Below are 72,089 nucleotides of genomic sequence, written 5' to 3' on the forward strand. Positions count from 1 at the left end.
TGCTACACTCGGTTTGTGTGAGTCTCTACTGCTACACTCGGTTTGTGTGAGTCTCTAATGCTACACTCGGTCTGCTTGAGTTTCTACTGCTACACTCGGTTTGTGTGAGTCTCTAATGCTACACTCGGTTTGCTTGAGTTTCTACTGCGACACTCGGTTTGCGTGAGTCTCTACTGCTACACTCGGTTTGCGTGAGTCTCTACTGCTACACTCGGTTTGCTTGAGTCTCTACTGCTACACTCGGTTTGCGTGAGTCTCTACTGCTACACTCGGTTTGCGTGAGTCTCTACTGCTACACTCGGTTTGCGTGAGTCTCTACTGCTACACTCGGTTTGCGTGAGTTTCTACTGCTACACCCGGTTTGCGTGAGTCTCTACTGCTACACTCGGTTTGCGTGAGTCTCTACTGCTACACTCGGTTTGCTTGAGTTTCTACTGCTACACTCGTTTTACGTGAGTTTCTACTGCTACACTCGTTTTACGTGAGTCTCTACTGCTACACTCGGTTTGCTTGAGTTTCTACTGCTACACTCGTTTTACGTGAGTTTCTACTGCTACACTCGGTTTACGTGAGTCTCTACTGCTACACTCGGTTTACGTGAGTCTCTACTGCTACACTCGGTTTGCGTGAGCCTCTACTGCTACACTCGGTTTGCGTGAGTTTCTGCTGCTACACTCGGTTTGCGTGAGTTTCTACTGCTACACTCGGTTAGCGTGAGTTTCTACTGCTACACTCGGTTAGCGTGAGTTTCTACTGCTACACTCGGTTAGCGTGAGTTTCTACTGCTACACTCGGTTTGCGTGAGTCGCTACTCCTACACTCGGTTTACGTGAGTCTCTACTGCTACACTCGGTTTGCGTGAGTCTCTAATGCTACACTCGGTTTGCTTGAGTCGCTACTGCTACACTCGGTTTGCGTGAGTCTCTACTGCTACACTCGGTTTGCTTGAGTCTCTACTGCTACACTCGGTTTGCGTGAGTCTCTACTGCTACGCTCGGTTTGCGTGAGTCTCTAATGCTACACTCGGTTTACGTGAGTCTCTACTGCTACACTCGGTTTACGTGAGTCTCTACTGCTACACTCGGTTTGCGTGAGTCTCTAATGCTACACTCGGTTTGCTTGAGTCGCTACTGCTACACTCGGTTTGCGTGAGTCTCTACTGCTACGCTCGGTTTGCGTGAGTTTCTACTGCTACACTCGGTTTGCGTGAGTCTCTACTGCTACACTCGCTTTGCGTGAGTTTCTACTGCTACACTCGGTTTGCGTGAGTCTCTACTGCTACGCTCGGTTTGCGTGAGTTTCTACTGCTACACTCGGTTTGCGTGAGTTTCTACTGCTACACTCGGTTTGCGTGAGTTTCTACTGCTACACTCGGTCTGCGTGAGTCTCTACTGCTACACTCGCTTTGCGTGAGTTTCTACTGCTACACTCGGTTTGCGTGAGTCTCTACTGCTACACTCGGTTTGCGTGAGTTTCTACTGCTACACTCGGTTAGCGTGAGTTTCTACTGCTACACTCGGTTAGCGTGAGTTTCTACTGCTACACTCGGTTTGCGTGAGTCGCTACTCCTACACTCGGTTTGCGTGAGTCGCTACTCCTACACTCGGTTTGCGTGAGTCTCTACTGCTACACTCGGTTTGCGTGAGTCGCTACTCCTACACTCGGTTTGCGTGAGTCTCTAATGCTACACTCGGTTTGCGTGAGTTGCTACTGCTACACTCGGTTTGCGTGAGTCTCTACTGCTACACTCGGTTTGCGTGAGTCTCTACTGCTACACTCGGTTTGCGTGAGTCTCTACTGCTACACTCGGTTTGCGTGAGTCGCTACTGCGACACTCGTTTGCTTGAGGCGCTACTGCTACACTCGGTTTGCGTGAGGCGCTACTGCTACACTCGGTTTGCGTGAGTCGCTACTGCGACACTCGTTTGCTTGAGTCTCTACTGCTACACTCGGTTTGCGTGAGTTTCTACTGCTACACTCGTTTTACGTGAGTTTCTACTGCTACACTCGTTTTACGTGAGTCTCTACTGCTACACTCGGTTTGCTTGAGTTTCTACTGCTACACTCGTTTTACGTGAGTTTCTACTGCTACACTCGGTTTACGTGAGTCTCTACTGCTACACTCGGATTGCGTGAGTCTCTACTGCTACACTCGCTTTGCGTGAGTTTCTACTGCTACACTCGGTTTGCGTGAGTCTCTACTGCTACACTCGGTTTGCGTGAGTTTCTACTGCTACACTCGGTTAGCGTGAGTTTCTACTGCTACACTCGGTTAGCGTGAGTTTCTACTGCTACACTCGGTTAGCGTGAGTTTCTACTGCTACACTCGGTTTGCGTGAGTCGCTACTCCTACACTCGGTTTGCGTGAGTCTCTAATGCTACACTCGGTTTGCGTGAGTCGCTACTGCTACACTCGGTTTGCTTGAGTCTCTACTGCTACACTCGGTTTGCGTGAGTCGCTACTGCTACACTCGGTTTGCTTGAGTCTCTACTGCTACACTCGGTTTGCTTGAGTCTCTACTGCTACACTCGGTTTGCGTGAGTCGCTACTGCTACACTCGGTTTGCGTGAGTCGCTACTGCTACACTCGGTTTGCTTGAGTCTCTACTGCTACACTCGGTTTGCGTGAGTCTCTACTGCTACACTCGGTTTGAGTCTCTACTGCTACACTCTGTTTGCTTGAGTCTCTACTGCTACGCTCGGTTTGCTTGAGTCTCTACTGCTACACTCGGTTTGTGTGAGTCTCTACTGCTACACTCGGTTTGCTTGAGTCTCTATTGCTACACTCGGTTTACGTGAGTCTCTACTGCTACGCTCGGTTTGCGTGAGTCTCTACTGCTACACTCGGTTTGCTTGAGTCTCTACTGCTACACTCGCTTTGCGTGAGTCTCTACTGCTACACTCGGTTTGCTTGAGTCTCTACTGCTACACTCGGTTTGCGTGAGTCTCTACTGCTACACTCGGTTTACGTGAGTCTCTACTGCTACACTCGCTTTGCGTGAGTCTCTACTGCTACACTCGGTTTGCTTAAGTCTCTACTGCTACACTCGCTTTGCGTGAGTCTCTACTGCTACACTCGCTTTGCGTGAGTCTCTACTGCTACGCTCGGTTTGCGTGAGTCTCTACTGCTACACTCGGTTTGCTTGAGGCGCTACTGCTACACTCGCTTTGCTTGAGTCTCTACTGCTACACTCGGTTTGCTTGAGGCGCTACTGCTACACTCGCTTTGCTTGAGTCTCTATTGCTACACTCGGTTTGCTTGAGGCGCTACTGCTACACTCGGTTTACGTGAGTCTCTACTGCTACACTCGGTTTGCGTGAGTCTCTACTGCTACACTCGGTTTGAGTCTCTACTGCTACACTCGGTTTGCGTGAGTCTCTACTGCTACACTCGGTTTGCGTGAGTCTCTACTGCTACACTCGGTTTGCGTGAGTCTCTACAGCTACACTCAGTTTGCGTGAGTCTCTACTGCTACACTCGGTTTACGTGAGTCTCTACTGCTACACTCGGTTTGCGTGAGTCTCTACAGCTACACTCAGTTTGCGTGAGTCTGTACTGCTACACTCGGTTTGCGTGAGTCTCTACTGCTACACTCGGTTTGCGTGAGGTGCTAATGCTACACTCGGTTTGCTTGAGTCTATCACAGTCCGCCCCATTTTCAGACCTGTCCAAGCCTTCGAGAACACTCTCGGGTGAGTTTGTTCGAGCCCAACACCTACTGCACGAGTAAAGGTGAGTCTGTTCGAGCCCAACATCTACTGCACGAGTAAAGGTGAGTCTGTTCTAGCCCAACACCTACTGCACGAGTAAAGGTGAGTCTGTTCGAGCCCAACACCTACTGCACGAGTAAAGGTGAGTCTGTTCGAGCCCAACACCTACTGCACGAGTAAAGGTGAGTCTGTTCGAGCCCAACACCTACTGCACGAGTAAAGGTGAGTCTTTTCGAGCCCAACACCTACTGCACGAGTAAAGGTGAGTCTTTTTGAGGCCAACACCTACTGCACGAGTAAAGGTGAGTCTGTTCGAGCCCAACACCTACTGCACGAGTAAAGGTGAGTGTTCGAGCCCAACATCTACTGCACGAGTAAAGGTGAGTCTGTTCGAGCCCAACACCTACTGCACGAGTAAAGGTGAGTCTGTTCGAGCCCAACACCTACTGCACGAGTACAGGTGAGTGTTCGAGCCCAACACCTACTGCACGAGTACAGGTGAGTCTGAGCCCAACACCTACTGCACGAGTAAAGGTGAGTCTGTTCGAGCCCAACACCTACTGCACGAGTAAAGGTGAGTCTGAGCCCAACACCTACTGCACGAGTAAAGGTGAGTGTTCGAGCCCAACACCTACTGCACGAGTAAAGGTGAGTCTGAGCCCAACACCTACTGCACGAGTAAAGGTGAGTGTTCGAGCCCAACACCTCCTGCACGAGTAAAGGTGAGTCTGTTCCAGCCCAACACCTCCTGCACGAGTAAAGGTGAGTCTGTTCCAGCCCAACACCTCCTGCACGAGTAAAGGTGAGTCTGTTCGAGCCCAACACCTCCTGCACGAGTAAAGGTGAGTGTTCGAGCCCAACATCTACTGCACGAGTAAAGGTGAGTCTGTTCCAGCCCAACACCTCCTGCACGAGTAAAGGTGAGTCTGTTCCAGCCCAACACCTCCTGCACGAGTAAAGGTGAGTCTGTTCCAGCCCAACATCTACTGCACGAGTAAAGGTGAGTCTGAGCCCAACACCTCCTGCACGAGTAAAGGTGAGTCTGTTCCAGCCCAACACCTCCTGCACGAGTAAAGGTGAGTCTGTTCCAGCCCAACACCTCCTGCACGAGTAAAGGTGAGTCTGTTCCAGCCCAACACCTCCTGCACGAGTAAAGGTGAGTCTGTTCGAGCCCAACACCTCCTGCACGAGTAAAGGTGAGTCTGTTCGAGCCCAACATCTACTGCACGAGTAAAGGTGAGTGTTCGAGCCCAACACCTACTGCACGAGTAAAGGTGAGTCTGTTCCAGCCCAACACCTACTGCACGAGTAAAGGTGAGTCTGTTCCAGCCCAACACCTACTGCACGAGTAAAGGTGAGTCTGTTCGAGCCCAACACCTCCTGCACGAGTAAAGGTGAGTCTGTTCGAGCCCAACATCTACTGCACGAGTAAAGGTGAGTCTGTTCGAGCCCAACACCTACTGCACGAGTAAAGGTGAGTCTGTTCCAGCCCAACACCTACTGCACGAGTAAAGGTGAGTCTGTTCGAGCCCAACATCTACTGCACGAGTAAAGGTGAGTGTTCGAGCCCAACACCTACTGCACGAGTAAAGGTGAGTCTGTTCCAGCCCAACACCTACTGCAAGAGTAAAGGTGAGTCTGTTCGAGCCCAACACCTACTGCACGAGTAAAGGTGAGTCTGTTCCAGCCCAACACCTACTGCAAGAGTAAAGGTGAGTCTGTTCGAGCCCAACACCTACTGCACGAGTAAAGGTGAGTCTGTTCGAGCCCAACACCTCCTGCACGAGTAAAGGTGAGTCTGTTCCAGCCCAACACCTCCTGCACGAGTAAAGGTGAGTCTGTTCGAGCCCAACACCTACTGCACGAGTAAAGGTGAGTCTGTTCGAGCCCAACATCTACTGCACGAGTAAAGGTGAGTCTGTTCGAGCCCAACACCTACTGCACGAGTAAAGGTGAGTTTGTTCCAGCCCAACACCTACTGCACGAGTAAAGGTGAGTCTGTTCGAGCCCAACACCTACTGCACGAGTAAAGGTTAGTCTGTTCGAGCCCAACACCTACTGCACGAGTAAAGGTTAGTCTGTTCGAGCCCAACACCTACTGCACGAGTAAAGGTGAGTCTGTTCGAGCCCAACACCTACTGCACGAGTAAAGGTGAGTCTGTTCGAGCCCAACACCTACTGCACGAGTAAAGGTGAGTCTGTTCGAGCCCAACACCTACTGCACGAGTAAAGGTGAGTCTGTTCGAGCCCAACACCAACTGCACGAGTAAAGGTGAGTCTGTTCGAGCCCAACACCTCCTGCACGAGTAAAGGTGAGTCTGTTCGAGCCCAACACCTACTGCACGAGTAAAGGTGAGTCTGTTCGAGCCCAACACCTACTGCACGAGTAAAGGTGAGTCTGTTCGAGCCCAACACCTACTGCACGAGTAAAGGTGAGTCTGTTCGAGCCCAACACCTACTGCACGAGTAAAGGTGAGTGTTCGAGCCCAACATCTACTGCACGAGTAAAGGTGAGTCTGTTCGAGCCCAACACCTACTGCACGAGTAAAGGTGAGTCTGAGCCCAACACCTACTGCACGAGTAAAGGTGAGTCTGAGCCCAACACCTACTGCACGAGTAAAGGTGAGTGTTCGAGCCCAACACCTACTGGAGTAACGAGGTTGAACCTGTTTGAGCCTTCTGGACCACCGACTGGACCTCCTTGAAGGTGAGACATGCTGGTTCTGAGCGAGGTGCACAGATGTTCCTGCTTGATGTCCTGTTTGTGTTCCCCTGGGCCCTGCTGGTGGTGCTGGTCCTGGTCCTGCTGGTCCTTCTTGTCCTGCTGGTGGTGCTGGTCCTGTTTCTGCTTGTCCTGCTGGTGGTGCTGGTCCTGGTCCTGCTTGTCCTGCTGGTGGTGCTGGTCCTGTTTCTGCTGGTCCTGCTGGTCCTGCTTGTCCTGCTTGTGATGCTGGTCATGTTTCTGCTGGTCCTGCTGGTGGTGCTGATCCTGTTTCTGCTTGTCCTGCTGGTGGTGCTGGTCCTGATTCTGCTGGTCCTGGTCCTGCTGGTTGTGTTCGCTCTCATCTGCACATGACGCTCCATCGCCATCGTTTGCTTCAAAGGTATTTACAATGAGGGGGGGGGCGGGGCATGATAGATTGATAGACCCTAATCATCAGACTCATATGGAGACGTGATGATTCTGTTGACAGGAGAGCGGTGGATCGGAAATAACCTGGAGCTGATGAGTGAACTTCAGGAAGGTCACAGCCCCATCGTCATTGTGGACGTCCTTTGTGTCCTGAGCGTCTCCGTGACCCTGGAACTCAAATGGGGGGCCGACCATCAGTTCCTCATCAAAGAGCTCCAGCCCCCCGTCTCGGATCACCGCTGGCCCTTCCCACCCCGGACTCTGTTTGACCCTCTCCCACCCTGGACACTGTCTGACCCTCTCCCACCGTGGACACTGTCTGACCCTCTCCCACCCTGGACACTGTTTGACAAACCAGATCCATTGTTTTTGTGTTATAGCAAAACTAAACTTTAACTTTCAAATTTAAGGTTGTTTTTAAGAATAATTCCAAGATGTTTGTTCTTCTACGTCTTGAATGATTTCATTGTTTTCGCTTTGATAAAAGAGCAGCTCACGATGTTTCCATCCAGGCCTGAGGAGAACCCGTGTGTAAGTGTGTGTGAGGGGTTTTACAGACTTCAAAGCTAAAACCTGGTCTTTAACACACATGGACATCCAGGTACGAGGTTTACCGTTTTGAATTGACCATAGTTTTGTTTTGAGCAGCTGCCCCTGTGGTTGTTTTATGTTTCATGTTATTGCACTGAAGCAAATGTCTCGTTAGTAAAACCTTTCACTGACAAAAGCAATAAAATGTTCCTGATTCTGAACTCTGGGCTTGTTTTTGCTTCACTCCGGTCACGGCTGCACACGCAATCGTCCGACGGGCTCGGTCGGACTCGGACAAATATTTAGAACTTATTTTCGGGCTCGGGTCGGACTCGGACACATCAGCACGATAATAAAAAAATATAATAAAATGGGTCTGATCCATTTCATGCATTGCAAGCGTTCATTTGTCAAAAAAACTAACTAAATAAATAGTAGATGCGGCATTTAAACCCGCTTACGCAGTGCGCACGTTAGGGCTGTGCAATTAATCGAAATTCGATTACGATTTCGATTACAACAGTAAACGATTACAAAATTAGCATAATCGCAAAAAATCGATTATATATATTTTTTTCAATTTTTTCAAATTTTTTTATTATTTTTTTCAATTATTTTTTTTATTATTTTTTTCTAATTTTAAATTTTTGGATTTTTGTCACTTTTTCTGCTGGATTTTTGCCTTTTTTTAATGGATTTTTGTCTTTTTTTGCTGGATTTTTGTCTTTTTTCTGCTGGATTTTTGTCTTTTTTTTAATGGATTTTTGTCTTTTTTTGCTGGATTTTTGTCTTTTTTCTGCTGGATTTTTGTCTTTTTTTTAATGGATTTTTGTCTTTTTTTGCTGGATTTTCGTCTTTTTTCTGCTGGATTTTTGTCATTTTTTTTGCTGGATTTTTGTCTTTTTTTGCTGGATTTTTGTCTTTTCTGCTGGATTTTTGTCTTTTTTTTAATGGATTTTTGTCACTTTTTTGATGGATTTTTGTCTTTTTTCTGCTGGATTTTTGTCTTTTTTTTAATGGATTTTTGTCTTTTTTTGCTGGATTTTCGTCTTTTTTCTGCTGGATTTTTTTCTTTTAATGGATTTTTGTCACTTTTTTGATGGATTTTTGTCATTTTTTTAATGGATTTTTGTCTTTTTTTGCTGGATTTTCGTCTTTTTTCTGCTGGATTTTTGTCATTTTTTTGCTGGAGTTTTGTCTTTTTTTGCTGGATTTTTGTCTTTTTTTCTGCTGGATTTTTGTCTTTTTTTTAAATGGATTTTTGTCACTTTTTTTGATGGATTTTTTAAAGGCAACAAATAATCGTTTGAATAATCGTGATTTCAATTATGACAAAAATAATCGTGATTATTATTTTTTCAATAATCGAGCAGCCCTAGCGCACGCAGTAATGCTTTTAAGAAGTTGTGAACTGCTGTGGCAACGAAACACGTGTAGTCGGTGCACTCACTGCAGTTGTGTTAATGCGCTAAGATGGAAGATAACCAAAAGAAGTTGGCTTCTGGAGAATTTAAGGCGAGACACTGCAGGTGAATAGGGAAAAAGTGTATATTTACAGATATCAATTTGAAACTTTTGCTGTAGATCACTGACATAAATGTGAGAAAAAAATACATCTTTTCGGCGACGAAATCTGAATAATGGATAGAGCTACATTCAAATTCATGGTTTCATTTTATTGATAAATGAGTTACCAAGACTTTCTCAGAGGGGATTTTGGATTTCTTGTTTAGTTTTAAAATAAGCTGTTTTTTAGTGGAAAAATTTGTTAAAATGTAATTTTCGCCTTATTTTTTGACATTCAAAACTCAATAAATGGGGCTTAAGGGATTAAATAATAAAAAATCCCTCTGAAAAAATCATCCAAATATTGTTCAGTCCAAGGCTGGAAAATGTGAAGTCTTTCGGTCCGACTGACGTGGACATAGTGTCGCCACAATGACGGAAAAATGTGTTTTGAGAAAAAGGCCCTTGAAATTGCATTCTCCCATATAAGTCTATGGGGGAACATTGAATCAGCGCAATGTTTAAACATGTTATTGTGAAGATTAGGCATATTTTCTGTTTCCGGGTGAAAGTTTATATGTTCAGAGACAGATTTGGCCCAAAACCTGAAAACTGATTTTTTTTTGTTTTGCCTGTAGTGTCTCCCCTTAAAACCACCAAAAATGAGAGCAGAAAGTCTGTGTGGAAAACGTTCAATATAGTTGTAAAGGCCGAGAGTGAGGAAGCTGTTGGACATGTTCAATGGCAAGGTAACCGGGAATTCCCATTTGCAGCGCCACGTGGACAGAACATGTAAGTGACCTGGGCCATTACAGTCGAGCATCACTGCTTTTGCTACATCAAGAAAAATCCCCGTGCAGGCTAAAGAAAAACTGACTAAAAAATGTGTCGAGTTCTGCTGTAAAGACATAAGGCCATTCCGTGCAATTGAAGGAGCAGGTTTCGTTGAGTTAAATGGCATTCTGGCTGAGGAATTCGATCAGAATGACAACGAATATGTGGACAGAAGACTACCACAAATTAAGCTACATGACCCATCACTTGCCATTATGTAACCAAAACATTTGAATTGATAAGCACCGTATTGACCACAGCCCAATTCCCACTGGAAGAGGCTAAGACAGGGGACAATATTAGGAGAGAAATCATCAGACTTCTAACGGACTATGGCCTAGATATGAGTCTGCTGAATAAAGTGGTCAGGGTGACCGACCAAGGGTCAAACTAGGGCTGCTCGATTATTGAAAAAATAATAATCACGATTATTTTTGTCATCATTGAAATCACGATTATTCAAACGATTATTTGTTGCCTTTAAAAAAAATCCATCAAAAAGGGACAAAAATCCATCAAAAAAGTGACACAAATCCATCAAAAAAAGTGAAAAAAAAATCCATAAAAAAAAGACAAAAATCCATCAAAAAAGTGACAAAAATCCATCAAAAAAAGTGACAAAAATCCATCAAAAAAGTGACAAAAATCCATCAAAAAAGTGACAAAAATCCATCAAAAAAAGTGACAAAAATCCATCAAAAAAGTGACAAAAATCCAGCAAAAAAAGACAAAAATCCAGCAATTCAAATACCCAAAGCTCAGTGTCCTTGCCACACCAGCCAGCAGCAGCAGCAGTGAGCGCAACTTCAGCGCTGCTGGTAGGACAATCGATCAGAGGAGGGACTGCCTGGAAGCCATCCACCGTTAATGCAATACTGTTTCTCAGGTCTGTTAGAGACGATTGTGGAGCAGAAGCTTCATGAAGTCCAAGAACACACCAGACAGGTCCAGGAGGAAGTTATTCAGAAGTATAAAGCTGGGTTAGGTTGTAAAAAGATTTGCATAAAAATACACCATGTTTGCCTCTTTCATGTCAAATTAAACTCAATATATTTATGTTTTTAGTTCAAAATGTTGAAAAGTTAAAGGGGGCGGATCCTTTATCAACCCACTGTTTCTATTAGGCCGATATTTCCTATTTCACACTTGTTTTTTCTAATTTCCTCTGACAGGAAGTCAGAGCTGCAGATGAAGCTCTTCAGCGTGGGCACATCACACTGAGACAGTTGCAGAGCACTTTAAATACTTACAAGTATCTTTAGATCCCTCACTCTCAGATACAGTTAAACAGAACTATAATGCAGCAGATGAAGCAGGTTTCTGAAAATGGGACTCACTTCCTCTGTCTTTTCATGGACGTTTCTCTGTAATAAAAACACGCAGTGATCCCTCTTTCACCGACTAAAGGATTCTGGGAAAAGTGACATTTATCAGCTGCTCATTTTATTTGGTGCAATAAAAAACACAGAGTAAAACGTCTCTGTTACAAAGAAGTAAAAGTGAAGGTTAACGAACCAGCTTTAAATGGTTTCATTGGTCGTTTGTTCTCCGGCCCTGGAGTCAGTGGATGAATCCATCTCCAACTGTTTCTTGGAGACCCTGAGAGGAGAACCTTGTGCTCCCTCACAGACTCCAACATTTGATTCCTTCAAGTGATTGCACTAAATATGGCTTAATTATTGGTGAAGTTGTTAAAGTTTGGAATAATATAAGGAAAGGTTGTAACGTTTCTCTCACTCTCCGATCTGTCATGATCTTTACTCACAACAGGAGAGGCCCCTCTGTCCTTTCCTCAGTGGTCCCGTAAAGACGTGCAGAATCTGAGGGATATTTGTCATTCCAACACTTACAACAACGGTACGATCTCTCAGGATCAAGGTTTTCTTCTATCTCTAATTGTGGACAGCGATGCTCACTGATGGGTCTCATGGAACAGTCGTCCTCTTACTCAAACATTAGACTCAGTTCTAATGACGACACAGAACAGTTTCCAAACTAAATTCTCTATTTCAGCTCATGAGGAGCCTGTGCGTGTTCTCCAACTGTGGAAAGAACAACTTCCTCATCCTCATGTGCAGAAATCTTCAAGAAATCCTCATCAGGTCATTCATTTCAGTTTTATCCATATACTTATTTCACTCCTCATATTGGATTCAAAAGTGCTCCCCTCAAAGGCTCAAAGGTAGAGCAGGTTCTGTTGTTGAAAAATGTTTCATTTTTGAATGAGAGCAAATAGTTACACTCGTCGTCTCTGGGACAAAATCCCATTCATTTCAATGGACATGAGCCGATCCTCCATGTTTTCAGTCTTTGACCTTTTGTACCGACTTCATTTGTGCTTCAGATATGAAACCATTATTATGTTTCCATCCCAGAGGACCTCCTCTACATGCACATTCACCACATTTTGAATTCACATATTTTTACAATAGTTACAGGGCCTAAAGCCTGAAAACAGCAGCAGCTCTCCATTCATTTCAATGGCAGTGTCCTCCATGTCTGTGAATCCAGCTATATTTTTTTGACTTTTGCCTTTCATACCAACTTCATTTCAACTCCAAATCCATAACTTTGTTAAACATACACTCCACAGGGCCTCCTCTACATGCACATGCACCACATTTGGAATTCAGTCATTTTTTCATAGCTTTAGGACCCAAAAACCAGTGCTATAACCCAGTTTCCAAATATATTCAAACTGTGATTCTCAGGGCCAGACCTTGTGGCGGCGCACGGGGCGGCGCAGGCTCTTGGTGAATTATGTTCCGAGTGGCGGCGCTTTATGTGCCATTGGCCTCCGCCACCTGCAGGGGGCGCCACAAGAGGAGGCGACTGCACTGATGGAAACACGGCTGACATTCACTTCCTGGTTTACATTGCGCTGTCTTGCGTTCTTTCTTAAGCCTTAGGCTTAAGGTCAAACTAACAACTTTATTTACCCCATCGTGAGCTAAACCATCGTGAGCTAAACCATCGTGAGCTAAACCATCGTGAGCTAAACCATCGTGAGCTAAACCATCGTGAGCTAAACCGTCGTGAGCTAAACCATCGTGAGCTAAACCATCGTGAGCTAAACCATCGTGAGCTAAACCATCGTGAGCTAAACCATCGTGAGCTAAACCATCGTGAGCTAAACCGTCGTGAGCTAAACCATCGTGAGCTAAACCATGGTGAGCTAAACCATCGTGAGCTAAACCATCGTGAGCTAAACCGTCGTGAGCTAAACCATCGTGAGCTAAACCATCGTGAGCTAAACCATCGTGAGCTAAACCATCGTGAGCTAAACCGTCGTGAGCTAAACCATGGTGAGCTAAACCATCGTGAGCTAAACCATCGTGAGCTAAACCATCGTGAGCTAAACCATGTTCACGTCTCCAGAGAAAAACGCAAAGCAAAACAAAAGCACATGTTCACCCCACACTCCCACACGATCTGGTTGGAGGAAATGTGTGTCTCCACCCACTTAAATGCTCTAAGTCTGGAGTGAGATCACAAAGTGCTGCTACTGAGGCAACATGTCACGCTATCGTCTGTGTTTTGATGCACAAGATCAGGCCCTCACTCTCTTATTTCAGGAAAGTCTCTGGATTCTCATCCAAAAATCTGCTCAAAGCAGAGTTTACATCTAAATTCATGGACTTTTATCAAATGATTAAATGTTCAGAGCAGTTTGACAGTGAAAGTAAAGCACAGTAGAGCAGAATGTGTTTGGAAAAACAAAGCTATAAAAGTTATACAAACAACTGATATTCTATAAACACCAAACAAATGCACATTTATTTATACAAAATCAAATGTTTTGATCATGATCTTCCAAAACTCCTCAGACACTGAGATGCATCTGATTTTATGATCTGGGATCAAAGTTTGAGTAATGTCCCCTTCACTGACTCCTCCTCAGGACACGCCCCCTGCACGCCTCCATAGCACCATATAAGGACATGAGGTGGTGAGAGAGAGGGAGGTGAATGAGGAGCAGAGGTGAGAGAGAGAGAGAGAGAGGGAGGTGAATGAGGAGCAGAGGTGAGAGAGAGAGAGGGAGGTGAATGAGGAGCAGAGGTGAGAGAGAGAGAGAGAGAGGGAGGTGAATGAGGAGCAGAGGTGAGAGAGAGAGAGGGAGGTGAATGAGGAGCAGAGGTGAGAGAGAGAGAGAGAGAGGGAGGTGAATGAGGAGCAGAGGTGAGAGAGAGAGAGAGAGGGAGGTGAATGAGGAGCAGAGGTGAGAGAGAGAGAGAGAGAGGGAGGTGAATGAGGAGCAGAGGTGAGAGAGAGAGAGAGGGAGGTGAATGAGGAGCAGAGGTGAGAGAGAGAGAGAGAGAGGTGAATGAGGAGCAGAGGTGAGAGAGAGAGAGGGAGGTGAATGAGGAGCAGAGGTGAGAGAGAGAGAGAGAGAGGGAGGTGAAAGAGGAGCAGAGGTGAGAGAGAGAGAGGGAGGTGAATGAGGAGCAGAGGTGAGAGAGAGAGAGAGGGAGGTGAATGAGGAGCAGAGGTGAGAGAGAGAGAGAGAGGTGAATGAGGAGCAGAGGTGAGAGAGAGAGAGGGAGGTGAATGAGGAGCAGAGGTGAGAGAGAGAGAGAGGGAGGTGAATGAGGAGCAGAGGTGAGAGAGAGAGAGAGAGAGAGGGAGGTGAATGAGGAGCAGAGGTGAGAGAGAGAGAGAGAGAGAGGTGAATGAGGAGCAGAGGTGAGAGAGAGAGAGAGAGAGGTGAATGAGGAGCAGAGGTGAGAGAGAGAGGGAGGTGAATGAGGAGCAGAGGTGGTGAGAGAGAGAGAGGGAGGTGAATGAGGAGCAGAGGTGGTGAGAGAGAGAGAGGGAGGTGAATGAGGAGCAGAGGTGAGAGAGAGGGAGGGAGGTGAATGAGGAGCAGAGGTGAGAGAGAGAGAGGGAGGTGAATGAGGAGCAGAGGTGAGAGAGAGAGAGGGAGGTGAATGAGGAGCAGAGGTGAGAGAGAGAGAGAGAGGTGGATGAGGAGCAGAGGTGAGAGAGAGAGAGAGGTGAATGAGGAGCAGAGGAGAGAGAGAGAGAGGGAGGTGAATGAGGAGCAGAGGTGGTGAGAGAGAGAGGGAGGTGAATGAGGAGCAGAGGTGAGAGAGAGAGAGGGAGGTGAATGAGGAGCAGAGGTGAGAGAGAGAGAGGGAGGTGAATGAGGAGCAGAGGTGAGAGAGAGAGAGGGAGGTGAATGAAGAGCAGAGGTGAGAGAGAGAGAGAGGGAGGTGAATGAGGAGCAGAGGTGAGAGAGAGAGAGAGAGGGAGGTGAATGAGGAGCAGAGGTGAGAGAGAGAGAGAGGGAGGTGAATGAGGAGCAGAGGTGAGAGAGAGAGAGAGAGGGAGGTGAATGAGGAGCAGAGGTGAGAGGGAGGGAGGGAGGTGAATGAGGAGCAGAGGTGAGAGGGAGGGAGGGAGGTGAATGAGGAGCAGAGGTGAGAGAGAGAGAGAGAGAGAGAGGTGAATGAGGAGCAGAGGTGAGAGAGAGAGAGGGAGGTGAATGAGGAGCAGAGGTGTGTGAGAGAGAGAGAGGGAGGTGAATGAGGAGCAGAGGTGAGAGAGAGAGAGGGAGGTGAATGAGGAGCAGAGGTGAGAGAGAGAGAGAGGGAGGTGAATGAGGAGCAGAGGTGAGAGAGAGAGAGAGGGAGGTGAATGAGGAGCAGAGGTGAGAGAGAGAGAGAGAGAGAGGGAGGTGAATGAGGAGCAGAGGTGAGAGAGAGAGAGAGAGGGAGGTGAATGAGGAGCAGAGGTGAGAGAGAGAGAGGGAGGTGAATGAGGAGCAGAGGTGAGAGAGAGAGAGAGGGAGGTGAATGAGGAGCAGAGGTGGTGAGAGAGAGAGAGAGGGAGGTGAATGAAGAGCAGAGGTGAGAGAGAGAGAGAGAGGGAGGTGAATGAGGAGCAGAGGTGAGAGAGAGAGAGAGAGAGGGAGGTGAATGAGGAGCAGAGGTGAGAGAGAGAGAGAGAGGGAGGTGAATGAGGAGCAGAGGTGGTGAGAGAGAGGGAGGTGAAAGAGGAGCAGAGGTGAATGAGGAGCAGAGGTGGTGAGAGAGAGGGAGGTGAATGAAGAGCAGAGGTGAATGAGGAGCAGAGGTGAGAGAGAGAGAGAGGGAGGTGAATGAGGAGCAGAGGTGGTGAGAGAGAGAGAGGTGAATGAGGAGCAGAGGTGAGAGAGAGAGAGGTGAATGAGGAGCAGAGGTGAGAGAGAGAGAGAGAGAGGTGAATGAAGAGCAGAGGTGAGAGAGAGAGGGAGGTGAATGAGGAGCAGAGGTGAGAGAGAGAGAGGGAGGTGAATGAGGAGCAGAGGTGAGAGAGAGAGAGAGGGAGGTGAATGAGGAGCAGAGGTGAGAGAGAGAGAGAGGGAGGTGAATGAAGAGCAGAGGTGAGAGAGAGAGAGAGGGAGGTGAATGAGGAGCAGAGGTGAGAGAGAGAGGGAGGTGAATGAGGAGCAGAGGTGAGAGAGAGAGAGGGAAGTGAATGAGGAGCAGAGGTGAGAGAGAGAGGGAGGTGAATGAGGAGCAGAGGTGAGAGAGAGAGAGGGAGGTGAATGAGGAGCAGAGGTGAGAGAGAGAGGGAGGTGAATGAAGAGCAGAGGTGAGAGAGAGAGGGAGGGGGGTGAATGAGGAGCAGAGGTGAGAGAGAGAGAGAGAGAGGGAGGTGAATGAGGAGCAGAGGTGAGAGAGAGAGAGAGGGAGGTGAATGAGGAGCAGAGGTGAGAGAGAGAGAGGGAGGTGAATGAGGAGCAGAGGTGAGAGAGAGAGAGAGGGAGGTGAATGAGGAGCAGAGGTGAGAGAGAGAGAGGGAGGTGAATGAGGAGCAGAGGTGAGAGAGAGAGAGGGAGGTGAATGAGGAGCAGAGGTGAGAGAGAGAGAGAGAGGGAGGTGAATGAGGAGCAGAGGTGAGAGAGAGAGAGGGAGGTGAATGAGGAGCAGAGGTGAGAGAGAGAGAGGGAGGTGAATGAGGAGCAGAGGTGAGAGAGAGAGGGAGGTGAATGAGGAGCAGAGGTGAGAGAGAGAGAGAGGGAGGTGAATGAGGAGCAGAGGTGAGAGAGAGAGAGGGAGGTGAATGAGGAGCAGAGGTGAGAGAGAGAGAGAGGGAGGTGAATGAGGAGCAGAGGTGAGAGAGAGAGAGGTGAATGAGGAGCAGAGGTGAGAGAGAGAGGGAGGGAGGTGAATGAGGAGCAGAGGTGAGAGAGAGAGAGGTGAATGAGGAGCAGAGGTGAGAGAGAGAGGGAGGGAGGTGAATGAGGAGCAGAGGTGAGAGAGAGAGAGGGAGGTGAATGAGGAGCAGAGGTGAGAGAGAGAGAGGGAGGTGAATGAGGAGCAGAGGTGAGAGAGAGAGAGAGGTGAATGAGGAGCAGAGGTGAGAGAGAGAGAGGGAGGTGAATGAGCAGCAGAGGTGAGAGAGAGAGAGGGAGGTGAATGAGGAGCAGAGGTGAGAGAGAGAAATTTTTAATCACATTTTTGTCTTTTTTTTCGTCATTTTTTTAATCCAATTTTCGTCATTTTTTGTCACATTTTTTGTCATTTTTTGGTCATATTTTTGTCATTTTTTATCACATTTTTATCACATTTTTGTCTTTTTTTTCGTCACATTTTTTGTCAATTTCTTGTGACATTTTTGTGACATTTTTGCCACTTTTTCATCAATTTTTCGTCACATTTTTGTCACATTTCCATCATTGTTTTCGTGTCAGTTTTGTTGCTATTTTCACAGCTTTTCTCCAGAAGCTTTTGGATTGGGGTAAAGCCAAACTGGAGAAAATGTGCTCGGTTCAGGTGGGAGTTAAGGGGTTAATAAAGCCTGAAAAAGTGGATTTTACATTTTAAGCCCCTTTAACATGAATAAAACTAAAGTGGAAACTTTAATAAGAAGCTTCTTAATGTGAGATAAACATGTGCAGTAAATGTTTGATGTTATCGATTTAAAAAACTTTCCGACAGGTTCAACTCGAGCGTCACAGGAAATAACAGCAGATAAGAATCTGACACGACGACAGAGTCAGCTTAGACCTGGGTTAGACCTGGTTCAGACCTGGTTAGACCTGGTTCAGACCTGGTTCAGACCTGGTTCAGACCTGGTTCAGACCTGGTTCGGTTGGGCCTCGTCGTGGACATGGATCCTCCAGTTCTGCTGTTGCTCCTTCTCTTCAGTTCAGGTAAAACTCTGTTTCTAATTTATTCAAATGTCGTTAAAGGATGTGGTTTTTGTGCAACTTTTAAAACGGAATAAAAATGAAGTCGAACAATCTCAAAAACAGACGAGTTTTATGAGAATTAACTTAATTAACTTAATTTGCTAAAGGTACTTTGAGCAGAAAAACATTTATTTTTTATTTTTTGTGTGAAGTTTAAATAACGTATTTCAATCAACAAATAAAATGTGTGATTTCCCCAAATGTAACCTGTGGTTAAAGTGACTCCACTCTGAGAGGAAGCTGAATTATGGGGTTAAAGACAAAGCATCAGATTATTATAAAGACATGGTTTTAACGTGTTCAGGACGGCCGTCCCTGATCAGGGACTGACTCCACTTCCATTCACTTGCAAACAGTATTTAGGCAAATTATATTTCGACCAATACAGACGTATGGCACAGATTTTTAAACAGGCACTTCCCCCCAAAACATCTATTCCAGTCATGGAACACCATCACTTAAATCAAAACATTAATTAAGGACAGAAAAATAAAAAAAAAAACATGAAAATCGAGTATTAAAATTAAGCATTTCTTATCCATATTAAATTATTTATGGTCCAATCATAGGTTGACTGGATTTTTTTGGTCCAAAATACTCAAGTAAAATATAATTCAACAAAAATTTCAACAAAATACTCTTTTTGGAAAATTTGGCTCATTATTTTCACGGTCAGAAATTACCTCAAAATACTCCACAAATGAGAAAATCTTCTTGTAAACAAACTTTTTGGCAATTCCAGTTCTGTTCCCTTAATCCTCATGACTGTTCTCTTCAAAATGAGCCATTTCCCAAAGAAATCCACTGATATTTGTGCTGGCAGTGCTCAGTGCAGGCCAGAAGTACATGTTAGCTACTTGTTAGCCACATGTTAGCCACATGCTAGCCACACGTTAGCCACATGTTAGCCACATGCTAACGTCCATTGTCTCTGTCCAACAATCTGCCATAGTCCAGATCCACAGTGAATGAAGACGTGTAAAAGCTCTTTTCTGAGTAAACAAGGCGGCCATTTTGTTTTGGGGGAAGCTGTGACTGACGCACCTTTGTGCACTGAGATAAATATGGAAAAGAAATGACCCACTTCATTTTGCTTTGATTTAGTCCATTTTTGGGAGGTTTGTTGTTGCTGCTGCACTTTTGTTTGACACATTTGTGAAAATATTTTTGCTTTTATAACATTTGTCACTTTGGAGAGGTTTGTGCACGATGCTAATGAGATATAGCACCAAAGCATGTAAAAGTTTACAAATCCATCATACTTGGACCTAGACTTCTGAAACTTTGCACACATGCTGAGCACCAGTAAGGTCACAACTGTACTACATTTGGAGTGTGTGCTATGAAGTATATTTTCAGGAAAGACATTTCAGTTTATGTGTAATTTTCGATGTATAAAAAGCTATATTTGTATTAATTTTATAACTAAAGAACCGTTTTACATGTTTTTGTCACAATGTCCTTCTAAATGTACAAAGAAGCTTCTTGTCCTGATTCCAATGATGGTTCACATGAGCAAAGTATGTTGTTTTAACGGTAATTTTAATATGGAGAGGGGACTGTTTAATTTAGCCAGGAGAGAGTACATCAAAATAGGTGGTCCTTCACAGGTTAAAGAGTCCTTCAGAGATATGAGTTCTTTTACAAACACAATAAAAGCAGCTTTAGGTTTTATTTAACTGTATTAGTTTTTTCTTTTTCTCTTTTCAATAAAAGTCAAAGACATTATTTCTAAAGACAGAAAAAAGAAACATCACATTCATTTTCACCAATATTTTCACCAATATTAAATGTGGAGTGTAAAAAGTCTTTACAGGGATCAATATTCATAGTTTTTTACTTCATCTTTAGGTGGAAAAGGAGATTTAAAGGAACAGGCCACCGTTTTTCCAGACTGAGATATGTTCTTACCTGAGCTTAGACGAGTTGATCCGTACCTATCTGGTCTTTCTGCGTGCGCTCAGTCACACAAACAGACCAAAGATGTTGTTAGGATTTAGCCTCTCCCAGTTAGAAGCGACCGAGCTGTTCCACGTTTTCCCTTTTTAAACACAGTTCTGTGAAAACGATCCAAGTTGAGTCACATGAGATCAGGAGCACTTCCATGTGCGGACGTTAAAGTGCTCCTGAGGTGTTCTTACGCCTCACAATATAGTTCCCCTTTTTATCCACTTAGAAAATCTACATGTTTCATTTTGTGTAACTGGACTTGGATTGAGTAACTTTTTTTTTTAACATAACTGTTTATTTCGATTTGATTTCCATCCATCCATCCATTCCCTTCCACTTTATCCGGGGCCGGGTCGCGGGGGCAGCAGTCTCAGCAGAGATGCCCAAACTTCCCGATCCACACACACCTCCTCCAGCTGTTCTGACCCCGAGGCCACACCTCCTCCAGCTCTTCTGACCCCGAGGCGACACCAGGCCAGCTCAGAGACATAGTCCCACCACCGTGTCCTGGGTCCACGAGGCCTTGTCCCACTAGGACATGCCTGGAACACCTCCCGCGGGAGGCGACCAGGAGGTATCCGGAACAGATGCCTGAGCCACCTCAGCTGCTCCTCTCGACGTGAAGGAGCAGCGACTCTACTCCGAGCTCCTCCCGGGTAACTGAGCTCCTCACCCGATCTCGAAGGGTGCGACCAGCCACCCTGCGAAGGAAACTCATTTCGGCCGCTTGTATTCGCGATCTTGTCCTTTCGGTCATGACCCAAATCTCATGACCATAGGTGAGGGTGGGAACGTAGATCGATCGGTAAATCGAGAGCTTTGCCCCCCGACTCAGCTCCCTCTTCACCACGACAGACCGATACAGCGACCGCATCACTGCTGACGCCGCACCGATCCGTCTATCGATCTCACGCTCCTTCCGTCCCTCACTGAGAACAAGACCCCGAGATACTTGAACCCCTCCACTTGAGGTAAGGACTCCCCACCGACCTGTAGAGGGGAAGCACCTTTTTCCGGTGGAGAACCATGGCCTCGGATTTGGAGGTGCTGATCCCCATCCCGGCCGCTACACACTCGGCTGCAAACCGCCCCAGAGCAGCTGAAGGTCCTGGTTTGTTGAAGCCATCAGAACAACATCGTCCGCAAACAGCAGAGATGAGACTCTGAGGCTCCCAAACCGGACACCCTCCGGCCCCTGGCTGCGCCTAGAAATTCTGTCCATAAAAGTAATGAACAGAACCGGTGACAAAGGGCAGCCCTGGCGGAGACCAACACGCACCGGGAACAGGTCTGACTTACTGCCGGCAACGCGAACCAAGCTCCTGCTGCTCATACAGGGAACGGACAGCCCTTAACAGAGGGCCCCGGACCCCATACTCCCGGAGCACCCCCCACAGGGCACCACGAGGGACACGGTCGAACACCTTCTCCAGATCCACAAAACACATGTGGACTGGTTGGGCGAACTCCCACGAACCCTCGAGCACCCGACGGAGGGTATAGAGCTGTTCCAGTGTGCCACGACCAGGACGAAAACCGCATTGTTCCTCCTGGATCCGAGGTTCGACTATCGGCCGGATCCTCCTCTCCAGCACCCTGGAGTAGACCTTACCGGGGAGGCTAAGGAGGGTGATCCCTCTGTAATTGGAACACACCCTCCGATCCCCCTTTTTAAAGAGAGGGACCACCACCCTGGTCTGCCAATCCAGGGGCACTGTCCCCGACCGCCACGCGATGTTGCAGAGACGTGTCAGCCAAGACAGTCCTACAACATCCAGAGACTTAAGGTACTCAGGGCGAATCTCATCCACCCCCGGAGCCACCGAGGAGCTTTCTCACCACCTCGGTGACTTCAGCCCCGGTGATGGGCGAGCCCACCTCCGAGTCCCCAGCCTCTGCTTCCTCATTGGAAGACGTGACGACGGGATTGAGGAGGTCCTCGAAGTACTCCTTCCACCGCCCGACGACATCCCCAGTCGAGGTCAGCAGCCCCCCACCCGCACTGTAAACAGTGTTGGTGAAGCACTGCTTCCCCCTCCTGAGGCGCCGGATGGTTTGCCAGAATCTCTTCGAGGCCGACCGATAGTCTTCCTCCATGGCCTCCCCGAACTCCTCCCAGACACGAGTTTTAGCCTCCGCGACCGCACGAGTTGCAGCACGCTTGGCCTGCCGGTACCTCTCAGCTGCCTCAGGAGTCCCACAAGCCAACAAGGCCAGGTAGGACTCCTTCTTCAGCTTGACGGCATCCCTTACTTCCGGGCGCCACCACCGGGTTTGGGGATTGCCGCCGCGACAGGCACCAGAGACCTTACGGCCACAACTACGAGCAGCCGCATCGACAATGGAGGAGGAGAACAAGGTCCACTCGGACTCCATGTCCCCCGCCTCCCCCGGAATCTGGGTGAAGCTCTTCCGGAGGTGGGATTTGAAGACCCCACTGACAGAGGGATCCGCCAGACGTTCCCAGCAGACCCTCACAACACGCTTGGGCCTGCCAGGTCTGACCGGCTTCCTCCCCTGCCAGCGGATCCAGCTCACCACCAGGTGGTGATCGGTTGACAGCTCAGCCCCTCTCTTCACCCGAGTGTCCGAGACACGCGGCCGGAGGTCAGACGACACAACTACAAAGTCGATCATCGACCTCCTGCCTAGGGTGTCCTGGTGCCACGTGCACTTATGGACACCCTTGTGCTCGAACATGGTGTTCGTTATGGACAAACTGCGACTAGCACAGAAGTCCAATAACAGAACACCACTCGGGTTCAGATCGGGGAGGCCGTTCTTCCCAATCACCCCCTCCCAGGTCTCACTGTCGTTACCCACGTGGGCGTTGAAGTCCCCCAGCAGAACAATGGAGTCCCCAGTCGGAGCACCATCTAGTACCCCTCCCAGGGACTCCAAGAAGGCCGGGTACTCTGCACTGATGTTGGGCCCGTAGGCTGAGACAACGGTGAGAGACCTGTCCCCGACCCGAAGGCGTAGGGACGCGACAGTCTCGTCCACCGGGGTGAACTCCAACACGTGACGGCTGAGCTGGGGGGATATGAGCAAACCCACCCCAGCCCGCCGCCTCTCCCCGCGGGCAACTCCAGAAAAATGGAGAGTCCAGCCTCTCTCCAGGAGTTGGGATCCGGAACCCAAGCTGTGCGTGGAGGTGAGCCCGACTATATCTAGCCGGTATCTCTCAACCTCCCGCACAAGCTCAGGCTCCTGCCCCCCCAGCGAGGTGACGTTCCATGTCCCGAACGCCAGAAGCTGTGCATGTGGACCAGGTCGTCGAGGCACCTGCCTCTGACTGCCACCCAGTCCTCTCCGCACCCGACCCCTACGGATCCCTCTGCGGGTGGTGGGTCCACAGGAGGGCGGGCCCACGTCGTCCCTTCTCCGTCGATTTGATTTCGATTAATCAATTAATTAAACCCAGCCCTAATATATATTTAAATGTTAGGCCGATACGTCCTATTTCACACTTGTTTTCTCTCATTTCCTCTCACAGGAAGTCCTCTCTGCAGATGCCTCTTCAGCGTGGGCACATCACACACTGAGACTCTTAAATAAAGCTGTGTTTGTGTTTTTCAGAGATCTGGGCTCAGAACAGCGGCGCTCACACAGGTAAATCCACAAGGTCCGGTTTAACTCTGGGTTTGTCCTGGTTTGGTCTGACCTGAGGAACAGAGCTCACATCAAAGCCATCAGAGCACACTTTACACTCCAGCTCTTTTAGCTTCAACACTTTACAGTCACTTCACAGACTGAGCTCCATCCAGGACACAAACATTACACTATAAGGACTTCCTGCACCCTATTTGAAAGCTCAGAACCTCGAGGATTGAATATAACAGAATGGTAACGGCTCTTGTGTCTCTGCAGAGTGCTCTCTCAGTGAGGAGGAGCTCAGAGCCGACCTGATGCTGCTTCTCGACGGATTCAACCACATCGGTCCAGACGACTTCTCCAGAGTCAGAGACTTCCTGAAGACCCTGCTCCCCATGGTCGGTCCGGTCGGTCCTGATTTGGTGCGGGTCAGTTTGGTGAAGTACGGCCGGGATCCTGAGGTCGAGTTTTACCTGAACACGTTTCATAATCTGTCCTCGATGGTGGACGCCGTGTCACGGGTGTCTCAGAGTCCCCCGCTCCCTGGAGGATCCTCTGTTCACGCTGTGAAGTTCATCAGGAGAAATATTACCCAAACGGATCGAGGATACAGAGAGAAAACCCCAAACATCTTAATCCTCGTCACTGACAGGAACTCATCCGGAGTTAACACAGATTTGCTGAATAGTTTGTGGAGTAATGATCTGAAAGTGTTTGTGGTCAGAGTTAAAGTCACTGATGAGTTAAAGGTCATTAAGAGAGATGAAAACGTCGCAGAGGTCTTCACTGTAGAAGATTATAACAGCATTTCCAACATCTCTGAAGAACTGACTCGGTCCATGTGTCGTTGGCTCAAAGTGAAGCTGAGTAAGTCATTTTCATTTCATTTTTTTATTTGAGCAGCTGAGTATTCAGCAGATGACATGACAAAACAAACAAACAAACTAACAGGTAAGATGTCCAAAAGGAGTAGGCAGAAGCAAGGTGCTTGTACACGCCTACCCCCTTCCAAATTGACAGTTTAAGGTAAACATTTACAGTTAGTTACCATAGTAACGTTTCGAAAGCATGTCAACTAAACGTGCATCCAGTACCTTATCATGAACATACATACGATATTGTTGAGAAAAAAATAAAAATATTTTTTTTTTATATGCTCATATATACATGTATGTAGTCCATTTAAGCACATATCGTGTACATATACATGTTTATATATGTATACAGCAATATAAATATTAATGTACATAGCCCTTCAGAGAACATTGATATTATGATTATTATTATTTTTATTTTTCATATTGTCTTATTCCATCTTTCTCACCTCTTGAATATCGTTTAGCTCTCATTTCCAGCGTATTGATGCAGTAAATCCTGCTTGAACCTAACTTTGAATTGTTCTAAGGAAGGACTACTCTTCATTTCCTGATCCAGGTCGTTCCATAGATCGACTCCACACCGTGAGATAAACATTTGCTTTGCTGTAGTACGGACGTATTGCTTGGTGAAAGTATTTGTACGTCTAAGATTGTATTTAACTTCGTTTTTGCAAAACATCAGTTGGACATTTGTTGGAAGCATATTGTGTTGAGCTTTGTACATTAATTGTAGTGATTTTAATGTTATTAAATCTTTTAGTTTTAAGGTTTTAGATTTCAAGAACAATGAGTTTGTGTGGTTTCTATATCCTACATTATGTACAATGCGAATAGCTCTTTTCTGCAGTACAATAAGACTCAGTAGATTGGTTTGATAAGTATTGCCCCAAACTTCAAGGCAGTAGGTGATGTATGGCAACACCAAGGAGCAATAGACTGTGTAAAGAGCTTTGTCATTTAAAAAATACCTAGTTTTACCCATGATAGAAATGCATTTGGCAATCTTTGTTTTGATGTTAGATATATGGGGTTTCCAGGACAGTTTATTGTCAAGGATGACTCCAAGAAAATTGTGAGTTTGAACATGTTCTATTTCATCATTATCCAGTTTAATTTTAATCTCCATATTAATTTTCCTATTTGTAAATATCATTACTTTCGTTTTTTTGAGATTTAATGATAGTTTGTTTTCGTTAAACCATTGTTTTATTTTTCTCATTTCAGAAGTTACTTCAACTATTAATTGTTTCAAGTCCTTCCCACTACAAAGAATGGTGGTGTCATCAGCAAATAGAACTAGTTTAAGCTTTTCTGTGACATTACACAAGTCATTAATATACAGTAGAAACAGTAAAGGCCCCAGCACTGACCCCTGGGGGACACCACAGGTAACGCTTTTTAATGATGACTGATACTCACCCATTTGAACAAACTGCTGTCTATTCATGATATACGATTTTACCCAGAGTAGGGAAGTTCCTCGAATGCCTGTTTTCTCCATTTTTGTAATCAGTAAATTGTGATCTATAGTGTCGAAGGCTTTTTTTAGATCGATAAAAATTGCAAGGGCATATTTTTCCTTTTCAATGCTATTACTTCCTCAATTAGATCAATCAAAGCGCGCGCAGTTGACGAATTTCTCCTGAAACCATACTGACTGTTACTTAGAAGCTTAAATTTGTCAAGAAAATTGTTCAGACGATCCGTAAACAATTTTTCTAAAATTTTGGAAAATTGAGGCAATAAAGAAATCGGTCTATAATTAACAAATTGTTGTTTATCACCATTTTTAAATACTGGTATAACTTTAGCAGTTTTCATACTCTCAGGGAATATTCCTGTTTTAAAGGATAAATTACATATGTGTTTAATTGGCTTAACAATTTCATGGATAACCTTTTTTATTAGAGACATGTCTAGACCATCGCAGTCTGTTGATCGTTTGTTTTTGAACTTGTAAACAATGTTAAGGATTTCTTTTTCGTCAGCTGGCTTGAGGAAGAAGGAGTTCACAGAGACAGCAGGCTGTTCTTGGGTAACACCAGTTGCCCCAATTTTGCCAGCCAGTTCTGGCCCAATATTTACAAAATAGTTATTGAAACAGTTTACCACATAATTCATATTAACAATTTTATCGTCATTATGCATATAAGACTTTTCAAAGACACCCATTTTGGTTTCAGTTCGAAACAGACTATTAAGTACACGCCAAATTCCCTTGACATTGTTTTTATTTCTTTCAAGCAACATTTGATAGTATTCTTTCTTGCATTTCCGCAGGATAGTTGTTAATTTATTTTTATACATTTTGTACTTTGCTTCAGACTGTGGTGTTCTATTTTTAATGAATTTTCTATATAATAGATTTTTCTTCTTACAGGCATTCAGTAGTCCCTTGGTCATCCAGGGTGAGCAGTTGGTTTGTCCGTTAACAGAATTTTGTTTAATGATTGCACAGCAAGAGTTAAGCAAGGTAGTGAATGAATAAGTTATAAACTCAACACCATTAATGAAAATCTAAACACGAAAGTAGAAAAGTGTCACAAACAGCACAGTGTGCTACTAAATTATTGGGGGAAAATCTCAATGACTTTGACATTTGTTTATATCAGTTTTTACATGACTGTATCTGCTCTTTGACTTAAAGCCACACTGCATAACATTTCACCCAATAAATAAGATCAAACACACAATAATTGTATTGCAGATATTTTTATTTGTGAAAAATACCTAAAAAGATGAACAGTGTGAGCGGCTCAGCTCCTCAGACCTGACTTTAACTTTACTATAACTTTACTTTAACTTTACTTTAACTTTACTTTAACTTTACTTTAACTTTACCCATAATTTTACTTTAACTTTACTATAACTTTACTTTAACTTTACCATAACTTTACTTTAACTTTACTATAACTTTACTTTAACTTTACCATAACTTTACTTTAACTTTACTATAACTTTACTTTAACTTTACCATAACTTTACTTTAACTTTACTATAACTTTACTTTAACTTTACCATAACTTTACTTTAACTTTACTATAACTTTACTTTAACTTTACCATAACTTTACTTTAACTTTACTTTAACTTTACTTTAACTTTACCATAACTTTACTTTAACTTTACTTTAACTTTACTTTAACTTTACCATAATTTTACTTTAACTTTACTATAACTTTACTTTAACTTTACCATAACTTTACTTTAACTTTACTATAACTTTACTTTAACTTTACCATAACTTTACTTTAACTTTACTATAACTTTACTTTAACTTTACCATAACTTTACTTTAACTTTACTATAACTTTACTTTAACTTTACCATAACTTTACTTTAACTTTACTATAACTTTACTTTAACTTTACCATAACTTTACTTTAACTTTACTATAACTTTACTTTAACTTTACCATAACTTTACTTTAACTTTACTATAACTTTACTTTAACTTTACTATAACTTTACTTTAACTTTACTATAACTTTACTATAACTTTACTTTAACTTTACCCTAACTTTACTTTAACTTTACTATAACTTTACTTTAACTTTACTATAACTTTACTTTAACTTTACTATAACTTTACTTTAACTGTACCATAACTTTACTTTAACTGTACCATAACTTTACTTTAACTTTACTATAACTTTACTTTAACTTTACTTTAACTGTACCATAACTTTACTTTAACTTTACTATAACTTTACTTTAACTTTACCATAACTTTACTTTAACTTTACTATAACTTTACTTTAACTTTACCATAACTTTACTTTAACTTTACTATAACTTTACTTTAACTTTACCATAACTTTACTTTAACTTTACTATAACTTTACTTTAACTTTACTATAACTTTACTTTAACTGTACCATAACTTTACTTTAACTGTACCATAACTTTACTTTAACTTTTCTATAACTTTACTTTAACTTTACTTTAACTGTACCATAACTTTACTTTAACTTTACTATAACTTTACTTTAACTTTACCATAACTTTACTTTAACTTTACTATAACTTTACTTTAACTTTACCATAACTTTACTTTAACTTTACTATAACTTTACTTTAACTTTACCATAACTTTACTTTAACTTTACTATAACTTTACTTTAACTTTACCATAACTTTACTTTAACTTTACTATAACTTTACTTTAACTTTACTATAACTTTACTTTAACTTTACTATAACTTTACTATAACTTTACTTTAACTTTACCCTAACTTTACTTTAACTTTACTATAACTTTACTTTAACTTTACTATAACTTTACTTTAACTTTACTATAACTTTACTTTAACTTTACTATAACTTTACTTTAACTGTACCATAACTTTACTTTAACTTTACTTTAACTTTACTATAACTTTACTTTAACTTTACTATAACTTTACTTTAACTGTACCATAACTTTACTTTAACTTTACTATAACTTTACCATAACTTTACTTTAACTTTACCATAACTTTACTTTAACTTTACTATAACTTTACCATAACTTTACTTTAACTTTACCATACCTTTACTTTAACTTTACTATAACTTTCCTTTAACTTTACCATAACTTTACTTTAACTTTACTATAACTTTACTTAAACTTTACTATAACTTTACTTTAACTTTACTTTAACTTTACTTTAACTTTACTATAACTTTACTTTAACTTTACCATAACTTTACTTTAACTTTACTATAACTTTACCATAACTTTACTTTAACTTTACTATAACTTTACTTTAACTTTACCATAACTTTACTTTAACTTTACTATAACTTTACTTTAACTTTACCATAACTTTACTATAACTTTACTATAACTTCACTTTAACTTTACCATAACTTTACCATAACTTTACTTTAACTTTACTATAACTTTACCATAACTTTACTATAACTTTACTTTAACTTTACCTTAACTTTACTATAACTTTACTTTAACTTTACCATAACTTTACTTTAACTTTACTATAACTTTACTTTAACTTTACCATAACTTTACTTTAACTTTAGTATAACTTTACTTTAACTTTACTATAACTTTACTTTAACTTTACCATAACTTTACTTTAACTTTACTAAAACTTTACCATAACTTTACTTTAACTTTACTATAACTTTAACTTTACCATAACTTTACTTTAACTTTACCCTAACTTTACTTTAACTTTACTATAACTTTACTTTAACTTTACTATAACTTTACTTTAACTTTACTATAACTTTACTTTAACTTTACCATAACTTTACTATAACTTTACTATAACTTTACTTTAACTTTACCATAACTTTACTATAACTTTACTTTAACTTTACTATAACTTTACTATAACTTTACTATAACTTCACTTTAACTTTACCATACCTTTACTTTAACTTTACTATAACTTTACTTTAACTTTACCATAACTTTACTTTAACTTTACCATACCTTTACTTTAACTTTACTATAACTTTACTTTAACTTTACCATAACTTTACTTTAACTTTACTATAACTTTACTTTAACTTTACTTTAACTTTACTTTAACTTTACTTTAACTTTACTTTAACTTTACTTTAACTTTACTATAACTTTACTTTAACTTTACTATAACTTTACTTTAACTTTACCATAACTTTACTTTAACTTTACCATAACTTTACTTTAACTTTACTATAACTTTACTTTAACTTTACTTTAACTTTACTTTAACTTTACTTTAACTTTACTTTAACTTTACTTTAACTTTACTATAACTTTACTTTAACTTTACTATAACTTTACTTTAACTTTACTATAACTTTACTTTAACTTTACCATAACTTTACTATAACTTTACTATAACTTTACTTTAACTTTACCATAACTTTACTATAACTTTACTTTAACTTTACTATAACTTTACTATAACTTTACTATAACTTCACTTTAACTTTACCATACCTTTACTTTAACTTTACTATAACTTTACTTTAACTTTACCATAACTTTACTTTAACTTTACCATACCTTTACTTTAACTTTACTATAACTTTACTTTAACTTTACCATAACTTTACTTTAACTTTACTATAACTTTACTTTAACTTTACTTTAACTTTACTTTAACTTTACTTTAACTTTACTTTAACTTTACTTTAACTTTACTATAACTTTACTTTAACTTTACTATATGTAACGCTTTATGACTAGAACGGTTGACTGTGCCAGAAGAAGATTCGGCCACGGAGCCAGAGTGTGTGAATAAAACACATATACAGGAGGAACGTTTCAAAAAAATGTATTGAATATGTATAGTTTTCAATATAATAGTGTATTCAATATATATATATATACGGTATATAATAATAAATATAGGAGGTTATGAAAGTGTATATATATTATTGATAGGTCAGATATAATTACAAAACAATACACATAAATACAAAAACAAAACAATGTGGTGCAGAATGCACTTCAAAGAGGTTGTTTTTCTTTGAGTTTTCAGTTCAGTTCAGGTTCGATTATTCCTACCACTTTGGTAGGTCAATAGCTCGCCATCAAGAGGAGAAAGTTGAAAGGTTGCGATTCAAAAAGGGTGGATTGGTTGGTTCAGTCCTTTACAAAAAACCCGACCTGGAAAGGTCGAAATGAAACAAATGAGCATATGTATCATTAAGCTAAATTATCTACATTAACTCTGTAGATTTTACAGATATATTACATAGAACTATTTAACAGCTAAATAGTTTTACAATAGGTTTCATTACATTAGAAAACCATTTCACAAATCAAGTGCACTTCAAAGTTTCAACATACTCAAGATATCCAAGAATAAAGTATATTACTTGAGTAGGGATTAAAATACTCAAGCAGATTCTCATAAAGTTGCGCAACAATAGGAAAAAAACACGTAGCTACGTCAAAAGTCAAAAAGTAAATAAAGCGGAAACTCATAGCCGCTTTAATGCTATAATTAGAAATCTCAAGCGCGCACAAAACCGGTGCAAAAGCGCAAAACCAAGGATCGCTTCTAGTAAAAGAAACTGTTCCGTGCCATTCGGCTTAAATATTAAGTTAAATAATGTCACGGATTAAGCGCTAGAAGCGGTGCTTTGCGCGCTAGCACAGCACATAAACAACCGTAAACAATCAAAGAGGCTCAAAGGAGCTTGGAACGGGAGCGGTAGCGAGGCTTGGATCACGTAATCAAAACCGCAAAATGTAACTTAAAATCACTCGCTATAAACGTAAATAATAAACCGAGTTTGTGTCGGAAACTCACCGTTGAAGACTATCTAAGATACTCGGGTAGAAGTGGTCCCAGCCCGAGAGGTTTGAAGGTGTGGGGCTCGAACGGTCATCACAAGCGTGATGCTGTTAAACAATGTATTTGTAAACATCACGCCATCATTTATAAACCGCTTCGAACTTTAAAACTCACCTATTATAGGAGTGTCAATCTGAGCGTATTGAGCGTATGAGCGTAGATCAGGGTGGAATCGGCGCTAGTAGTAGCATTAGCTCCCAAAACCACACGCCACCAGCCACAGTCACAGGGAGTAGTGGGGAGGAGGAAGTGACCTGGGATTAACCCCACAGGTATAAGGAAACGGGGCTGTGGCTGTACGGGAAGCAGACCCGCAAAATTAAAACTGCTTCAGGAAATGCGGGTTACACGTTCCCCCCCTGAACTCATGTACGTCCCTGTACATGCAGCTGGCTGACAGCAGACGGTTCGGTCGCTGGCAAGGACAGGTGGGGCCTCGTCAAGCTCAAAGGCATAATTGAAAGCTGTACTTAGTCCATGGAACAGAGACTGAATGCTGTGCAGCAGAGGATGACCGAGTTTGGAATATTGTAAGCGGTCAGGAGCACGGCGTGTTCGGGTTGGACGACGGATTGGTGGGTCATTGTCTGGACTGGACAGGTCAGGATCAGTAGACGAGTCAGAGTCAGGGTTGAAAGGCTCTGGAGATTCCGGATCAGAGAAAGTATTTTCCACAGGCTCCAGGTTTGCGGCAGGTTCAGGATCAAGGTGAGTAGTTACAGGTTCTGGCTCAGGTAGGTCTTGTTCAGGCAAGTCATCGCGGTCCGAAGATCCACGTGATTCAGTTTCAGGTTCCGCTGCTATTGGAACGTCCTCATCCGGAAGAAACTGTGGTTGCTGGCCAGGCTGGACCACAGGTGATTCGGCTAAACGAGCAGGAGAAGCTGGAAGTGAAGGAGTGGGTATCTCGACAACGGATGTGAATCTTGCTGGTTCCAAGATGGAGTGAGGCACATCAGGACACAATTCGTCTTCTGACAGGCCGTCATCACCATCTTCAGGGGGTTCTGGAGGTACTTGAATTCCCGAAGGCAAGGAGTGGTTCGCTTTTGGCTGTACTTGCTTTGCTGGAGCTGAGAGATAGCCACAAGGCAATAGAAGGTCCCGGTGCAGTGTCCGGACAGGACGGTCTTTGTTCTCCGGCTTCACGGTGTAGACTGGAAATGGACCGGCTTTCTCAATGACAGTGTACACCTCCTGCTCCCACCGATCAGCAATCTTGTGCTTTCCTCTTATCCGCACATTCTTCACCAGCACTCGATCGCCCAGAGACAGCTCCGAAGCAATGATATTCTTGTCAAAACGTGTTTTGTTTCTGAGCATCAGCTTCTCTGAGTTCTCAACAGCGATTTTGTAACTCTCCTCAAGGTGGCTTTTGAGCTGGTCGACGTACTGGGAGTGAGAGGTGTGTGCTTTCTTCCCCACTGGCAATCCAAAGGCAAGGTCTATTGGAAGACGAGGCTGGCGCCCGAACATAAGCTCGTACGGACAGAAACCGGTGACATCACTCCGGGTACAGTTGTATGCATGTACCAATGGTTTCACAAAGTCTTTCCAGTGTGTCTTGTGATGATTGTCCAAAGTTCCCAGCATGTTCAAAAGGGTGCGATTAAACCGCTCTACTGGGTTACCCCTAGGGTGGTATGGGGTGGTTCGAATCTTGCTGATTTCAGCCATCGCACAAAGTTCTTTGATGGTACGGCTCTCGAAATCAGGTCCCTGGTCACTATGGAGCTTTTCAGGAATCCCATAATGCACCAGGAAGTTGTCCCACAAGCACTTAGCCACGGTCTTAGCTTTTTGGTTAGGCGTGGGAACAGCGACCGCATACTTGGTGAAGTGGTCGGTTATCACAAGTATGTCTTTTGTCTTGCTCCGATCAGGTTCCAGCGACAGAAAATCCATGCATACGAGTTCCAAAGGCCTTGAAGTCTTAATGTTGACCAGCGGCGCTGCTTTGTCAGGTTGCGCTTTCCGTTTGACGCATCTTTCACAGTTTTTGATTTTATTGTGAATGTCTGCAGACATGCGAGGCCAGTAGAACCGGGATCTTGCAAGGTCGAGTGTTCTCTCAATGCCTAAATGGCCCATTTGGTCATGCAGCTGGTAAAGGGCTTCAGACCGGCATTCTTCAGGCAACACGAGCTGGTAGGAGATCTCACTGCCGATTTGCCTCCTCCTCACAAGAACGTTGTTGTGGAGCTCCAATTTTGTAAGTTCTCGCAGGAGTAAAGGTAAATCTGGGAGTTCTTCTCTCACAGAAGGGGGTGGACTTTCCCCTCTTGCCAGCTGTGCAACAACATGCTGCAGCATGGGATCAGCGTGTTGTTTGGCTGAGAGTTCATCAGAAGTGAAGGCAGGTATGACAGGCGAGGCGAACTGAGAGTCATCGACGAAACTATCTGGCAGACTGTTTGGGTCTGTGGAAAGAGTCTGGACAAGAGCAACAACATGGTTTTCATCAGTGGAACTGTACACAAGCTGTCGATCACAGATAGCATGGACTGTGTGCTGGTCGATGGAGACTGAGGTGGGGTCTTCAAGGTGTTGGTGGGTGAACCTTAAGATCCTCTCACGCTCCTTTTGTGTCAAGTGGTCATCAGGCAACACGTCATGTGGTCGACGCGAGAGACCATCCGCGTCAGCATTTTGTTTCCCTGCTCTGTAAACGATCTTGAAGGAGTAGGTGGAAAGGGCAGAGAGCCACCGGTAGCTCGTCGCGTCAAGTCTTGCAGAGGTCAGGAGGTAGGTTAAAGGGTTGCTGTCTGTGACCACAGTAAAATGAGTGCCATACAGATAATCGTTGAGCTTCTCGGTCACCGCCCACTTGAGTGCCAGGAATTCCAGTTTGTGTGCAGAATATCTGGCTTCGCTCCGGGACAAGCCTCTGCTGGCATAGGCAACCACTCTGTTCTTGCCCTCGTATTCTTGATACAGAACTGCTCCAAGACCTGTACAGCTAGCGTCTGTATGTAGTGTGTACGGCTTTCTGGGGTCAGCAAAGGCTAGAACAGGAGCAGAAGTTAGCTTCTGGATAATCGTCTCAAAGGCGGTTTGGCACGCAGCAGACCAACGGCCACCGAATGGCTCTTTTGGATTTAGGTAGGTCTGGAGTTTTACCGACTGTCTCAGCTTTTTCTGGCTTGGTGGATAACCCGAGGTCAGCTCATTCAATGGCCTGACGATCGACGAATAGTCCTTCACGAACCGTCGGTAGTACCCAGCGAATCCGAGGAATGAGCGAAGTTCTTTCAGGTTCAGCGGTACTGGCCAAGATGTCAGAGTGGCGATCTTAGCTGGGTCTGTCTCAACTCCATCCCGTGACACCACATGCCCCAGATACCGCACTGATGACTGGAAAAAGATGCACTTCTCCACAGACAACTTCAGGCCGAACTCCTTTAGCCGCTGCAGGACTTTCATCAGCCTCTCTTCGTGCTCTTCGAGAGTAGGAGCAAACACAATGACGTCGTCGATGAAGACGAGTGCCTCTTTAAGGTTCAGGTCACCCATGCACTTCTCCATCAATCGCTGGAAGGTTGAGGGCGCATTTGTGACCCCTTGCGGCATGCGGTGAAACTCCCAGAACCCCACCGGACATACGAAGGCAGTCTTGGATTTGTCTGATTCCTCCATCTCAATTTGATAGTAGCCAGACTTCAAATCTAGGACTGAAAACCATTTCGATCCGGACAGTGCTGTGAAGGTGTCTTCAAGCTTCGGCAGGGGGTATGCGTCTTTGATGGTTTGTGTGTTCAGTTTCCGATAGTCGATACAGAGTCTCACGCTTCCGTTCTTTTTACGCACCACTACGATGGGCGAAGCGAATGGAGAGTCCGATTCACGTATTACGCCCGAGTCCAGCAGCTCTTGTAGGTGTTGTTTGACAGCATCCAAATCTTGCGGGTGGATGGGCCGGGGTCTTTGCTTGAAAGGTGTTGGGTCAGCAAGCTTGATCTGGTGCTTAACTTTGTCGGTGCAGCCAAAATCAAGGTCGTGCTTGGCAAAGACTTCAGGGATACTGTCGAGCTTGCCGATGATACGTTCCTTCCACTCGGGTGATATGGGTGAATCGGTGAAGTTGTAGTTCAGTGTAGACTCTGTTGACTCGGGTATCTGCTCCGGTAAACGCACACTGTGCTCTTTATGGAGGATTGTCCCAAAAGCACACAGCTCTGCAATTGCGGCACGGGCTGGAAGGATGACATCATGGTCGGATTCATTTGTGATGATTACAGGTAGGTGGCACGGATGTTGTGGAGGTAGATCAATCAGGCATGATTTGACCATGAGACCACCAGGCAAGGAGAAGGAAGTCGGGTGTTGGATAATGACAGCCTTTTCACCTTGCAGGGCTGGAGCAATGGCTAATGCGTCAAGGACAACGGTTTCCCCAGCTGTGATGGTTTGTGGACTGCTGGTCTGCATCTTCAAGATGCCATGGTGGTCGTCAGTTGTTAGCCTGTGTCTGAGCTCCAGGATCTTCATCACTGCTCTGTACCCATACGGCACTGGATGGAATTCTGAGTCTTTGGTGCCAAAATGCTTTGCATACACCACATCCAGCGTGTTGGTTCCGATGAGAACAGATGGCTGTGAGGATCGGAGGTCCGGCACCACCAGCGCCAGAGTGTCCACATCCACTGACTGTCCCAGGAACTCAGCAGGAAACGTGACATCCAACTCCACATATCCCACGTAGGGCACTGCTTGTCCGTTAGCGCCTTCCACCTCCAGCAGGTTGTGCAGCGGTTTGATTTCATGGTTGGACAAATATGTGTTGTAAAAGGAGTGGGTGACAGTGGTAACCTGAGATCCGGTATCAAACAAGCAGTGAAAATCCGATCCTTTAATCCTGACCTGTCCTGTGCTTTTTGTTCCGACGAGTCCTTTGGGAATCGGAAGTTGTGGTTTCGAATGTCTATTTTGGGGACACAGATGTGAAGCAGCTTCCGCTTGTCCCTCCGAAGAAGCTGCATTTAGTTTGACTGGTTGGCATTCTTGGCGTCCCATGCCTGCTGTTTTTTCCTCAGTTGTTGGCGTTTCTGTTCCACCAGGCTGGAGTTAGCAGAGTTTGTGCAAGAAGGTACGATGTGCCCATCTTCGCCACACCTGAAGCAAAACCAAGGCTTTGGCTTGTTTAAGCCATTGGCTTTTGACTTTGGCTTGGTCTGCTGGTGATCTGAGGTGGAGGCAGCCGTTTTCTTGGCCAACAGGGCAGACATCTGACTCTGCAGTTTTTGCATTTGCTGCTTCAGTTCATCAATGGCGCCTGTATCTGTATGACCACAGGAACATGAGGATGCATCGTGAGACTGTAGACTGGCACGTTGTTTTGAGGATGTGATATGCTTCTTCATCAAAGAGTCTTTGGCCAACTGCCTATCCTCTTCCGTCCGGAGCAGGAACAATAGCTCAGAGAAGGTAGGTGGATTGTCCCTTCTCTGCTCTAGCTGTAGCTTAGCAATAACAGCATTGTCCCAACATCCTCTGCAAAACTGCTTTAGTAGATGTTTGTCAGTGTCTCTTGCCGTGATCCCACCGCGCTTCACTACTGTGTTCAATGTCAACTGCAGCCTTTGCAGGTAAGAGGACGGTCGCTCTCCGTGATCCTGGAGGGTATTCAGGAATTGAGCAAAGAGCTCTTCTCCATCCTGGACAGTGGCAAACGCTGAGTCGAGCACTTGGACGAACATGGTGGGCAGCGAGTTAGGTCCCAAGCCTTTAACGAGATCAGCAGCAGGAGGGAGCAGACTGTCCATGATGCGTCTTGCAACGTGCAACTGCGACAAGCTGGGATCAGTGCGCAAAAGTTCAATATGGGCTCGCCATGAGTCGTAATCCGCTTCGTTGTTCGGTTTAGGTACCTTCCCAGAAAACGTACGGAGGCGTAGTGGAGACATGGATTGAACACTCAGGTCGTCCTTCCTCACAATGTGTTCCACGACTACTCTCTGTATTTCTGGGGGGTTCAAATCGTGTCCAGAGAGAGAGAACCTCTGTCCCCCGCTGATTGAAGCGTTGGGTTGTTGAGAAGAAGCTGCCGGCTGGCCAGTGGAGGAACGACCTGGCAGTTGGGTGGATGCTGTGTAGGCTGCCATCGACTGTCCAGTACCGAGCGCGTCCACTGTGGTCTCCTCTTCTTCCAGCCCTACGTCTTCAACACCGTCACCATCACCTCCTCCAACTTCGTCCAGATGTAAACTTAGCTGGTTCATCACTCCTTTCATGACTTCTTCGAGAGGTATTCCACTTCGCTGAGCTATGTGTTTGAGCTCGTGCAGGTAGTCGATGGAAGTGGTAATGGGAGGATCGGGGAAGGGGATTGCGCCACCCCCTGTGACTGTGGCCTGAAATTCTTCCGCAAGTGGCTTAATTTTACATACGTAATCTGCATTCTTTTTGGATTTGTATGTATATGGCAGAAGTGGCTTTAATTTCTTTAAAGCTACGAGGTTTCTATATTCAACAATCAGGTTTTTATAAAAAGAACTTTCGGGTTCGGTAACCGTAAACGCCATTTTTATGTCGCCAAAGCTACGCAAATAATCAACCAATTCATCATCTGCTTGAGTGTTCGTTACACCCGAAACATAAACACAATGGGTAACATCCGCTCCCATTTCCTCAAGAAAATCCATTGCAATACCTTTCCAACTCACTTTCAGGTGAAAAAAAAAAAATGTGTTTTTTTTTTTCAGTTACGTATTGAAAACTAATAACAAATATTCACACAATTAGGCTCCTGGCTAGCTCGCCAAATGTAACGCTTTATGACTAGAACGGTTGACTGTGCCAGAAGAAGATTCGGCCACGGAGCCAGAGTGTGTGAATAAAACACATATACAGGAGGAACGTTTCAAAAAAATGTATTGAATATGTATAGTTTTCAATATAATAGTGTATTCAATATATATATATATACGGTATATAATAATAAATATAGGAGGTTATGAAAGTGTATATATATTATTGATAGGTCAGATATAATTACAAAACAATACACATAAATACAAAAACAAAACAATGTGGTGCAGAATGCACTTCAAAGAGGTTGTTTTTCTTTGAGTTTTCAGTTCAGTTCAGGTTCGATTATTCCTACCACTTTGGTAGGTCAATAGCTCGCCATCAAGAGGAGAAAGTTGAAAGGTTGCGATTCAAAAAGGGTGGATTGGTTGGTTCAGTCCTTTACAAAAAACCCGACCTGGAAAGGTCGAAATGAAACAAATGAGCATATGTATCATTAAGCTAAATTATCTACATTAACTCTGTAGATTTTACAGATATATTACATAGAACTATTTAACAGCTAAATAGTTTTACAATAGGTTTCATTACATTAGAAAACCATTTCACAAATCAAGTGCACTTCAAAGTTTCAACATACTCAAGATATCCAAGAATAAAGTATATTACTTGAGTAGGGATTAAAATACTCAAGCAGATTCTCATAAAGTTGCGCAACAATAGGAAAAAAACACGTAGCTACGTCAAAAGTCAAAAAGTAAATAAAGCGGAAACTCATAGCCGCTTTAATGCTATAATTAGAAATCTCAAGCGCGCACAAAACCGGTGCAAAAGCGCAAAACCAAGGATCGCTTCTAGTAAAAGAAACTGTTCCGTGCCATTCGGCTTAAATATTAAGTTAAATAATGTCACGGATTAAGCGCTAGAAGCGGTGCTTTGCGCGCTAGCACAGCACATAAACAACCGTAAACAATCAAAGAGGCTCAAAGGAGCTTGGAACGGGAGCGGTAGCGAGGCTTGGATCACGTAATCAAAACCGCAAAATGTAACTTAAAATCACTCGCTATAAACGTAAATAATAAACCGAGTTTGTGTCGGAAACTCACCGTTGAAGACTATCTAAGATACTCGGGTAGAAGTGGTCCCAGCCCGAGAGGTTTGAAGGTGTGGGGCTCGAACGGTCATCACAAGCGTGATGCTGTTAAACAATGTATTTGTAAACATCACGCCATCATTTATAAACCGCTTCGAACTTTAAAACTCACCTATTATAGGAGTGTCAATCTGAGCGTATTGAGCGTATGAGCGTAGATCAGGGTGGAATCGGCGCTAGTAGTAGCATTAGCTCCCAAAACCACACGCCACCAGCCACAGTCACAGGGAGTAGTGGGGAGGAGGAAGTGACCTGGGATTAACCCCACAGGTATAAGGAAACGGGGCTGTGGCTGTACGGGAAGCAGACCCGCAAAATTAAAACTGCTTCAGGAAATGCGGGTTACATATAACTTTACTTTAACTTTACCATAACTTTACTTTAACTTTACTATAACTTTACCATAACTTTACTTTAACTTTACTATAACTTTACTTTAACTTTACCATAACTTTACTTTAACTTTACTGTAACTTTACTTTAACTTTACCATAACTTTACTATAACTTTACTATAACTTCACTTTAACTTTACCATAACTTTACCATAACTTTACTTTAACTTTACTATAACTTTACCATAACTTTACTATAACTTTACTTTAACTTTACCATAACTTTACTTTAACTTTACTATAACTTTACTTTAACTTTACTTTAACTTTACTATAACTTTAACTTTACCATAACTTTACTTTAACTTTACCCTAACTTTACTTTAACTTTACTATAACTTTACTTTAACTTTACTTTAACTTTACTTTAACTTTACTTTAACTTTACTTTAACTTTACTTTAACTTTACTTTAACTTTACTATAACTTTACTATAACTTTACTTTAACTTTACTATAACTTTACTATAACTTTACTATAACTTTACTTTAACTTTACTATAACTTTACTATAACTTCACTGTGAGCGGGACGTCTCCAGCTCGTCTCCATGGAGATGTGACTAAAGGCAGGAATATGAGATTTAAACAGGTCCTCTTTGATCACCCACTGAACAAGCAGCAGTTTCTGTGTTTTTGTTTTACTGTTACACAGTGTGCCTTTAAGTAAACTCTGCAGTACTTCCTCCACTGAGTAGAAGTAATGTTACTTCAAACTGAGTTTGTTTTTGCTGATCATAAAGTGTGTGTCCAGGTCGAGCACATCCTGAGTCTCTGAGGTTCACAGACGTCCAGCCCAGGAGACTGCGAGCCTCGTGGGAGTGTAACGGCCGCCAGGTCCAGAGATTTGATCTGTCTGTGCAGCTGGTTCATCCTGAGTCTTATGTTCACACGATCCATGTCCTGGGACATGAACGCAGCGCAGAGATCCTTCACCTCCTCCCAAACACCTCCTACAGGATCGATGTCTCTGCAGATTACAGCACTGGACACAGTTACCCAGAGACTGGAGTTGTGACGACACCACCAGGTACAGTCCCAACACCCGTCCCTCTCCCCAGACACTTCCTCTTCCCTTTGAGCTTAATGCTGTGTTCAAGGTCAGTGGGAGTTCAGGAGCTCTGACCTGAGACCGGAAATAATTTGTACAATCCGACCCCCAAACGATTTTTTTTTTTCCGACCAGTTTTTGTCAGACTTTTTCACGTTGTCCTTATGGGTTACCGTAGCGCGGTGCGAGCCTGCCGCCCCCTCCCCTTCCCCTTCTGCCCTGCACTCCTGCAGTGGAACCGTTTCTGACCGTAAACGGGTTCGCTCTTCGTCGAATAATCATGAGATACGTACTGTAGGGCCCCGTGTGGATTTTAGCTTAGGGCCCCAGAAGGGCCAGCACCGGCTCTGATAGCGACCTCTGGTGCTAACTAACCAGTGATTAGGAGCTGTGTCCCATAAGCCACTGCGCCCCCACCCCCTCGCCCCAACCTCGAGTGATTCATGCCCCACTGTTGATTGACAGGAGCACATTTAATAATAAAAATAATGGAAAAAAAATAAGATTCTGCACAAGACAAACTTTCTAAAAGTGATAAATCCATGTTGTCGTCCCCACAGCTCAGTCACATGTCAGTGTTAAAGAGGAAACTCAGGAAACGGATTCAATGAAGACAGTTTGTGCTTTTTTTTTTATTTAGTAGAGCGGGCGGGACAGAGAGGCAGCAGCCTCGCGCTGCACACCGTTCGAATGCGCAAAGTTACGAAATGTGCAGGATTTAACTTATCAGAAACTGTCATATCGGCTGTGGAGTTATGCAGTAGTTGCAAGAAATCTGTAGCGTATTGGAACATTTGCGCTACAGCTGCAGGATTCTTGGAGCGGCTGAATTGGAAAAGAAAAGAAACGTTGTTTTGCGCCCTGTAAAATGTCTCCTTAAAACTCAGATCAGACCTGGTGTTGTGGCACTTGAGGCATGTGTGGTTTATTGTGGCGGCACTGTAGCGCAGTGGTTAGCGCTCTCGCTTCACAGCTAGAAGGTCCGGGTTCGATTCCCACCAGGGACGGGGCCTTTCTGTGTGGAGTTTGCATGTTCTCCCCGTGTCTGCGTAGGTTTCCTCCGGGCACTCCGGTTTCCCCTACCACTAAAAACATGCACAATAGGCCAGGATGAATGATGTGTGTGAGTGAATGTATGGTGGTGTCAGAGGGTCCGTTGGCGCAGACGTGTGTAGTCGCGAAAGCGCTTCTGACAGTCTCCCCCAGGGGAAACTGAAGCTACAAACGTAGTTTACACCACCGAGTATGGAGTGAATGTACAATTCATGTAAAGCGCTTTGTGACTATATGTCTGTGAAAGGCGCTATATAAATAAAGATCTTCTCTTCTTCTTATTTATGGAAAACTGCTGTTGTTTTGGTGTTAGGTGCGCGTTGATCTAAATAATGTGAAGGCTGCCACAGAAGAGCAGCGCGAGTGCTGCTTGTAATGAACCACACCTCAGTCGGCCTCTTTTTCTTAAATTACGCCCTCTCCCTATAGCGGCGTGTTATGGCATTTTAGTATTAGTATTTAGTTAGTTAGATAGGTGACCACACTGGCGTCCTGTCTTGGGTCCCCTGCTGGGCCTTTGACTAAACCAGGTAAAGAGACCGGCCTTTCCTGGACTCCAGACGAGGCCCTCGCACCTTTAGACAAAGGTCCCAAATGGCCCATCTCCCCAACAGCAAAAGATCTCCTTCTGCCTCCAAACGCCACCATGATTTCATTCCCATGCAAAGTGTCTTTTGGTGGCTGCATTAACATCTCCAACTGTATTACCATTTCTCTGTGTTTCTGGGCTTCCCTTTGTTGTGTATGACCCCTGTCCTGCTGCTTTGTCTGTGGTTCTCAACTTATAAAAGAGGAGACCAAAGCTGAGCAGGTAGAGCTTACCATGACCCCCGCGTTCTGTGTAACCCTCTCCGCAAATGCATTTGTGTAATAAACTTCACATGTTGACTAGACAAACTTCTCTTAAGCTTTATTAAGCAAGAAAATCCACAACAGGCGCAGCCTTTAGCGCAAAACCTGCGCCACATGCAAGATCGCACGTGTACCACGTTGGGTTTAGAGTTGCGCACAGACTGCGCCAGTCACAAGATCTGGCCCTAGGGCTGTCACGGTATGAAAATTTGACCTCACGGTTACTGTGACCAAAATTATCACGGTTTTCGGTATTACCGCGGTATTTTATTTAATGTGTGTTAATATGTTCAGAAAGCATTGATAGTCCTACCTACACAAACTGAAATAGTTTCAAAAAAGTTTAACAGTGCTCACTATATTTAAAAAAATACAGACAAATCCTTTTCACATCAAAGTAAAGGAACTATAACGATGTGTTTTTGATGTTTTGAGGGTATTACATTTATAGCGCCAGAAACAGAACAATATTTTTGAACTAGATAAACCGCCTATATCAGGAACATTGTCCTCAGTTTGTTTCCTTCCAGTGAGCTTTCACTTTGCAGATTTGGGAAAATGCCATCAGACAGTGAGCATTGTTAAATGTATAATACTGCGGCGAGAGTGAATCTGCCACCGGGAGCCCCGTAACGCATTGTGCCGTTGTGCGGAGGTATCCGGACACGGCTTGTGCTGCGGTGGCGCTGCAGCCGCACTATGGGGCAACTCGTTACATTCTCCCTCAACCCAAAGTCCCACATCAGCATTTCAGCTAAAACGCTAACGTTAGCTTCCTGCTATAGAGGGAGACGGTCACGCTAACGTTAGCTTACTGCTATAGAGCTGTGGGAGACGGTGACGCTAACGTTAGCTTACTGCTATAGAGCTGAGACGGTCACGCTAACGTTAGCTTCCTGCTATAGAGCTGTGGGAGACGGTCATGCTAACGTTAGCTTACTCATATAGAGCTGTGGGAGACGGTCATGCTAACGTTAGCTTACTGCTATAGAGCTGTGGGAGACGGTCACGCTAACGTTAGCTTACTGCTATAGAGCTGTGGGAGACGGTCATGCTAACATTAGCTTACTGATATAGAGCTGTGGGAGACGGTCACGCTAACGTTAGCTTACTGCTATAGAGCTGTGGGAGATGGTCACGCTAACGTTAGCTTACTGATATAGAGCTGTGGAGACGGTCATGCTAACGTTAGCTTACTGCTATAGAGCTGTGGGAGACGGTCACGCTAACGTTAGCTTACTGATATAGAGCTGTGGGAGATGGTCGCGCTAACGTTAGCTTACTGCTATAGACCCAGACTTCAGGCTCGGTCTCTGAGGCTGATCCTCGTCTCGGACATGATTCCAGCTCCGAGACAGTTTTGTTTTGGTTGTAGCTACAGAGGCGCCTGCGGCGACTTCAGCAGATGAGACGGCGCCTCATGAGGCTCACTTTGCCGACACCGCGGTAAAATATTTTTTCAAAAACAAGATGGTAATTATTACCGTCAACATTTTTACCAGGGTTTACCGGTACACCGCTAACCGTGACATCACTATTGGACACTGTACAGTAGGGGGCGACATGTGCTTTTGTTTGGCCTGCAGTCCACCAATAACCTTAAAGAAGAAGAAGCTGTTGGTGATGTCACTTCCCTTCCCCTGGGTAAGGACGGTCGGATTGGGAAAATGCTGAAGCTCTCGTTCACTAACTGCATAGAGATCTAACAGTCGACCCCATGAAAGGTTAAGGATTAGTTGCGTGTGTTAGAGGCTATAATTTGATGGTTTTGGACGCAGCCGAAGGCAAAACAACACCACGGCAGCGTGGAGCGATTACAGAGATGAAGAATCTAATGAAATGAATGAACTTTGCTAGCTAACTAACTTTCCTAACTTTTAGCCTGGCGCTAACTAAAAACACGGTGAAGAAAACCATGATATAAACGCGGTTAAGGCTAATAATATCCTTCTCACCTGTTTCCTTCAGATCTCACATAAGTCTCAGGACAAACTCGTCTCCCCCTCTCTCTCTTTCCCTCCTGTGTATCTGTGTCTGTATCTGTGCGTCGTGCGGATTGCAAAAATATTGTATGAATATCGACATCGAGATATTGATAAAAAATATCGAGATATTCATTTTCATTTTGTTTTCTGTGACTAAAGTGTTTAGTGTTTCTGTCACTGAAGTGTTTAGTGTTTCTGTCACTGAAGTGTTAGTGTTTCTGTGACTGAAGTGTTTAGTGTTTCTGTGACTGAAGTGTTTAGTGTTTCTGTGACTGAAGTGTTTAGTGTTTCTGTGACTGAAGTGTTTAGTGTTTCTGTCACTGAAGTGTTTAGTGTTTCTGTCACTGAAGTGTTAGTGTTTCTGTGACTGAAGTGTTTAGTGTTTCTGTGACTGAAGTGTTTAGTGTTTCTGTGACTGAAGTGTTTAGTGTTTCTGTGACTGAAGTGTTTAGTGTTTTCAGACGGGGTGCGCCTCAGTGCGGGTCCCGGACGCTGCTCTGGTTCTGTGGAGCTGCTGATGGGCGGGTCTTGGAGCAGTGTGTGTGGGAGGGACTTTGGTCTGACTGAAGCTGCAGTGGTCTGTGCGGAGCTGGACTGTGGCGCTGTGTCTGAGCTCCACCAGGGGGCGCTGTTCACTGAGGGTCCAGCTATGGGCAGGTCCTTCCACTGTGACGGAGCAGAGACTTCACTGAAGGAGTGTGAGAGCTCAGAGACTCGCTGCTCAGCGGCTGCTAACCTCACCTGCTCAGGTAACTCTCTGTTTGTCTGAGGCCCCGCCTCCACTGCAGAGAAACTCATCAACCTTTATGTTTCACACTTTCTGTTTGTAAACTGTCCATGTTTGATCCAGATGTAGTGATGAGGTTCAATGCATTCAGCTGTGTTGGTTTCATTGAGCTGAGACACAGTGACGAGTGGAGACAAGTGATGACCAGAGAGGACACGGACCTGGACTTTGGCTCAGTGCTGTGTGAGCAGATGGGCTGTGGATCTGCTCTGGAAGTGAAGTATCTGAGGGTTTACCACGGGCCATTCTGGTGGCTTCAGCCTGAGTGTGTGAAGCAGAGGTCTGGCCTCACAAACTGTCTGGACCTGGACTCACACATGAACAAGACCAAAGGAGGTCTGGGTCTGACATGTTCAGGTCAGTGACACCGACAGTGAGTTAAACATGTCACTGTTGTATCAGTCGTGTCTCAGATGAAGCGAGAACGTGTTTACAGACACTGAAGACATTTACTCTTTCTTTGGAACTTCTCTCACCTGTAACTTTGTTACTTCACCTGTTGATTCTGCTGAAAATGACGCTGTTTCTCTGACCTTTGTGGGATTTTTATACGTAATGTATTTTAGTTTAATTAACCGGAAAAGATTATGCAGATTAACAATAGACCTTTTATCCTCCTCTGTCTCTTTTACACCACAGGAGGACGTGACCCCTGTTCTCTCTCTCCACAGGGTTTCATCCTGTTGTCCGAGCGTCCGTCTCCTCCGAGGGGGCGTCGGTCTCCTCTGAGGGGGCGTCGGTCTCCTCCGAGGGGGCGTCCGTCTCCTCTGAGGGGGCGTCCGTCTCCTCTGAGGGTGCGTCCGTCTCCTCTGAGGGGGCGTCCCGGGTGCAGAGGGTCCTCCTGATGTTGGGGACAAACTTCAGTGTCTCCTGCTCTTTAGACAAACCCTTTGAACCAGGACAGTTCCTCCTTCTGTCTCCAACTGGAAACTACACCCTGCCATCTGTCAATCACTCCGCCCACTTCCTGTTCCAGGACTTCAGCCCCGCCCACATCGGGAACTACACCTGTGTTTTCTGTGGCACTGTTTACTTTAGTGACTGCATTAAGAGCAAAACACTTCACGTCACTCCTGGAGGTACAGTTTGGGTTCAGATTCAAGTTTGATGTTTTCATGTTTTTATTATGGAGCAGTTTGTTTCTAACATTACACACATTACATTTCAATTGGAAAAAAAGTCACTGATAAAGGAGATACATGACACAAAGCGACCAATGACGTCTCAGGAAAAGCACAGCCCACGTGAACGCAGCAGAATGTTTGATTTGATGTGATTATATCTTAGGAGAGTCGACCCTGACCCTGGTCCTCATCTCCATCTGTGTGGTCGTCATCATCATCATCATCATCTCAGCGACCGTCCTCACGATCTACTGCAGGAGACGTAAAGGTCAGTGTCCAACGTCCTCATGTCCAGACACGTGTGAAGAGGCTGATGAAGGTTTTGTGTCACAGCTCGGGCGACAGGAGGAGGACGAGGAGGAGGAGGAGAGGGAGGTCCAAACACTGAGGCAAGTGGACTTTTATTCAAAGGGGGGGTATTATTCAAAATTGACTTTTTCAAGCTTTACATCATGTTATTATGTAATTCCCTCATTAAAAACATGCCTGAAGTGTTGCCTTGGCACATTCACGTATTTCTGAGTAATCTGTAAAAACTCTGATGGCGGCCATTTTAGGGATAGGTTTGCCTGAGTCCTCCTAGGAACGCCCCCACCTCCTGGAGACGCCTCCGAGCTTTGGTCACCAGCCGAGTAACCAACCACAGCTCCTCAGCAGAACCCCCTCCCTGCAGTGTCTAGCCCTAAGATGTAAACAGAGTCATCATGGAGGATTAGCTTCATGTGTTGTGAACCGGAGCCACAGCAGCTCTGAGACTTTTACAAAGACACACATCAGTGTTTCTGTTCCTAAACACCCAGGATTAAAACCGGTGACAAGAACGCTTATTTCAGTGTCTGGTTCTGCGCTGGGCCTTGATGATGCACAGAGCCTCCGGAGAAAGCTAATGCTAAGCTAAACCTCGAGTCATCACGTGAAAATGAGAAATATGCACAAATAAAGTCGACAAAACCACGACACACATAAAGAACCGTTTAACAATGATCACACACGGAGCCGGGCTTGTTGATTTTGAAGTTTATTGCTGTAGGGTATGAGGGTTTATTAATCAATTAATTTGTTTATTAATTAATTAATAAGTTGTAGATTATCCTTAAAATTTAACGGGGCACCAGTTCGAAAAGCGAACAAAATAAAAGTAAGAATAGGAGGCTAAACTACAGATTTATCTGAAGGAAGTAAGATCTTTAACGTACACATGGACCCTTAGTCTGGAATAATAAACACAGACATTACCAAAGCAAACTGTGGTTTATGGAGGTTTAATGATCAAAATCAATTAACAAACGGCATTAAATATTAAAGTGCAAACAGAATAACCTAGAAAGCTACCAGGATGAATAATCAGATAAAATGTTCTAAAATTGTATCTGAAAGTCAGTAAGGTGGTTATGTGAGTCTTATTGAGCCAGGTCGATGAGCTTACTACCGAGAGAAAGGTTTCCACGCCAACTGTGGTCCGTCGTTCCAAAGTCCTGGTGTCGGCCCTCTGGTCGTGGTCTCTGGGTGGTGATTCTCCAGCTGATGCAGGCGCGGCCCTGTCTGCAGCTCCTCTGGCCTTGGGCGTCAAGCAAGACTCAAAATTGGTTTCGCTGAAAGCTCAGCGATCAAAAATGTTGTTGTCTTGGAGGAAAAATGCAAATGTTCTTAAAAGAAGTAACTGATAGTTACAAAATTACGTCAACTGACGGGCTCAAACTTAAAGTTCTTGCGGTCCATCTGAGACAAAGGAGAGGTCAGAGTTCAGCGGGGGATGTTAGCCATGTGCTCATCCTGCCGTCTCTTTCTCCTCCTCCTTCCAACTCAACTCAGAAGCGCGTTTTAAAAGGAAGAGCAAGAGCGTCTCTCTCCAGCTTTTTATACCAGGCCGGCCCTCCACGGGACTCTTGGACCAATGATTCAGGCCGTAGCCCGATATGACCGGGACCCAAGTCACGGTGGGAGGAGAATACGGCTTGTCTTTGAGATAGGAATTCATGAAATAAATTTCTATTGCGATAAACACATTAACAACCTCACAAACTTTCCAAATGCATTACCAACATTTCGACAGTATGTACATTGCATCTTTGTTGACCTGGGGAAGAATTCATCATTAGAACAGATTGGTTGAGTTCATTCTCACTGTCCATGAATTAAAGAATTGGATTATTACTCAAATCAGAAGTTTGAGATTCAGTCTTTAGTGCAATTCGAAGGTCAATAGAGAGTTCTCGTCTCTGGTTGTGAAGGTTAAAGGAGAGATCGTCACAGTCTTAATTTTGTCCTGAACCGCCATTCACAAGACAGGAAGTGAAAACCATAAAATGGTCTGGGGTCTTGAAGTGTTTTTTTTTTTGGTCATCTCTGGAATGTGGTAACCATGGCGAAGGGCAAAGGTCACCCTCAGATGCTACATTGCTCACATTTCATCTACAATGGGTCATAGCCGAGTGGCTTTCTCCCGGAGCTAACAAGCTAACGGGAAAATTCACTGAATACAAGCAGCATATTATGCATTGACAACGTCACTAAAACAGACAACTGCTTGAAGCAGCCTTTATGATGATCACACACTGAGCCTGGCTTGTTGATTTCGTAGTTTATTGCTCACATTTCATCTACAGTGAGTCGTAGCCGAGTGTTTTTCTCCCGGAGCTAAGGCACTATTAGCCGCGACAAGCTAACAACCTTCACAACATTCATTGAAAACAGGCAGCATATTATGCACAAATAACGTCAACAAAGCAGCAACTACTCGAAGCAGCCTTTACGATGATCACACAATGAGCCTGGCTTTACACATGTGTGGTTTATTACAGACTTTTCATCAACAATGAGCTGTAGTCGATTATAACAAGCTAACGGGTGACCTCGAAAAACCATTGTCCACCTGCACAGATAATGTCCGTCTTTTGAATTGTATGGGCTCCTGCAGATCCTGGTGTCGTCCATGGGGGTATAGTTAGAGATCCATAGGGCAGATGCAAAGAGAAGCCTCCAAACAGCAGTTATTTTTCAGGCAAGAGCCCCGTCCAAGCGTCCGGTGTGGAAGGTTCGTCTCCAAATCATATCCTGTGTGGCCATTGTTCACAAAGTGATAAACAGTAGCTCCTTTCCAACAATAAAAAATAAAATGCACCGATCGTAGATTCAATACTGTGGAGAAAACGAGCGGAGTGTTGTGATGCCACAGACAGCGTGTGGAGGGGGCGTGTCTGAAAGGGTCAGAGGTTCTTAAAGAACTACTAACCCCTCCTTCCAGAGCCTCAGCGCCAGAGCCTCAGATTTGAAAATCTCAACAGAAAGGGGGCGTTGCCTGGAGGACTAAGGGGCACGCGGGAGGGGTGAGGGGTGGGAGGGGCCTGGGTCTGTGATTGACAGGCTTGAGGCTTCGACGCTGCACCGCTCCTCGTAAACAAAGTCCGAGCATGGGAGCATGGAGTTCCAGCGAGCTAACTTATTTAACAACATGTTCCACTGGGACAGATCTACAGCTCTCTCTACACAGGGGGGGCATCGTGGCAGACAGCGGCCTTGTACCTGAGGCGCTGGCTCATTTATTCCTCTGTCATTTACAAAGCTAGCAGCTTAGCATTGAGCTCGATCGACGTTAGCATCGCAGCTAACGTAACTGGCTGCTTCAGAATTTACCGATCTATTTTAGATGTAGACTTTTGCTGTGGTCTACGTGAACATGGGAGATGTATCTCAGTGTCCTCAGCAGAGTGTGTGATAGAGAGACGTGGCTATTTGTGTTACAAAGATTTTTATTATAGCAAAGTGCACAAAACATATCACATAAATAAATATATGTAGGCCTGTATTATTGAGCAAGAACACTGTCTTTTTGAAATTGTTTTTGGTTTGCCATTGAAGATGTGAAATAATCTTTCAGGTTATGTTTCTCTAAAGGCTTGACTGTAACATTGTGAACCCAAAGAGCCAGTTAGCCCTAAGTAAATAGCCTGAAGTAATTTCTATAACTAAATTTAGTGAATTAAAGGTTTAACCAACGTTAACACATACACTAAACTACCACTGAATGATGACACTGTAGAGTAAAGACTATAATGAAGTATTTATATGTATGCTGTTTTAGTTGAATATTGAAATATTATAGATCTTGTTTTGTACCAGTTTTCTTACTTGATTCTGCACTTCTGGCTCTTACAACAGTGCAATTTCCCTATTGTAGCACAATTTCTTTGGTAAAACTTACTACAAACTTACAGCTCATATTTCACTTGAGGTTGAGCTGCATGTGGCACTCACTTGGTCTACATAGATGTGTGCAATAAACAAATTGAACAGACAAAGTTGACTGGTTATGCTATACAATACCAACTGTAATAAATATACATGCAGTAAGTTTTCAGCTTCTAGAAACAGAAAGTGGTGCTGCATAAACCTTCCTGTGACATATCTGACAGAACATATACAGGCTTCATTTTTTTTTCACTGCCCACAATTACATCTTGCATGAAACATTGATTTTAATCTATTACGTTGTCCAATGGGAACAGAGTGGTTCAGGCACAGGTCCTTTGTGTGCTCCTGATATGGGAGAGGATCCTCGACCACACTTTCAAACAGCAGGGCCATTAGTTGGTCAAAGTAGACTGTAAACAAAGCACAAAACATTTGTCCTTGTAAAAGCATTGGTTGTGTTGTTTTTAATGTGACATACCTGAGGTAGCTCTGGTCTTCATGGCTCTCACTGTGTCGTCTCCACGCTTTAATTTTGGATACACTATGACATACAGCAGCATATGACGATTTGCCTTTTTTAATCATAATTCAAGGCACCAACCTGCACCCTAAAATTTCACAAATAAACATTAATATGCAGTATCTATGTATTATTTTCTAAACATTTCAAAGTGCTAAAATAACTCTAGTGAATATTTGTTGAACCTTTAGGATTCATTACCTGGCCAGCATTCCTTTGAATAAGAAGCCCAGACTATTGTGAGAGAATCAGACTATGGAATGCCTCAATATGCGAAGTGTGGTATTGTGGGCTTATTTTAGCTTAATCTTTCAAAAAACGTGGTGTTAACAAAAGAGTAAGAGTCTCTTGCATGCTGCTGTGCCTATATAGAATTATGAAGAATTACATAGAATAATAAATTGATATGTGAAGTGTAAATACATCAATATAAATTAGATATTGGGAGGAGTAATTGTAATTACACATACTTGATTTTGGCCACACTCTTGCATCATCCCCAACCAAAGGCCTGTGAAGACAGCGAGGGGACAGGGGTTTTCTGTGGACATTCTGAATGTAGTGATGCCCAGATGTCCACTCGGCCACAGCTTCATCACCTGAGGAGGACTTTGATGGTGACCAGTAGAGATGGTTCATATAGATGGTTCACAATGCTTTTCTTCCACCTCGTCATTTCCTCCGTTCACCTTTTCTTGCCCAGCGCATCATTTTTTTCCGATCCTGGGACACCCAACAAAGACAAAAAAATATATATATATTGTTACATGATATATAAAATTAAATCACAGGCAAAATTACACAATTACATGACAAAAATACACATTGGACTTTGGTTAATGGTTAGCACTATAGTTTAGCTCTATAAGCTAGCTCTATAATCTACGTAATTTATTTGCCATACAAAATGACCAAGTCCAAACTTTCTTCAAATCTGTATGCTGTACAGGTGCGTTGGTCACCTTATGTCTTCTTGAAGAATCTGGTCCTGTGCCTGCTCACAGCGTCCTGTTTGTCTGGCCTCTCATATTGTGCACAGAGTGGTTCAGGCACAGGGACTTTTTCTGAATGCTCCTGATACAGGAGAGGATCCTCCACCACACTGTCAAAGAGCAGTGCCATCAGCTTGTCGATATAGACTGTAAACAAGGAAAAAAACGTTTGTCCTCGCTGACTTAAAAGCGTTGAACTCATTTTGTAAATGTGACATACATGAGGTAGGTTTTGTCTTCAGGGCTCTCACAGTGTAGTCTCCGTGTTTGTACTTTGGGTACACAATCGCATACCTAAGCACACCCTCTACCGTCGTTGCGTGAGACCTATTTGCATTCTCATTGTAATGCAATGCAGCAACTTGCAACCTGGGGAAAAAAGTATGTTTACATATATATATACACAGAACATAAACATTTGTAATACTTTCTGTAGGTATTACCGAGCAAACATTCCTTTGAAGGAGAAGCCCACACTTTTAGGGGAGAATCTGATAATCAGACTGTGGAAAGCCTCAAGGGTTGATGTGTGGTACACCGGACTAATTTTTTCTACATCCTTGACAAAGCGTGGGGCCAAAAGAATGTCTGTGAGTCTCTCACACGCTGCTGTACCTACAGAGTAAAGCATTTTAAAGAATGACATTTACAATGGCAATGCTAGCCTGAAATCTATTAAATCCATAAAATACAATGGCCAAAGGGCCAGTATTGCTTGCTATACTTACTTAGTTTGAGCCACACTCTTGACCCTTCCCCAACCAGAGGCCCATGGAGGCACTGAGGGAACAGGACGTTGTCATGCGTGTGGACATTCTGCATGTGGTTGGCCACAGAAGTCCACTTGGCGACAGCCTCCTGTCCCGAGGAGGACGTAGAAGCTGACCAATAGAGGTGGTTTACAAGGCTTTTCCTCCACTGGCCAGCGTCCTGGGTGCTCTTTCTCTTTCCCAGCTCATCCACTTTCTTCCCAATTCCTAGGTATTAAAATATATATTTACTAAATGCACAATAACCATAATATTACACAGCATAACCAAAATGCATACCCTTTCCCATGTGCCATGGGTCAAAGTAGTGACTGATTTCCTTTCTTTCCTCCCGTAAAAACTTTTGCACGCCGGTGTGTCGGTCCGTCACAATGGCCTCCACATTGACACCCCTCTCTTCCAGCATAGTCAGACTCCGCACAAAGCCCTCCTTCTCCATGCGCACGCTGTTTCCAACCTCATTGCTCTAATAAGACAAAAAAAATAAGAATAAAGAATTCTATCATAATGCACAGTTATCCCAAATTACATAGTTATGTTTTTATTGTAATGTTTTACCTGGACTAGCTGGATGTCAATGACTTTGTTACACGTTAGATTCATCATGGTGTAACTGCCATACTTGGCTGAATGTCCTACATGAATGCAAGTTATACATTAGCTGACTTTTAATACTTCAGATAAATGTTTATGAAATGTATTTACCAGGTGAATCTGCCCGCATGTCCCCGCCCAGTGTAACAGAGCCGCTTTCAAGAGCCTCCCTGATGAGGTCATCCTGCTCCAGCTTCCACTGCCAGTTGACCGTAGGGATGAGGAGCTTTGCCTGATGCCTATAGAAGCACTGCTCTGACAGTCCCTGAATATTGAAGGCCCCCAAGAACTATAAAATTAAAACATCTGTTATCAGCTGATAATATATGGAAAAATAATCCAAACAATTCAAATGTTTTTGTAGTACCTTTGAAATCTGCCTAAATGATGAGCCGGTGAACAGCACAGCAGCACAGAGCTGTAAGTTTCCAGCTGGGATGTTGTTCACCATGGGCTGACTGGACCACTGACTGGAGAACTCACAGCGAGGACACTGTTGAGTGACCTGAAGCAGTGTGCCGACTGTGATGGTGTCCACAGCACAGCGACCAGTGCAGACAGGACAGCGCCTGAACAGCTCCAGCAGTTGGTCCTCATGAACAATATATTTTTTGTCCTTGTGTGGAGGGACTTCAGCAGGAATGCTATATAAAATAAAGGATATTTCATTCCTCAAACAACCAGGACGCTGTATATATTTTTTCAATTAAAACTCTAGATTTCCTTTGTACCTTGAACAGTTCACAGTGCTGGCGCTGTCATCAATGTGGAAGCTGGGGTCAGACGCAGACACCTCACACCTTCTCCTTTTTAAAGGTGTAGAGGCTGCTCTGGGACTGTCAGGGAGAGGGATTTCCATCAGGTCCTCAGTCCCACAACCGACGCTTGTGTAAGCGGTCCGGGCTTGAGTAGCTGTACAAAACACAAACAAAATAAACATGTTTAAAATGGCAGTAATTACACAACTTGTGTCTAACTATATAAAAAAACAAAAGTGGTGACTGTTTTATACATAAAATGACAGTACTGTATAAAGGATAAATAGAGATCACCTTTGCTTCGCCTGCTTGGCTTCACATTGGCCTGGGCACTTGCATGCCATGTAATGACTGGATCAGTCTGGCAACCAATTTCTCTGCTCACTTTTGGCTGAAAACACAAAAATAAATAATATTCATAAAGTGTACACACACGTGACATGCACATAGATTGTAAACTTGTATTGATGATTTATAGGAAAACAACCTAGGATATACTTTAGAATATGCCCCCCTATAGCAGATAAACCAAATATTTGTATCAGGTTCATGATGGCTACAGTAGCTACTAAAAACTTCCAAATGGTTTGGCATTTTGAATAGCTGCGTCCAAATAGGCGTAAACTTTGGTTCAGTTCAGAAAACTTGTCAACATGAACATAATTATCAGAATTGATCCTACTTTGTGAACCTGTTCAACAACAATGGCAATAACAACTATACTGATTCTGAAAGCACGTAAGAACAGCTCATATCTGTGACCACAATGACCACACGGTCCACCTGGAGTGGTCAGCCCTCTCCTCACTGACCACACGGTCCACCTGGAGTGGTCAGCCCTCTCCTCACTGACCACACGGTCCACCTGGAGTGGTCAGCCCTCTCCTCACTGACCGCACGGTCCACCTGGAGTGGTCAGCCCTCTCCTCACTGACCACACGGTCCACCTGGAGTGGTCAGCCCTCTCCTCACTGACCACACGGTCCACCTGGAGTGGTCAGCCCTCTCCTCACTGACCGCACGGTCCACCTGGAGTGGTCAGCCCTCTCCTCACTGACCGCACGGTTCACCTGGAGTGGTCAGCCCTCTCCTCACTGACCGCACGGTCCACCTGGAGTGGTCAGCCCTCTCCTCACTGACCGCACGGTTCACCTGGAGAGGTCAGCCCTCTCCTCACTGACCGCACGGTCCACCTGGAGTGGTCAGCCCTCTCCTCACTGACCGCACGGTTCACCTGGAGAGGTCAGCCCTCTCCTCACTGACCGCACGGTCCACCTGGAGTGGTCAGCCCTCTCCTCACTGACCGCACGGTTCACCTGGAGCGGTCAGCCCTCTCCTCACTGACCGCACGGTCCACCTGGAGTGGTCAGCCCTCTCCTCACTGACCGCAGTCGAGCATCAAACAGGAGTACGTTCTAGCTATACGTTAGCTATACAGGCTAGCTTGTAGATGCTCTACTGTCAAAAGCTACAGTCATGTAAAACTTAGATTAGTTTGGTGCTCAGACTCGTGCACATTTGCGCACAGTGTTGGCGTAACTTTGCAGACGGATGCATTAGCAGGCTGCCCCGGGCAGCGAGTAGACGCGCTTATAACCGGTGGCTGCTGTTCCTCAGCCACAGTGAGCGAGTGCGGGACACGTCGCCTGGAGCTGAGGCTGCACAGTCTATTTACACGCCATATTTTTTCAACATATCTACACGACTCATGTGATTGGTATTATCAGAGGCCAAAACGGCGAATTTGTTTGAGACACTACAATAACGATCTATTCTGACGTGCACATCAAAATTCTATATACTGTACATGACTCAATCTGTGCGCAAGTAGCTTCTACTGACAGGAATGACCGGGACAGAGTGAAACAAGTGCCTCTTTTTACAGCAGCTACAATCAATGCAATTATTACCAAATCCAAAATGGGTAAATCAGCATTATTTTTCTCACTCACCTCACATTGGCGCCCGAAGTCGTCCTGTTGGCGGGGCAGCAGTGTCGGTGGGCTAAGGCTCAGTCGTGGAAGAGCAAGGGTGGGGACGGCCTCGCTCTTCAAACGGAGAAGACTAGCATAGCCCAGTTCAACCTCCATGAAGTTGGCGAAGGAATCGCGCGTAAAATGGTCTTTGCAAACTCCAGCCTGAGCAGGGAGTTCGCAGTTTTCCCCCAAGCCAATTGCGCGCGTCCACTGGCGCCTAATTTCTAAGTTCTGCGGAAACCTGTGCAAACCTACAGAACTGTGGCACCCCACTACACTACACTTCCTCCCCATCCTAACACAGTACAATTAACACCTAACAATTAAATTATACACGATAGACCACTAAAAACAATACTAACAAACGCCCTAAGCTAAACTGAGCTAACTAATCTAACAATAAAAGCAACTAGTGATTACAACTACAACATTCAACAACTAACACTACTAAAACTATACAATTATCTATAATAAACAAGCTATCCTAATAAAATCTACCTAAATGCTATGATAACTAATCGCAAACCTGACAATCGATGAAAATATTCTCTCGCTATTCCAACTCCAACTCGCTACGGGGGCGTGAGCGAGACTGAGCCTTTTTATACCCCAGAGCGGCAGGGCCCGTGACATCATCTCTCGCCTCCTGACATCATCTCTCTCCCCTCCGCTAATTGGGTGCCGAATTCAAAAAATCAAATGCAGTACCGACAGTTCGCTGCAGATGGCGCCACACAGACGGTTTGGGACACAAAGACAGGATTTCAACAAATTTGCACTAAATTGTTAAAATAGTGACAGATACACGTAGACAACACTATAAGATACCCATTTATACAACTTAGCTAGAAAAAAAAGTTGATTTTGGGGTTAGTTGTTCTTTAAAGAGACAGAGGCCTATTTCAAGACGTTCAGGGCAGCCATTTTAAAAGAGCAATTTTATACAAGGCAGTTATTCTAATTTACTGCATTTACATTTCGTCATCATTGTAGTGTGATATAGACTGGTGCTATGTGGCTGAAAAAAGCATAAAACCTCCTCTTTAAGGCCAGATCAGAGCTCCTGTAATGCCCCGCACTTACAGGAGAGGAACCAGCCCACCTGGAACTCCAAGCTGCTGTTCCAGACACACTGAAGTCAAGACCACAATGTTACAATAAATCTTTGAGAAACATTAAATCAGTGAATAATTAAACTCGTTATTGTGAAGATTAGGGCCTTTTTTGTTTTCAGGTGAAATTTTAACAGTTATTATTCTGTCTTAAATATAACTAAACACTTGAATGTGATTTTCCTCAGAGAGAATACGAGAACATCCGCCCGGAGTCTGAAAGGATTTACCAAGAGCTGCGTCTGGAGGAAATGGATCCGATCTACAGCGACCTGCACCTGCGCTGAACAGACTCCGCCCCCACGATCCTGGAGGGACTGATTTACCTGTTTATGAAATTAGGCTTATTTAACCTCTTAACTCCCGCCTGAACCGAGAGCATTTTCTCCAGTTCAGTTTTACCCAAATCCTGTAGGCCAGTGTAGCGCCTCATTTGAAAGCTAAGACCTACAAAACTCATCTAAATGGATCTTTTTCCTCACGTCATCAGATTTTTTTTTCCATCATTTTTTGGGGGTATTCAACTCATTTTTGTATTTTTTTTTTCTGAATTTTTTTTTTCACTTTTTGTCACATTTTTTTGTTGTTGTCATTTTTTGTGACATTTTTGCCACTTTTTCATCATTTTTTTAAATCATTTTTTTGTCAAATTTTCATCACATTTTTGAAGTTTTTTTAATTTTTTGTGACATTTTTGGCACGTTTTCATAATTTTCTGTCATTTGTTTGTCATATTTTTTTCATTTTTGTGACGAGTCCTGGGGCCTCATTTATCAAAATGTGCGCAGGAAAGTAACGCAAAATTGTATATACTGTACATATTTTTATTATTAAAAAAAATATTCTCAAGTATAAATACTGTTACTTCAAAATAGTAGTTCTGATTAAATGACTGTTAGAATAAAACTGTGTTCCCAAAGTGACTTGAGTAAATGTACTTGAGTAGTTTCCGTCTCCCTCTGAATGTAGTCGGTCGGTGACGCTCGGTGGGATTTATAAAGATTCTTTTTCCTTTTGTGCCAGTATTATCTTAAAGTGAACGTCTCCTGCAGACGGGGCTTAAACACAGTGAAAACATTCTTTTGGAAACTGAAGTTTGATCATTTTAAATCCTGTCTCTGTAAGAATGAAATAGTCAGAATGAAACACAGGAGAAAGAGCTGGAGCTCCTCCTGCTGGCAGCTGTAGGAATAACTTCAGTTTTGATCGACGGCCTGGTTTACAGCTTCAGCTCGGCCTGAGAAACTCACTCTGAACCCACGTCATGTTGGATTATGGAATTATAAAACGACAATAACACAATTATAATCAGGAAGTGCAGAACGAAGCGCTGACGCTGTAGAAGAAGAAACAGCCACATTGAACAGCTTTGTCCGAGGATGAACTCAAAACAAAGTGAATGTAGTGAAATACTGAGGTAAAGCTCAGAACAGTGGGTTTTGCAGGATATGTTCACTTTCAAGCTTTGTGAATGTTTCCGTTTGCTTTGTGTGATGAAGAATCAATAAAAGTGTGAAACTACATCACGTCCTGTCGAGTCTGTTCCTGCCGTGGAGCTTTTATTTATTTATTTTTTATTTTATTTGAATTGGGACGGTGCACATTAATCAACATGTGTTTTTTCAGCAGAATTAGCCATGTAGGCTCATTTTCATGCTAGTCCCATGGCCGAATGGGACATACAACCATGGAAAGCTGCAGAACCGATAGTGATACCGTGAAGCGAATCCACCGTGATAGTGCGCCCTCTGCTGGCAAAGACAGATATACGACGATATTTATTTCATGTTTTACAGTTGTATTGTTGGGATTATTTTGTGTAATTTAGAATGTGTTGACATGTAGCTTAGTTTAGTTTACATGTACTATTATTTGGGTTATTTTATGAAATTAAAACTGTATGTTTTACTGCTTTCATTGTATTTTGTAGGACAGAGCCTTCACTTGGGACAGAGACAATATTTTGGAACAAAATCACATGTTTATTGTGGTAGCGGCCATTGCTGTAATCAGTAAAGAAAGGAGAGAAATCAGAGGGTTAATACTGTTTGCTTGCAAAGTGTAGTGAACTTGACAATATTTTGAAGTGCTTCCTGTCCTATGGCATCACTTCCTGTGGGCAGAGCCAGGAAGTGTTTAAATTTGTTTTGTGCGTGTCATGGTGGAATGGAACATGGCACTTGATGGCCCTGATTTTAGCTCCCAGATTGAAGGGGAAAAAAGGTAATGCTTATAAGTCACTTTATGCAACATGCTTACTTGTTTACTTGTTTATGGTTTGTTATATTGTGCATTGTTTATGTTTTTAGCTCTTACGGTGGAATTTGTGTACATGGAAAATAAAGACGGAACCAAACACAAGACCCACTTGTACGCTTCATACATTCATCTGGGACGCTACACAAAGTAAAAAAATATCATTTGTACCTAAATTCAGCAGCGTCTTTCTGTCAACTTCACTAAAACAAAAGATCAACACTGACGTCATTAATGTGTAAAACTCAAATGTTGTAATTCTGGGCTAATAATGATGATAATAATGATACTACGGTCAAAACTAGTCTGGAATGACATATACAGGCAACTATGTCCCATTAATAATGGTGCCATAACTTTTTTTTAATTTGTCCTTTATTTATCCAGGATAAAACAGTGTCCAGGCCAAGATTCTTTCAAATTAAAATATGCAATAATTTGCCACAGAAAGTAAAAGGGACCCGTAATACATCATTATGAATAAATTATATGTTTACTTTACAGCCTGCAATTGCATTTTTTACCGTCGTATATCCGTCTTCACCAGGAGAGGGCGCACTATCTGTCTCAGCTCCGGGACAGAGATACCGTGAAGCGAATCCACCGTGATCGTGCGCCCCCTCCTGGTGAAGACGGATATACGACGGTATCAGGTCTCGGGAAGATTGATTTGATCAACTCAACGAACCTGATCTTTAACCGAGTTATTTCATGTTTTGATTTCTTATGAACCAATTTTGAAATCGTAGATGCTTCTGTTGTTTGATAAAGATAAGACGACACATTAATTTTCTGCTTAAGGCAGCGTTTATGCTAGTTGTAAATGAGTAAAAACAATAAATAATCCCATTTACATGATACCCAAAAAATGCCATTGCAGGCTGTAAAGTAAACATATAATTTATTCATAATGGCAAGGCAAGTTTATTTGTAGAGCACAATTCATACACAAGGCAATTCAAAGTGCTTCACAGTTGCATAAATATAAGAAAACAAATAGAATCAATAAAAACATCAACATAGAATTAATCAATTACAGTAAGAGGCAGGAGTGCAGATAAAATACTTTCAGTTATTTGCATGTTTAAGTCTTGTTTAGATTCGCTCTGTCTTGAGCACTATTTTCTTGCTCGTTCACACAAAGTTACCTAACCTCGGTTTTGTCGCTCCTTCTCCTCTGGACATCAACATAAAATTAATCAATTACAGTAGAAGGCAAGAGTGCAGATAAAATACTTTCAGTCATATGCTCGGGCAAAAAGAACTAGGTACCTGTAATACATAATGATGTATTACGGGTACCTAGTTCTTTTTATTGCATAGTTTAGTTTTAAAGAATCTTGGCCTGGACACTCTTTTTAATCTCAATGAGTTTTATCCTGGATAAATAAATAATAAAAAAAAAAGTTATGGCACCATTATTAATGGGACATTGTTGCCTGTATATGTCATTCCAGACTAGTTTTGACCGTAGTATTATTATTATCATCATTATTAGCCCAGAATTACAACATTTGATTTTTCCACATTAATGACGTCAGTGTTGATCTTTTGTTTTGCTGCTGAATTTAGGAAACAGGGACGACCCTGACGGTACAAATGTTATGTTTTACTGTGTTATTGCATCTACAAACTAACATTATAACCCAATGATTTCTCTCCTTTCTTTACTGATTACAGCAATGGCCGTTACCACAACAAAAATGTGTTTTGTTCCAAAATATTGTCTCTGTCCCTTACTGAACAAATGAAGGCCCTGTCCTACAAAATACAATGAAAGGAGTAAAACACACAGTTTTAATTTCATAAAATAACCCAAATAATAGTACATGTAAACTAGGGCTGCTCGATTATTGAAAAAATAATAATCACGATTATTTTTGTCATAATTGAAATCACGATTATTCAAACGATTATTTGTTGCCTTTAAAAAAAATCCATCAAAAAAGTGACAAAAATCCAGCAAAAAAGTGACAAAAATCCATTAAAAAAAAGACAAAAATCCAGCAAAAAAATGACAAAAATCCAGCAAAAAAAGAGACAAAAATCCAGCAAAAAAGTGACAAAAATCCAGCAAAAAAGTGACAAAAATCCAGCAAAAAAAGTGACAAAAATCCAGCAAAAAAAGACAAAAATCCAGCAAAAAAGTGACAAAAATCCAGCAAAAAAGTGACAAAAATCCAGCAAAAAAAGACAAAAATCCAGCAAAAAAGTGACAAAAATCCAGCAAAAAAAAGACAAAAATCCAGCAAAAAAATGACAAAAATCCAGCAAAAAAAGAGACAAAAATCCAGCAAAAAAGTGACAAAAATCCAGCAAAAAAGTGACAAAAATCCAGCAAAAAAAGTGACAAAAATCCAGCAAAAAAAGACAAAAATCCAGCAAAAAAGTGACAAAAATCCAGCAAAAAAGTGACAAAAATCCAGCAAAAAAAGACAAAAATCCAGCAAAAAAGTGACAAAAATCCAGCAAAAAAGTGACAAAAATCCAGCAAAAAAGTGACAAAAATCCAGCAAAAAAGTGACAAAAATCCAGCAAAAAAATGACAAAAATCCATCAAAAAAAGACAAAAATCCAGCAGAAAAGTGACAAAAATTAAAAAATTAAAAATTAGAAGAAAAAAAATTGAAAAAAATTGAAAAAAAAGTGGGAAAAAAAAGTGGAATTTAAAAAATAAATAAATAAAAATTATAATCGATTTTTTGCGATTATGCTAATTTTGTAATCGTTTACTGTTGTAATCAAAATCGTAATCGAATTTCGATTAATTGCACAGCCCTAATGTAAACTAAGTTACATGTCAACCCTAAATTACACAAAATCATCCCAACAATACAACTGTAAAACATGAGCTAAATATATATCAGTTTTGTGGGTCTTAGCTTTCAAATGAGGTGCTACACAGGCCTATATAATCGCCAAAGAGGACAGAATGCATTCGGTTTAGGCGGGTGGTAAGAGGTTAAACCAATTCGTCTTTTGTTTTTCACCTTTCTGGCATCTTTACCACGCGCGCCGATGCCTGCTCTGTGATTGGCCGCTCGCGCTGCACCTGTTCGGCGCCTGAGCCAATCACGCGCCTCCTCCTCCTTCAGCGACCGCTCCAAGATGGCGGCCCGCAGAGCTCCATCATCACCGCCTCGGCGCGCGAACCCGGACCAGTAAAAACCCCCCCTCTCCGCCGGCCGCGCAGCCCCACGGGTGCCCGCAGCGGGGGGCCACGGACGGGCACACGAGACGCAGCGGGTTTCCCTCGGGGTTTTCGGCGCTGGAAGGAGCCTGGATGCGCCGCGCTGCGAAGGGGGCTGCGGGATCCGACTATGGCCACCGATAACGCGGCCAATTTCTGGAGGAGGAACGCGAAGGTTCCCGGAAGGTGCGTGTTTCGAAGTCGAGAAACGCGGTGTAATAATGTCGGGATTCGCTTAAAAAGGGCACGGGGGGGTTTCGGTTTGTTTATGTCACGCTTTGCTTTTGTCGTGTCATCGTAAATCGAGCTACTTGACCGGCTGTAATTGGCTTATTACTCCGTTCCCCGAGTAACTACCGGCCGTTTATGACAGTGCAGTAATGGCTAACACAAGTGGACGATCCGGTTTCCTTCACGCCTTGAGCTTAACGTATCAGCTGTTAGAAAAGTGTCTCCATATGTTCAGAAACACACGATTTATTCACTGGTAATAACATATAATAACATGTAATGACACTATGAAGCGGTGTTGTAGAAAGCTGAGGTTTAAAACTATTAACTAGATACACTTGTCCCGGACAAAAACAACAGCGTCAAAGCGGAGATTCAGAAATAAACAGAGCAGGTTTAACTCCTTAACTCCCACCTGAACCGAGCACGTTTTCTCCGGTTTGGCTTTACCCCAATCCAAAAGCTTCTGGAAAAATGTGTGAAAATAGCGACAGAACTGAGACGAAAACGATGAGGGAAATGTGAGAAAAAAGTGAGAAAACGTTGGCAAAAAAGGGACGAAAAATGGATGAAAAAGTGGCAAAAATGTGACAAAAATGTGATAAAAAATTGACAAAAAATTGATAAAAAAAATTACAAAAATGTGATAAAAATTGACGGGAAAAAAAAAGAAAAAAATGACAAAAAAGTTACAAAAATCTGATGACGTGAGGAAAAAGATCCTCTCGTCTTGGAAAAAAAACGTTAACCCCTTTAGTCCCACCTGAACCGAGCACATTTTCTCCAGCTTTACCCCAATCCAAAAGCTTCTGGAAAAAAGGTGTGAAAATAGCAACAAAACTGAGACGAAAATAAGGATGAAAATGTGAAAAAAGTGAGAAAAAATGGACGAAAAAGTGACAAAAAATGTACAAAAAATGTACAAATAAATTACAAAAAGTGACAAAAATTTGACAGAAAAGTGAGAAATATTTGATGAAAAATGGAGAAAAAATGGACGAAAAAGTGACAAAAAATTGACGAAAAAGTGAGAAAAATTTGACGAAAAAATTGACGAAAAAGGGACAAAAAATGTACAAATAAATGACAATAAGTGAGAAAAAATTGACGAAAAATTGAGAAAAATTTGACAAATTTTTTTGAAAAAAGTGACAAAAAAGTGACAAAAAATTGACAAAAAATTGAGAAAAAAATGATGAAAAAGTGACAAAAAAGTGACAAAAAATTACAAATATATGACAAAAATGAGACAACTGCCCAACAAAAAAAGTGATGAAAAAAAATCTGATGTGAGGAAAAAGATCCATTTAGTTTTGTAGGTCTTAGCTTGAGGCGTTACTCTGGCCTACAGGATTTGGGTAAAGCTGAACTGGAGAAAATGCTGTCAGTTTAGCCGGGAGTTAAGAGGTTAATGGAGCGACAAAAACGAGGATGAAAACGCAACTAAAACACGGCAAAAAAACTACGAAAACACGACACAAAAGTGATGAAAAAACACATAAAAAAAAGGGACAAACACGTGCCAGAAAAGCAACAATAAAACAACAAAAGAGTGACTAAAGAGGAACAAACATGTGATGAAAACAACAAAAAAGCTAAAAAAAAATCTGTTTTGAATCGGTTTTGTTGGCCTCAGCTTTCAAATGAGTGGTTGCACTCCAGGTAGGAAGCTTCAGATTTGGGTAAAGCCGAAGTGAGAAAATACACTCAGTACTACAAAAGTATAGTAGTATAGTAGAGTATAGTAGTTATATCTGTAACTAAGGAATGTAACATATTACTTACACAAAACACAGTAATATATCAGTCATTACAATTCAAGTCACTCGAGTTACAAGAGCATTTAACCTCTTAAACCCCACCTTTTTCTCCAGTTCAGCTTTACCCAAATCTAAAGGTTTCTCGACTGGAGCTCACATAGGCCTGTGTCACGCCTCATTTGAAAGCTGAGGCCTACAGAACTGATCGTTTCCTTGTGCTGTTGCCGTCCTTGTGACAAAAACTCAACAAAAAAAAAGTGACAAAAATTCAACAAAAAAGTGACAAAAATTCAACCAAAATGTGACAAAAACTCAACAAAAAAGTGACAAAAATTCAACCAAAAAGTGACAAAAATTCAACAAAAATATGACAAAAACTCAACGAAAAAGTGACAAAAATTCAACAAAAAAGTGACAAAAATTCAACAAAAAAGTGACAAAAATTCAACAAAAATATGACAAAAATTCAACAAAAATATGACAAAAATTCAACAAAAAAGTGACAAAAATTAAACAAAAAAGTGACAAAAATTAAACAAAAAAGTGACAAAAATTCAACAAAAATTTGAAAAAAATTCAACCAAAAAGTGACAAAAATTCAACAAAAAAGTGACAAAAATTCAACAAAAAGTGACAAAAATTCAACAAAAAAGTGACAAAAATTCAACAAAAAGTGACAAAAATTCAACAAAAAAGTGACAAAAATTCGACCAAAAAGTGACAAAAAATCAACCAAAAAGTGACAAAAATTCAGCAAAAAAGTGACAAAAACTTGACCAAAATGTGACAAAAATTCAACAAAAAAGTGACAAAAATTCAACCAAAAAATGACAAAAATTCAACCAAAAAATGACAAAAAATCAACAAAAAGTGACAAAAATTCAACAAAAAGTGACAAAAATGCAACAAAAAAGTGACAAAAACTCAACAAAAAAGTGACAAAAATTCAACAAAAAAGTGACAAAAAATTAACAAAAAAGTGACAAAAATGCAACAAAAATGTGACAAAAATTCAACAAAAAAGTGACAAAAATTCAACAAAAAGTGACAAAAACTCAACAAAAATGTGACAAAAATTCAACAAAAAAGTGACAAAAATTCAACAAAAAAGTGACAAAAATTCAACAAAAATGTGACAAAGATTCAACTTTATATTTATATTTTGCCCAAAGTAACTCAGAGGTAGCTCAAAGTAAAGTACTGCAGGACTAACAAAGGATGAAGTATTTCCGCTCCTGTTATCTTGTTTTACCCAGAGCCGTGTTTCCTGGTCATTTACAGATTGTGGATGAAGGTCGGGGAGATTTTGATGAATCATTTTACCTTGGAATAAGTCACGTGTGTCCTTCTTATCTGTGCAGTACTGCAGTATATTTACTTCTCTTGACAGACTCTTGTAAAATAACTACAATAAAACATCACTAACGACGGTGATTACGATTAAAGTAACTAATTTAGGACCAAACTGAAACTGTTTTTATCTTTCTATGCTAGTATTTTAATCAAAGTGTGCGGCGTCGGCCCGTCCACGCCGGGGGGAGGAGGCGTGTAATCCGAGACGGCGTGAGGAGGATCTCTGAGGGACGGGCGTGGCCTTTGTCTCGCACTGATCTTAAACCGGAGACGCCGCGTTGTCCCTGAACGCACCGCGATAAGACCACAGTAAAACCGCCCGCGTTATCAGACTGACCCCCCCCCCACACACACACACACACACACACACACACACACACACACACACACACACACACACACACAAGGCCAAAACATCACAAACCACGGCTCAAACTTGGATCGGACAAATGTTTCAGTGTGAGTTTGGGCTTGAACGACTTCTGATTTCTGATCATCGTAACAGCGGAGGAAAAAACGTCTCAGTTATAAGGACGTTAACACATTTTTTATTTCATCGTTGCCTTTCTATCTGTTTATGTCTATTGTGAGGTTGTTGTTGTTTTACCTTTCTGCTGTTTGCTCTGTGTGTGTGCTCTCCCTCTCTCTCTCTCCTCTCCCTCTCTCCTTCCCTCTCCCCCTCTCTCTCCTCTTTCTCCCTCTCTCCTCCTCTCCCCCTCTCTCTCCTCTTTCTTTCCCCCTCTCTCTCTCCTCTTTCTCTCTCTCTCCTCTTTCTCCCTCTCTCTCTCCTCTTTCTCCCTCTCTCCTCCTCTCCCCCTCTCTCTCTCCTCTTTCTCTCTCTCTCCTCCTCTCCCCCTCCCTCTCTCCTCTTTCTTTCTCCCTCTCTCTCTCCTCTTTCTCCCTCTCTCTCTCCTCTTTCTCCCTCTCTCCTCCTCTCCCCCTCTCTCTCTCCTCTTTCTCTCTCTCTCCTCTTTCTCCCTCTCTCTCTCCTCTTTCTCCCTCTCTCTCTCCTCTTTCTCCCTCTCTCCTCCTCTCCCCCTCTCTCTCTCCTCTTTCTCTCTCTCTCCTCCTCTCCCCCTCCCTCTCTCCTCTTTCTTTCTCCCTCTCTCTCCTCTCTCTCCTCTCTCCTCTTTCTCCCTCTCTCCTCCTCTCTCTCTGTCTCTCCTCTTTCTTTCTCCCTCTCTACCTCTTTCTCCCTCTCCTCCTCTCTCACTCCTCTCCCCCTCTCTCTCTCCCTTTCTCCCTCTCTCCTCTCCCTCTCTCTCCCTCTCTCTCTCCCTTTCTCCTCCTCTCTCTCCCTCCTCCTCTCTCTCTGTCTCTCCTCTTTCTTTCTCCCTCTCCTCCTCTCTCACTCCTCTCTCCCTCCTCTCTCTCTCTCTTCCCTCTCCCCCTCTCTCTCTCCTCTTTCTTTCTCCCTCTCTCCTCCTCTCTCCCCTCTGTCTCCCTCTCTCTCTCCTCTTTCTCTCCCTCTCCTCTTTCTTTCCCCCTCTCTCTCTCCTCTTTCTTTCCCTCTCTCCTCCTCTCCTCTCTCCTCTCTCATCTCTCTCTCTCTCTCTCCTCTCTCTCCTCCTCTCCCTCTCTCCTCCTCTCTCCCTCTCTCCTCCTCTCTCTCCCTCTCTCTCCATGTGCAGCACTAAAAGTTTCCGCTAACCGGTAAAAAAAACTAGCCACTAGTTGTTGACTCGGTGTAAGAGGTTCCGCCTGGACATTAATGTAAACTAGGCAGAGGGAGAAACACACACGACCAGTCGACTCTGAAACGAGGTCGACCTGACACTCTGACCCGACACTCCAAGAGACACTTGGGGGCGTTGATTCTAACGGGACTTCAAACGTCCCACGAACGGCTTAAAACTCTGGCTCCAAAGAGTTTTTCTTTTTCAAAAAATCGCTCTGACCCATGCGACCCATGTGACCCATGTGACCCATGTGACTACGCTGGGTTTTGTTTATCAGCCAGAAAATTGGAAGGAGGAGACAGAGCGGCCATTAAGGTTCACACACAGGAACCTTTTTCAATGAATGGGGCTGAATGGGACCCGCTCATCTTTATTATATTACATCTATGGCTTTTATTTGTTTGTTTTGTTTCTTTGTAAAGTAGGGTTTTATTTTTACAAAGCGCGACTCGTTGTGCACAGTTGGGTTCTTATCGGAGACACGTTTTCACCCCCGCAGCGGTAAGTGTGGATGTTTGGACGTAGTGAGTGTGTGACTCTGTGCGACTCTGTGCCCAGTGTCCAGCCGGTTTACGGAGCGCAGCACCCTCCGCTCGACCCGCGCTTACGACGCACGTGAGTGTGGGCACGAGCCGCCGCCCGACCCCGACTCTGTCCCCTAACCCTGTCCCCTCGCTCTTTCCCCTAACCCCGTCCCCTCGCTCTGACCCCTAACCCCGTCCCCTCGCTCTGACCCCTAACCCCGTCCCCTCGCTCTGACCCCTAACCCCGTCCCCTCACTCTGTTACGTAACCCCGTCCTCTCTCTCTGTCCCCAAACCCTCATCTCCAAACCTCATCCCCAAACCCTCGTCCCCAAACCCTCATCTCCAAACCCTCGTCCCCAAACCCTCGTCCCCAAACCCTCGTCCCCAAACCCTCGTCCCCAAACACCCTCATCTCCAAACCCTCATCTCCAAACCCTCGTCCTTCGCTCTGTCCCCAAACCCTCATCCCCAAACCCTTGTCCTTCACTCTGTCCCCAAACCCTCATCCCCAAACCCTTGTCCTTCACTCTGTCCCCAAACCCTCGTCCCCAAACCCTCGTCCCCAAACACCCTCATCTCCAAACCCTCATCTCCAAACCCTTGTCCTTCACTCTGTCCCCAAACCCTCATCTCCAAACCCTCATCTCCAAACCCTCATCTCCAAACCCTCATCTCCAAACCCTCATCTCCAAACCCTCATCTCTAAACCCTCATCTCCAAACCCTCATCTCCAAACCCTCATCTCTAAACCCTCATCTCCAAACCCTCATCTCCAAACCCTCATCTCCAAACCCTCATCTCCAAACCCTCATCTCTAAACCCTCATCTCCAAACCCTCATCTCCAAACCCTCATCTCCAAACCCTCATCTCCAAACCCTCATCTCTAAACCCTCATCTCCAAACCCTCATCCCCAAACCTTCATCTCCAAACCCTCATCTCCAAACCCTCATCTCCAAACCCTCATCCCCAAACCTTCATCTCCAAACCCTCATCTCCAAACCCTCATCTCCAAACCCTCATCTCTAAACCCTCATCTCCAAACCCTCATCTCTAAACCCTCATCTCCAAACCCTCATCCCCAAACCTTCATCTCCAAACCCTCATCTCCAAACCCTCATCCTTCGCTCTGTCCCCTAACCCCGCCCCCTCCCTCTGTCCCCTAACCCCGCCCTCTCCCTTTGTCCCCTAACCCCGCCCCCTCCCTCTGTCCCCTAACCCCGCCCCCTCCCTCTGTCCCCTAACCCCGCCCCCTCCCTCTGTCCCCTGACCCCGCCCTCTCCCTCTGTCCCCTGACCCCGCCCCCTCCCTCTGTCCCCTAACCCCACCCCCTCCCTCTGTCCCCTAACCCCGTCCCCTCCCTCTGTCCCCTAACCCCGCCCCCTCCTTCTGACCCCTAACCCCGTCCCCTCCCTCTGTCCCCTAACCCCGCCCCCCTCCCTCTGTCCCCTAACCCCGCCCCCTCCCTCTGTCCCCTAACCCCGCCCCCTCCCTCTGGCCCCTAACCCCGCCCCCTCCCTCTGTCCCCTAACCCCGCCCCCTCCCTCTGTCCCTGACCCCGCCCCCTCCCTCTGTCCCCTAACCCCGCCCCCTCCCTCTGACCCCTAACCCCGCCCCCTCGCTCTGTCCCCTAACCCCGCCCCCTCCCTCTGTCCCCTAACCCTCGTCCCCTCCCTCTGACCCCTAACCCCGCCCCCTCCCTCTGTCCCCTAACCCCGCCCCCTCCCTCTGTCCCCTAACCCTCGTCCCCTCCCTCTGTCCCCTAACCCCGCCCCCTCCCTCTGTCCCTAACCCCGCCCCTCCCTCTGACCCATGATCCCGCCCCCTCCCTCTGGCCCTGACCCCGCCCCCTCCCTCTGTCCCTAACCCCGCCCCCTCCCTCTGTCCCCTGACCCCGCCCCCTCCCTCTGTCCCCTGACCCCGCCCCCTCGCCTCCTGCGCATGCTCCTGTCCCTGCACCGTGGCCGTCTGCATGACTCTGGCCGCCGGAGCTCAGTGTCCTCGTGTTTTTACTGTGAGACGGAGTTTTGCTTTGTGACGTAGAGCTGCACAAATCATCACAAATCATCACAAATACATGTTTGATCGCTAGCAACGACATGCTAATGCTAACGGCTACTAATCAAAGCTGGGACAGAAACTAGGATACGATCACCTAAAGTCATAAAATAAAATCGGCCAGTTCTAGGGCGGCCAATTGTTGTTGTTTTTTTAGGATTATAGACCAGACATTTGGAAAAATCGTCCAAAAATATCGGTATCGGCCTTAGAAAAACCCATATTGGTCGGCCTCTACTCGTTCAAGAAGCTTTTAGATTTGGGTAACGACAAACTGGAGAAAATGTGCGTTTTTTTCACTTCTACTGAACAATCTGCTGTGAATAAACATCCATACGGACCAGATTTAGACTTGACTTTATTTGTGTGTGATAAATAAGTTCATATTTCACCAGAAAATGGCTAAAAAACCTCTGAACCGCCTGAACCGAGAGCATTTTCTCCAGTTCAGCTTTACCCAAATCCTGTAGGCCAGTGTAACACCTCATTTGAAAGACCTACAAAACTAAATTGATCTTTTTCCTCACATCAGCAGATTTTTTTTCATCGCTTTTTTTGTTGGGCAGTTTCGTCCAATTTTTCGATTTTTTTGTCACTTTTTCGTCAAATCATTCGCATTTTTTGTCAAATTCTTATCACTTTTTTGTACATTTTTTGTACATTTTTTTCATTTTTTTGTACATTTTTTAGTACATTTTTAGTACATTTTTTAGTACATTTTTTGTACATTTTTTGTCACTATTTCGTCAAATTATTCTAATTTTTTTGTCAAATTCTTATCACTTTTTTGTAATTTTTTTGTAAATTTTTTGTAAATTTTTTGTAAATTTTTTGTAAATTTTTTGTAAATTTTTTGTAATTTTTTTGTAAATTTTTCGTCAAATCATTCGCATTTTTTGTCAAATTCTTATCACTTTTTTGTACATTTTTTGTACATTTTTTGTACATTTTTTGTCACTATTTCATCAAATTATTCTAATTTTTTTGTCAAATTCTTATCACTTTTTTGTACATTTTTGGTAAATTTTTTGTAATTGTTTTGTAATTTTTTGTAATTTTTTTGTCAAATTATTCGCATTTTTTGTCAAATTCTTATCACTTTTTTGTCCATTTTTTGTCACTTTCATGTCCATTTTTGTTATTTTTTTGTACATTTTTTGTCACTTTTTCGTCAATTTTTCGTCCATTTTTTGTCACTTTGTCGGTATTTTCACCCCTTTTTTCCAGAAGCTTTTGGATTGGGGTAAAGCTGGAGAAAATGTGCTCAGTTCAGGTGCGAGTTAAGGGGTTAAAAAACTATTTACTTTTTATCAAAATCTCTCCTCACTTTGATACAATGTTCAGCGATGACGTGTGACAGAATTG

The 72,089-nt window shown here is 43.6% G+C and overlaps 3 protein-coding genes across 7 annotated transcripts in view; 2 read left to right on the forward strand and 1 right to left on the reverse strand.

The window, feature by feature from the left end:
- Positions 1-6,889: 6,889 nt before the first annotated feature.
- On the forward strand, positions 6,890-48,355 carry LOC306981217 (uncharacterized protein; the record flags this gene model as incomplete). The annotated part of the gene is made up of 10 exons (XM_079580779.1): positions 6,890-7,134; positions 23,341-23,369; positions 23,424-23,456; positions 23,715-24,305; positions 40,662-40,937; positions 45,310-45,597; positions 45,699-45,992; positions 46,307-46,714; positions 46,923-47,148; positions 48,172-48,355. 10 exons carry the CDS (start codon positions 6,890-6,892, stop codon positions 48,353-48,355), a joined length of 2,574 nt encoding a protein of 857 aa, XP_079436905.1.
- Positions 48,356-52,433: 4,078 nt separating this feature from the next.
- Positions 52,434-54,277, reverse strand: LOC306981218 (uncharacterized protein; the record flags this gene model as incomplete). The annotated part of the gene is made up of 8 exons (XM_079580780.1): positions 52,434-52,609; positions 52,683-52,831; positions 52,906-53,077; positions 53,191-53,439; positions 53,512-53,698; positions 53,791-53,867; positions 53,938-54,115; positions 54,194-54,277. 8 exons carry the CDS (start codon positions 54,275-54,277, stop codon positions 52,434-52,436), a joined length of 1,272 nt encoding a protein of 423 aa, XP_079436906.1.
- Positions 54,278-62,924: 8,647 nt separating this feature from the next.
- Positions 62,925-72,089, forward strand: part of tbc1d22b (TBC1 domain family, member 22B) — a 21,898-nt gene continuing 12,733 nt past the window's right edge. The window contains exons 1-2 of one of the 5 annotated variants that reach the window (XM_079580761.1): positions 62,925-63,304; positions 68,641-68,756. In XM_079580761.1, coding sequence (XP_079436887.1) covers positions 68,653-68,756 — 104 coding nt within the window. In that variant the 5' untranslated portion in view covers positions 62,925-63,304; positions 68,641-68,652. The remainder of the gene's footprint in view (positions 63,305-68,640; positions 68,757-72,089) is intronic. The other 4 variants (XM_079580760.1, XM_079580763.1, XM_079580762.1 and 1 more) reach the window with 4 other exon arrangements.

This window comes from Gobius niger, assembly GCF_951799975.1.
Source record: "Gobius niger genome assembly, chromosome: 22".
NCBI classification, from domain to species: Eukaryota; Metazoa; Chordata; class Actinopteri; order Gobiiformes; family Gobiidae; genus Gobius; species Gobius niger.